General features: G+C 31.0%; 5 protein-coding genes, 2 long non-coding RNA genes and 2 pseudogenes across 14 annotated transcripts in view; 5 read left to right on the forward strand and 4 right to left on the reverse strand.

The window, feature by feature from the left end:
• LOC108463040 (laccase-17-like) overlaps positions 1-1782 on the forward strand; it is a 2551-nt gene extending 769 nt beyond the window's left edge. Inside the window, exons 3-6 of the mRNA XM_017762979.2 lie at positions 1-3; positions 96-224; positions 329-1291; positions 1385-1782. The exon at positions 1-3 is cut by the window's left edge and continues 242 nt beyond it. Coding sequence (XP_017618468.1) covers positions 1-3; positions 96-224; positions 329-1291; positions 1385-1515 — 1226 coding nt within the window. The 3' untranslated portion in view covers positions 1516-1782. The remainder of the gene's footprint in view (positions 4-95; positions 225-328; positions 1292-1384) is intronic.
• Positions 1783-11932: 10150 nt separating this feature from the next.
• LOC108462390 (laccase-17-like) lies at positions 11933-22188 on the forward strand (annotated as a pseudogene).
• Positions 22189-25948: 3760 nt separating this feature from the next.
• Positions 25949-29086, forward strand: LOC108462389 (uncharacterized). 6 transcript variants are annotated; one of them, XM_053024333.1, is made up of 8 exons: positions 25949-26101; positions 26203-26406; positions 26496-26893; positions 26984-27121; positions 27205-27364; positions 27850-28033; positions 28234-28368; positions 28454-29086. In XM_053024333.1, the coding sequence occupies exons 1-8, from the start codon at positions 25971-25973 to the stop codon at positions 28646-28648; spliced, it is 1545 nt and encodes a 514-aa protein (XP_052880293.1). In that variant the 5' UTR covers positions 25949-25970; the 3' UTR covers positions 28649-29086. The 6 variants fall into 6 exon arrangements, with proteins under 6 accessions (XP_052880293.1, XP_052880289.1, XP_052880288.1 ...); XM_053024329.1 differs by having other exon boundaries at positions 26203-26893; positions 27205-27433; positions 27850-27994; positions 28204-28368; XM_053024328.1 differs by having other exon boundaries at positions 26206-26893; positions 27205-27433; positions 27850-27994; positions 28204-28368.
• Positions 28818-31021, reverse strand: LOC108461369 (V-type proton ATPase subunit G1-like). Of its 3 annotated transcripts, none has more exons than XM_017761201.2 (4): positions 30884-31021; positions 29858-29971; positions 29429-29529; positions 28818-29133 (listed from the first exon to the last, which is right to left on the reverse strand). In XM_017761201.2, exons 2-4 carry the CDS (start codon positions 29943-29945, stop codon positions 28990-28992), a joined length of 333 nt encoding a protein of 110 aa, XP_017616690.1. In that variant the 5' UTR covers positions 29946-29971; positions 30884-31021; the 3' UTR covers positions 28818-28989. The 3 variants fall into 3 exon arrangements, with proteins under 3 accessions (XP_017616690.1, XP_017616692.1, XP_017616691.1); XM_017761203.2 differs by having other exon boundaries at positions 29858-29950; positions 30884-31014; XM_017761202.2 differs by having other exon boundaries at positions 29858-30001; positions 30884-31011.
• A 5580-nt stretch (positions 31022-36601) lies between these two features.
• LOC108463158 (uncharacterized) lies at positions 36602-37832 on the reverse strand. Its single transcript, XR_001868014.2, has 2 exons — positions 37694-37832; positions 36602-36947 (listed from the first exon to the last, which is right to left on the reverse strand). It is a non-coding gene; the product is annotated as an uncharacterized LOC108463158 (long non-coding RNA).
• On the forward strand, positions 37303-38042 carry LOC128286730 (uncharacterized). Its single transcript, XR_008277378.1, has 2 exons — positions 37303-37490; positions 37727-38042. It is a non-coding gene; the product is annotated as an uncharacterized LOC128286730 (long non-coding RNA).
• A 6748-nt stretch (positions 38043-44790) lies between these two features.
• LOC108461924 (chlorophyll a-b binding protein 6, chloroplastic) lies at positions 44791-46526 on the reverse strand. The gene is made up of 4 exons (XM_017761907.2): positions 46225-46526; positions 46023-46125; positions 45212-45500; positions 44791-45113 (listed from the first exon to the last, which is right to left on the reverse strand). The coding sequence occupies exons 1-4, from the start codon at positions 46419-46421 to the stop codon at positions 44962-44964; spliced, it is 741 nt and encodes a 246-aa protein (XP_017617396.1). The 5' UTR covers positions 46422-46526; the 3' UTR covers positions 44791-44961.
• A 2305-nt stretch (positions 46527-48831) lies between these two features.
• On the forward strand, positions 48832-52099 carry LOC108464545 (rhomboid-like protein 19; annotated as a pseudogene).
• On the reverse strand, positions 51997-56213 carry LOC108464544 (serine carboxypeptidase-like 27). The gene is made up of 9 exons (XM_017764898.2): positions 55498-56213; positions 55318-55413; positions 55134-55226; positions 54966-55051; positions 54615-54875; positions 53515-53642; positions 53311-53406; positions 52676-52781; positions 51997-52392 (listed from the first exon to the last, which is right to left on the reverse strand). Exons 1-9 carry the CDS (start codon positions 55859-55861, stop codon positions 52210-52212), a joined length of 1413 nt encoding a protein of 470 aa, XP_017620387.1. The 5' UTR covers positions 55862-56213; the 3' UTR covers positions 51997-52209.
• Between the last annotated feature and the right edge of the window lie 15876 nt (positions 56214-72089).

Genomic DNA, 72089 nt, shown 5'->3' on the forward strand with positions numbered 1-72089 from the left:
TCGGTAATGAAATCATCAATGAACCGATCCATTAAGATTCTACATTTACTTTGCAAACTCAAATTGACATGAAGCCCTTTATGATAAAATTGCAGGAGAGTGGTTCAATGCAGATCCTGAGGCTGTTATTAGCCAGGCACTCCAGACTGGTGGAGGTCCAAATGTCTCTGATGCTTACACCATCAATGGTCTCCCTGGACCACTTTATAACTGCTCAGCCAAAGGTAACAAATAGCTAAAATTTTGTTTTAAGCTTTAGACATACACACACATGTACACATACATTATAGAGCTATGGGATTCACTTGTGGACTAACAATTTTGACAGATACATTCAAGCTGAAGGTGAAGCCTGGCAAAACTTACCTTCTTCGTTTAGTCAATGCGGCACTCAATGATGAGCTCTTCTTCAGCATAGCAAATCACACACTAACTGTTGTTGATGTTGATGCCGTTTATGTTAAACCATTTGAGACCGAAATATTTCTCATCACCCCTGGTCAAACTACAAATGTTATCCTTAAGACTAAACCAAGCTACCCAAATGCCACTTTCTTCATGACTGCTAGACCATATGTGACAGGCCAAGGAACATTCGATAATTCAACTGTTGCCGGTATTTTAGAATACGAGTCACCACCCAATAGCCTTCATTCAAGCATAATGTTGCCCTTGTTTAAACCAATTCTACCTGCTTTGAACGACACTTCCTTTGCTACAAAATTCGGGAGTAAACTCCGTAGCTTGGCCAGTGCACAATATCCTGCCAATGTGCCTCAGAAGGTTGATAAGCATTTTTTCTTCACTGTTGGTCTCGGAACCAGCCCATGCCAGCATAACCAAACCTGCCAAGGACCTAATGGAACCAAGTTTGCAGCTTCGGTGAATAATGTATCGTTTGCAATGCCGACTACAGCATTACTCCAGGCTCATTTCTTCGGCCAATCTAACGGAGTTTACATCCCTGATTTTCCTAGCACTCCTATGACTCCATTTAACTATACAGGCTCACCACCTAACAATACTATGGTAAGCAACGGAACAAAGGTAGTAGTGCTTCCTTTTAACACTTCCGTGGAGCTAGTTATGCAGGACACGAGCATTCTTGGAGCTGAAAGCCACCCTCTTCATCTACATGGCTTCAATTTCTTTATTGTCGGCCAAGGTTTCGGTAACTTCGATCCAAATAAGGACCCTGCAAAGTTCAATCTGATTGACCCCGTTGAAAGGAACACTGTTGGTGTGCCATCAGGAGGTTGGGTTGCAATTCGTTTTCTAGCTGACAATCCAGGTAAGTGACATGTTAAACACCAATTAGATTCATCAAATGCTTGCTTTGAGTTGACTATGATTATCAATGACAACAAGAACCACATGTTTGCAGGGGTATGGTTCATGCATTGCCATCTAGAAGTGCACACCAGCTGGGGCTTGAAGATGGCTTGGATTGTCTTGGACGGTGAACTTCCTACTCAGAAATTGTTGCCTCCACCAACAGATCTTCCTAAATGTTGATCGATATGACACTTCTTGTGTTTATTTTGACCAAAAAGCTGCCTCAAATTTTTGCTTTAATTTCTACCATTTTGATTTATTGACTTCTTTTTTTTTTCTTTTTGGCATTGGCCTATCAATGGTCCAAATTTGTTTTCTTGATTCTCGAGGACATAAACCAGTAAGCGAGCAATTTATTTTAAAATAAGATCTGCAATTGTCAATACAAAGAAATCACAATAACATACTGGCAATCCTTTTGTTGATTCAATCTTAGCCTATGAAGCATATCTGTACAATTTTCAACTCTTTCACAGTAAATTTATTGCTTTTTTTTTTTTCATTAAAATACCATTGCCCTTATTAATCAGCTCAACCTGAATCATACCAACTTAGCTAGTTAACTATAATCATATTTCAGAAGCTTCGTTAATAATAATATGATCTAGTCTCATATAAAGACCCACTTTACTATAGAATTTATTAGTGTTCATTAAAGCATTCAACTTGGCTGAAGCTGTATAACTCTTTCTCTTAACTTCGCATGAAAAATTCACATTCCAAGGACTTCAATGTCGGCTTTATCTTATCATGAAAGGTCAATATTGAAATTTTGAACTTCGTGGTGAGGTGTGCTAGAAGCTGTGAGTATACACAAACATGCAAATACAGAAAGAATGAAAATTCTGAAGATAGAAAGTTACAATTTTTAAATATAGAAAATTGTTAATGTAATTCCAAATTAACGTAGGATTTCATTACACCATTTTAATCTAGTGAGTTAGGCAAGGTGTTTTTAGCTATAAGACTTTACTCTCCAAGAAAATGTTGGAACATTTTTAAGTATTTATAGTGTTCCAATAACTATAAATGAATGGGTGTAATTAATCAAAAGATTATATTGTTTGATTTTTGAAAAGAATTATAACTATTTAAATAATTTTATTTGAATAGTTATAATTAAATGAATAATTATGTGTTTATTTTAAAGACATTATTATTCGAAAGACACCTATTGATAAAAGATGTCTCTATGAAAAGACATGAAAATTCCTATAAATAGGAATGAGATTTCATTTGGAAATCATACCATCAAATTCTAATATTCTTTCTTTCCTTCCTTCGTTTTCTAATATTATTAGATTATTCCATAAAGTATTACTGCAGAAATCTTTTATAGAAATTGTGTTTCTTGTCATACAATTGCTCAGTGTATAGTGAGCTATTCTCGTCAGTGCAAAACGCGAATAGTCATTAGCTTCATTGTATCCTCGAGGTTAATTTGCTTGGAACTCGTTTGCACACCGAAGATAGGTGACGGCGAATATAACCTTAAAGATAGTGGCTTGATACACGCCTTGGAGCCTTGTCCTATTTCTTCTTCTATTCGAGTTTCGTTCGCGTGTTCGAGATTTTCCTCACCGAAGATTTGTACTAACAATTTTAAGGTTATATTTCATGATGACTACCACAACTCATGATAGTGGAACACTAAGGGAGTTGGCTTCCAATTTTGTCAAACTTGATCGGTTTGATGGTGGCAATTTTCGACGATGGCAGAAAAAGATACACTTCTTGTTATCAACTTTGAAGATTGCTTATGTTTTGGATACTCCAAGACCTGACGAGACTGAAAACGAATCTGCTGCTGCAACCCGAGAAAGACAAAAAATGGGACAATGCTGATTACATGTGCATGGGCCACATATTGAATGGTTTATCTGATGGTTTGTTCGACACCTACCAAAATGAGGTCACTGCTAAAGAATTATGGGACAAATTGGAGAAAAGATACATGACCGAGAACGTTACAAGTAAGAAATTTCTTGTCAGTCGTTTCAATAATTATCAAATGGTTGATGGTCATTCTATTATGGAACAATTCCGTGATATTGAAAAGATGCTAAATCAATTCAAGCAATATGATATGAAAATGGATGAAATGATTGTTGTATCTTCCATAATAGACAAACTTCCTCCATCTTGGAAAGACTTTAAAAGAAGTCTAAAACATAAGAAAGAGGATCTCTTGAGGCTTTGGCAAATCATCTTCGTATTGAAGAAGAATATCGAAAGCAAGATCAGAATCTAAATTCTGAAAATGCCAAAGTGCATGTTACGGAGGAAGTACAAACTACTAAACCATTCAAGAGAAAGTTCAAATAGACTGATAGAGCACCTAAGTTCAAAAAGAAACAAAAGGGCTCATGCTATCATTGTGGTAAGCCGGGACATTTCAAGAATGAATGTCGATTTTTAAAGAAGAAATCATCTTCTGAGGCTGATAATAACGAAAAGTTCGTTGCAATGATATCTGAAATTAATATGGATCAAGATGATAATACACGGTGGATTGATACCGGAGCAACCAAACATGTGTGCAAAGACAAAAGCATGTTCACAAAGTTCACACAATGTGAAAATGACAATGTCTTATACATGGGAAATTTTTCCACCGCAGAAATCAAAGGCAAAGGGTCTGTTGAACTACAATTCACTTCTGCAAAGGTTTTAACCTTAAATGATGTATATTATGTACCAGAAGTTAGGAAGAATTTATTGTCTGGAAGTCTGTTAAATAAGTTTGGTTTCAAACTTGTTTTTAAGGCAGATAAGTTTATTTTGTCTAAGGGAGGAATTTTTATAGGGAAAGGGTATATGTATAAGAGTATGTTCAAACTAAATATTATTAATAAGAATAAAAATACTATTTCTACTTATATGGTTGAGTCCTTTTGTTTATGGCATTATAGATTAGGTCATTTGAATTATAGGAAATTGAATAACATGTATAAGTTAGATTTAAGTCCTATTTTTAATAATAATATTGGAAAAATACAATACATATATGTTGACTAAAATTACAAGAAACCCTTTCCCTAAGGTTAAAAGAAAAACAAAATTGCTTGATTTGATACATAGTGATTTATGTAACATGCATGATACTCCTACATTAGGTGGAAAGAAATATTTTGTTACTTTTATTGATGATTGTTCTACATATTGTTATGTATATTTATTGCATTCAAAAGATGAAGCGCTTGATAGATTTATAAACTTTAAATTTATCAAGTGCTTAAGATCGAATAGAGGTGGAGAATACTATAATCCAAGTTATTTTGAATCCACTGGGATCCATCAAGTTTTAGCCCCCTACACACCACAACAAAATGGTGTAGCTGAAAGGAAAAATAGATTCTTGACCGAAATGGTAAATTCAATGTTATCATATTCAAGTCTTGGACAAGGTTTTTGGGGAGAAGCTGTTCTAACAGCTTGTCATATATTGAATAGAGTTCCTAATAAGAAAACTAAAATAACCCCCTATGAACAATGGAAAAAAAGAAAACCAAACCTTAATTATTTGAAGGTTTGGGGTTGTAGAGCTATTGTCAAAGTTCTAACACCTAAACGTAAAAAGTTAGGTGAAAGAAGAATTGAATGCATATTTATAGGATATGCACATAATAGCAAGGCATATAGGTTCATGGTAATTGAACCAAATGATTCAATTTCAATTAATACTGTTATTGAATCAAGAGATGTTATTTTTTATGAAAATAGATTTAATTCTATATCAAGACAATTACAGCCACAAAAATTGATTCATTCTTCAAATGTGAAATGAGATTCCATTGAAACAAATTGATAATAATGATGAATCTTGTCAAGATTTAAGAAGAAGTAAGAGGATTAAAAAGGTCAAAGATTTTGGACCAGATTTCATTATGTTTCTTGTAGAAGGAAAAGGTGAAAGTATATGCAATAAGATACCTTATTGTTATAATACGGAATCTGATCCTATTACATTTGAAGGCAATGAAATCTCAAGACTCTGCTTTTTGGAAAGAAGCAATAAATGATGAGATAGATTCAATAATGGGAAATCAAACTTGGATCTTATTTGATCATCCACCGGGGTCCAAACCAATAAGTTGTAAATGGATCTTCAAAAAGAAAATGAAGGTCGATGGAACCATTGATAAGTTTAAAGCAAGGTTGGTAGCCAAAGGTTTTACACAAAAACAATGTATTGATTACTTTGATACCTATGCTCCAGTAGCAAGAATTGCTACAATTAGACTCTTAATATCACTTACCTCTATATATAATTTGGTTGTTCACCAAATGGATGTTAAAACTGCATTTTTAAATGGTGAATTGGAAGAGGAAGTGTACATGGAACAACCAGAAGGATTTGTTGTTCCAGGACAAGAGCATAAGGTTTGTAAGCTTGTTAAATCTTTATATGGACTTAAACAAGCACCAAAACAGTGGCACCAAAAGTTTGAAAATGTTGTTTTAGCTAATGGCTATAAAATAAATGAATCCGATAAGTGTATATATAGCAAATTTGAAAATGGAAAAGGTGTCATAATTTGCTTATATGTAGATGACATGCTCATTTTTGGCACGGATTTGGAACAAATAGAAAACACAAAGAAATTCTTGTCAAGTAACTTTTCTATGAAGGATATGGATGTAGCAGTTGTTATTCTTGGGATTAAAATAACACAAGATAAAAGCACTATAGCTTTATCACAATCACATTACATTGAAAAGGTGCTTAAAAAGTTTGATCTTTTCAACTATATACCTGCATCTACACCCATGGATCCTCAAATAAAATTAGTATCTAATGCTGGTAGGAAAACTGATCAATTGAAATATGCAAGTCTAGGTTTACATACAACTACATTGATCTTAATTGGTTGTCTTATGTACATAATGACTTGTACAAGACCAGATATTGCATATGCTGTTGGGAAATTGAGTAGGTACACAAGTAATCCAAGTAGCTTGTATTGGCAAGCTTTGAATAGAGTACTTAGGTACTTAAAGAAAATTATTAACTATGGATTGTGTTATAATGGATATCCTCCAATTTTAGAAGGGTATTCGGATGCTAGTTGGATTACAAGTTTGGAAAATCATGCATCTACTAGTGGATGGAATTTCATTCTTGGTGAAGGAGCCATTTCTTGGGGTTCCAAGAAACAAACTTGTATTACTGATTTCACCATGGCAGCAGAATTTATTGCATTAGCCGCTGCATCTAAAGAAGCAGAATGGTTAAGAAATTTGCTTTATGATGTACCTTTATGGCCTAAGCCAATTTCACCTATTTCTATTCGTTGTGATAGTGAGGCTACTCTAGCAAAGGCATATAGCCAAGTATATAATGGAAAGTCTAGACGCATTGGATTAAGTCATAGTTATGTCCGACAATTAATTTCTGATGGAGTGATCACTATTAATTATGTGAGATCAAGTGAAAATTTGGTGATCCTTTGACAAAAAGTCTTGCTAGAGATACAGTAAAAAGGACTTCAAAAGGGATAGGACTCAAGCCCATTAATTAGAGTCACCCATGATGGAAACTCGACTCAATGCTTGGTAGAATGTCAAGTCTTGAGTTCAATGAGACAAAGTACATCATTAGTATGTGATTGTTAGCATTGTAAATAAATCCATCCTAAGATTAAAGTGCTAGATACCCTTAATGATAAGGGAATGATGAGTAATGTACTCTTAATGGACCCATAACATAAAAATGTTAGAGTGTTATAATTACAGGAACACTCTTGATGGGATCTACCTATGTGAGTGGAAGTATAGCCGCTTCTAGGAGCTCAAGGGTTTGGTTCTGACAGCACTCATGGAAAGAGGACACAGACACATGGCCATAATAGTGTCCCTAGATGCTATGCATTGACCGATGTTGAAATTATTGTGTGAGATGTGTTTGGTTAATCAAATGAAATAGTTGGTTCAAAGCTTAGTCTACCATGCAATTTCGATTAACTTTAAAATATTTTCACTAAGTGAAGGTTCAATCGTAAGATACCTTTCATTTATGCAAATTGATTTCCAAAAATATCAAAATCTAAAATATTTTGAAAATGGTGGGGAGATTGTTGAACATTTTCAAATATTTATAGGTTCTAATAACTATAAATGAATGGGTATAATTAATCAAAAGATTATATTGTTTGATTTTTTGAAAAAATATTATAACTATTTAAATAATTTTATTTGAATAGTTATAATTAACTGAATAATTATGTGTTTATTTTAAAGACATTATTATTCAGAGAGACACCTATTGCTGAAAGATGTCTCCATGAAAAGACATGAAAATTCCTATAAATAGGAATGAGATTTCATTTGGAAATCATACCAACAAATTCTAATATTCTTTCTTTCCTTCTTTCGTTTTCTAATATTATTTGATTATTCTATAAAGTATTACTGCAGAAATCCTTTATAGAAATTGAGTTTCTTATCATACAATTGTTCAGTGTGTAGTGGGCTATTCTCGTCAGTGCAAAACGCGAATAGTCATTGACTTCATTGTATCCTCGAGGTTAATTTGCTTGGAACTCGTTTGCACACCCAAGATAGGTGAGGGCAAATATAACCTTAAAGATAGTGGTTTGATACACGCCTTTGAGCCTTGTCCTATTTCTTCTTCTGTTCGAGTTCCGTTCGTGTGTTCGAGATTTTCTTCATCGAAGATTTGTACTAACAGAAAATTAGCAAATCGACGAGGTATTTGTACAATTCCCATGTATCTATCATAGTGTTCTCTACCTCTATTCGATCTCACAATATTATTTGTTTTTCACGTTGTCTTATTTATAATCCTTTTTACTAAGACCTGCAATCCAAGAAGATATGTGTTAGCATTATCCTTATAACACCCATATCCAATCCGATCGTCGGGTCTAAGCTACGAGATGCTACAACTATTGATTGAGTAAATTCTAATCATTATGCAACATTCAATCATGAATATTTATCACATAAAAATCTTTATAAATCAATCTTCCAATTACTCCGAAATTCTATTAAATAAATATGATATTTATCTCTAAAAATAACATTTTAATCACTAAAAGATAATAAGACTTTCATGCTTATCTAATCACTTTAAGCAATTCAGTAGGGAATCCTAGTACCCTAGTCAACTTAGCTTCTAATTTTTTCAAATATGTCACATTCAAGTGAATTGAACTCAACATAAAAGAAACATATTCAAGGCTCAAGTGGAGAAACAATTTCGTTTTAATAGGACATGTAATAGCCAATTTTGGCCCAGGTAAATAAACAAAAAATAAAACCCAAATAACCAAATAAAAAATCTAAATTTTAAGTCCATTTACAACATATGTATAACCCTAGCCCAACTACACAAAACATTTCAGCAAAACCCTAGCCCTTCCAAGCTTCAACCGCCGCATGCCTTGGCCACCACGCCCCTAATCGGCTCCTCTTCCACGTGTCGCACGACACCTGCAACAAAATCAAGTAGAACAGCAAAAAAGGCACGCGAATGACAAAGAAGTAATTAGCAAAAGAACAAAAACCATGAAACCAACTGTTGGTAGATTGGCTTTAAAAGCCAAGATCTATTCTTTGTAAACGGTTACGAACATTTACAAACATCAGAAAATAAAAACAAAAGAAAACTTCGAAAGGTGATTTTAATCTTCACTTCCGTTTCAGATTCTTGCTTGGTTCTTTTATTTTATTTTTTTCTTCATTTTTTTGTTCATAAATATTAAGTAATAATAATAAAAAAGGGGAAAAGCCCATCTTCGCACACCGTCGGCCACCGAGTACGGTGGTGGTACGGCGGGCGGTGATGGAATCCGATTCGTCGGAGAAACAAAGGGGGAGAGAGTGTTTTGTGTTTTTTTCTTTGGAAAATAAAAGAAGAAACGGCAGATTGAAAAAGGAAGGAAATTTTATGGTTTTAAATCATTTGAAACGGCGTCGTTTGGTGAGTGGGGGTTTGTGCATTCTCCCTAAATGGGAGATTTGTGCGATTGGTCCTTCTCCTTCGCAACCACATTCAATCAGGCCCCATTTTCTGTTTTCTTTTGTTTTTTAAATTTAGCCCTCAAATCTTGTTTGGTTTTCGTTTTGATCCCTAATTAACCTTTTAGTATTTATACTTTTATACCCCGAATTTTAATTCATTTTTAGCCATATCCTAAATCTATTTAATTCATTTATTAACCTTTTTTATGTTTCATTTATATGTTATTTCAAATATTTTATATGTTATTTATTTACATCTATTCTAATTTTATTTAATGTACTTGTTTGTTCAAATTCTTATTATTTATTTTAACTTGCTTTATGTATATATGTTATCTTAATCTATTTTATATGTATTATTTATTTTTATTCCTTACCTATTATATATATGTATACATATAGTTTATTTCAAGCTTTTTATATATTTATAATTCTTTAAAAATCATGTTGTTATATATTTATTTCAAATTATTTAATATTTTAAGTTATTGTATATTATGTATTTCAAATAACTCTCTTTATATTACCCTTGAACTGTTACTATTATAAAATATATTTATATTGTCTATTTTAATTCTTTTACGTATTATATATTTTAAACTTCTTATTTATTATTTTTAAATTAACTTATATATTATTTATTTTGAAATATTTTATATACCTTATTTTAAACCCGTTCTACTTATTCCATATTATTTATTTTACACTTTTATTTATACATATTATCTATTTTAAAATTATTCATATATCATTTTTAATTTGCTTTATGTATTATAGATTTTAAAATTCTTCTTTTACATTATTTTGAAACTCATTTATTACCATTCTTGAAGTCTTTTTACATTTTATTTATTTTAATTTACTTTATACTTTATTTTATTTTTAAGATTGTTATATATATTTAATTCATTGGTCTTTATTTATCGATGTTATTATTTAAGTGATGTATCGCCATTATGTGTATTTTAATTCGTTTATTTTGTGTAATTGTTATTCATCCGTATAATGTTGTGTTCATGTATCATTATTCTAGGCTCATTACTATATTTTATATCACATCATCGCCTTATGAATCAAGCCTCGTTGCATTTATCCAATAAATCGTTTTATTTTAATCCAAACAAAATAACGTGCGTCGTTTAAGTATCGTATTCGCTATTATCCAAAACAAAAATTTTAAAATAAGGCAATGTTTCGCGTTTTGGAACATCGAGAAATTGTGCCCTAACTTACAGGGTTTCGACTTTTTTGTTGGTTCTAAATAGCCAAATATCCTTTTGAGTTTTAAAATACACGGAATTCCAATTAAAATTAAAGATAAACCTGCGATCGAGAGTTCATGGTATTGTGTCCTAACTTACGGGATGTGATACTCCGATATCTAGAGACGATGAAATCTTTAACAATCGTTTAGAGCTAATTCAACCTTTTTTTTAAAATCGACGCTAATAAAAAAGGATCGTATTTTAAATCCATTCCCGATTTTCAACATTCGACATTAAGACACTAACTAATCAATTCGGTACCAATTTTTGGGCGTGTCTAGGGTGCTAATCCTTCCTCGCACATAACCGATTCCCGAATTTGTTCTCTTGAATTTCGTAGACCAAAAACACCGTTTTAGTAAACTAAACTTGTTTTATTAAAATAAAGGTGATCCGATCACACCTAATAAAGATCGGTGACGACTCCCGTTTTAATTTTTATTTTCAAACAAAGTTGATGCCCGTTTTAAAAAAAATGGTTTCGACAGGACATAGAATGAGCAAGAACAACTTTCCCAACAATTATTATTAAATAAATTTTTTTCGTCATTTATAAGTTAAATTTAATTAATACAAAATATATAAAACCATATGTAGCGACGTAAAAATTCATTTGGTTTCGGTCGCTAATTGTGGCGATTTATTAAACGTTTGAAAACCAACTTTCGATTTTATTAAAAAGGGAGTCGCCACCGATCCTTTTTATAGGTGTGATCAGACACCTATTAGATCTCTTAAAATAAATAAAAGGCTGAGTTTTGGTCTATGTTAAAATCAGAGAAAAATTTAGGTTCGGGAGTCGGTTACGCGCGAGGAAGGTATTAGCACCCTCGCGACGCCCAAAATTGGTATCTCATAAACACGTGTTGTCTTAGTTTTCAAAAATACGAGTTCAATGTAAAATTTAATTGTGATCCGATTGAAAAGATGAGAAGTTTTAGTATTTCAGTTTTTGAGAAGGGTATACCGCTTTAACACGAATCAATTGACGTTCACCCAACATAGCGATGAACTCGATGACTAAATGTTAAATCGGTACATTGCCTCGATTATTGAAATTACTTAGCAAAACAAGAATATGATATTTCGAAATAATGTGAAACAAAGTTGATACGAAATAAGAATAAATAAGTGGAAAAACTATAAACGTATTTGAAACAAATAACAAATATTACAACAATGTTGAAGGATAACACTAATAAGGCATGCAAGATGTAATTATAGTATCGAATACGAGAAAATAACGAAAATACAATGGATATACATATGAAGATAGTTAAGAATATATACGTATATTAAAGATATATATAAACATATACTATCAATACCAATAATAAAATACATACATGAGGTAGTATAAGAAATATATGAAACTAATAACATTGAAAATACATATATGATATGTATAATATACATATTAGAGTTGATAACAATATGTAAAAAACTATTCATATGCTATATAAATACACACCTATATAAATAAGAATGATGTTAGAAATATTCATAGAAATAGTATAAAAGATAAAAAACTAATAACATTAAAATGTAAATATACGGGCAAGATGCGATTATATACATATGATAGTTATAAAAGTATGGTATTAAACACATATAACGTATGCATATATAGTAACATAAATACTAATATTATATATATCACTAATACAAAAATGATGATCTAACATAAAAATAAAATAAGATAATGATAATTTTAAAATGAAGTATAAAAAACTATACAAAGGTTATATGTACATAAAAATAGGTATGTATATATAAGTAAGGATAAGAAATAGTGACAAAATAATATAATAATGATAAAAATATAGAAAGTGAATAATATACAAAGTATTAAAATGAAATAAGAATAAAGCAATAGGTAATAATAAATATAATAATAGAAATATAATATTAAAGATAATATTGAGTATAATATAATAATAATAATGTAATAATGATAGTAATGATGACAATAATAATATAAAAGGAATAGATAAAATAATAGTAAAATAGATTTTAAAAGATAATATACAATATGGTGTTAATTGAATATATAATATAATATTGAAATATATATATCATAACATGATAGGAAAATAATAATATTATTAAAGTAAAAATCAATAATACTATATACATACATACATATACATATCAAGATATATACATAAATGATAAGATCTATAATAATAATAAATACAATACATAAAAAATGAGAAGAAGTAAGAAAAAGGACTAACAGAATTAAAATCGAAATTTTCGGGGCGAATTTAGAATAAAAACAGAATAGGGGGACTCATTCGAACACGCGTGCAAGTAGTGGGGACCAAAAGAGCAATTTTCCAACGCCTTTGAAACGGTGCGCATCAAGGGGGACCAAATTGCGAAGCGCAACAATTAATAGGGCCAATTCGTAAATAAATATAAGTTTGATTTAAAACATAAAAAATGCGGAAGGACTGATTGCGCAAATAGCCCCTCTCTTAAAAAAACACGCAGACCCTGGCTGGAGCGGGTCGGGTCAACCCGACCCGCACTAAAACGGCGTCGTTTTTAGTTCTAACAGAGGGGGTCCAAAACGGTGCGTTTTGGACCCCTATATAAGTCAAAAATTTTTTAAAGTCTCATTTGGCACCAGCAGAGGAAAAAAAAGAAGAAAGAGAAGGGAGAAAAGAGAGAAGGGAGGAAGGAGAGGGGGAGAAGGGAAGAACTCCGGCCACGGGTCCGGTCGCCGGACGGTCGCCGGATCTTACTTTTTTCCTTCCTTTTTTATTTATATATTTTTATAATATTGTATATATATATGTATGAATGTATTAGAGTCTAGAAAAAGCCAAAAAAAAAAAAAAGATTAGGTAATAGGAAAGAGAATCGGTTTTTCACCTTTTTCCTTGATCTAGGTTTTGATAATACTCAATACTGATCTATTGTTGTTCCTAAGAGCTGATGTGTGTATTCTCTGCTTTTTGTTTTTGAACCACCGAAAGAAATAAGAAAGAAAAAAAAAAAAGAGAGGTTTACATTTGATTTCATGGCTCTTATAGCCTTACAATTTTATTTTCTATTATTTTCTGTCCTTTTTCCTTACTGTGTGCAGGGATGGTGGCCGACATGGTGGCATGGGGGCTGGGGCACCAGGGTATGATGCTGCAAAGGCGTGCGTGGTAGAGTATGGGGCTAGGGTTTTTCTATTTTTATTTTTTTGTTTTTTGATGTTGGGTTACTTTAGTTTAATCAGGTATTGGGCTGCTGATATTTGGGTTTTAGTGTAAATGGATCATGTTGGGTTTGTGGGTTTAGGGATTGGGCTATAAATGAGTAGTTAGGTTTAATTGTAATGTATTTGGGCCTGAGTGGTTTATAAACGGCCCAAAATTGGCCTATAACACCATAAAAAGTAAAACCTTTTTCAATAGATGAAGATGTTAATTATTGTTATTTACATTATTTTCAATATATAAGACAATGCTTAGAATTATTTATAACTCTTATTTACATTATTTTCAATATATAAGACAATGCTTAGAATTATTTATAACTCCTCTCCAACCTTTAAATAAAAGAATAGTGACTTTTAGCGCACTCGAGCCCAGTGCTCTTGCACTAACAACAATATCCATGTTAATTGAGCTAAGACTCAATCGGCAAGTTTTTAGGATTTTAAATAAATTAGAAAATATTTTAAGTCAATTTAAATCAAAATCAAAAGTTTTTTTTGTAATTTTGCATTGTATTTCAATGATTTTTCTTCACTTATTAATTTTACTTTAGAATATTTTTATTAAGTATTTATTATTTTGGAATTTTCCATCAAGATTGTATAATATAAGCCAAAATTGTATATTTTATGATAATAGAGAATGATAATTACATTTATAAGTTATAACTAAATAAAAAATAATATTATAATTATAAGTGTTATGTTTATTAACTTTTCAAAAATATTGTATTTAATTTAAATTCAGGTCACTTGAGTTATTTGTTTTGATTATTTCAAATCCAAGTTGGATGGGTTCAAGTTGTTGACTTCTCCTTATAAAATTGAGTTGATCGAATCAAATTTTTAAGTTTAAGTCAAAATTGACATATATATATATATATATATATATATATATATATATATATGTCGTTAGTAAATTAATCTTATGTAAATAGTAATCCATTTGTAATTAGAAGAAATAACAAATTAAAATAATATTTATAATTTTATTTGATGGGACAACTTTTTTTCACTTTTGGCAAATGGGTGGAAAAATATTGTTTTTGGATATAGCCATGGGGACTACGTTGGTGTGGATATGTTTAATCTTTGCCTTTTTGTGGGAGAAAGAGAGAGTGGTTGGCATGTAAAAGTCCAATTCAGTAATTGACACAATTAAGCAGTTTGTATATTTGACTCAAGCTCATCTTCAGTTTCTATATATATCTCTTAAAAGAGAAGTTTAATTTTTGTAGCTATTAGTCTGCTCTTGCTTGAAGAACAGTTGCTTCCATGGGGGTTTCCTCCTTTTACCACCATGACCTGTTTCTTCATTAAAATTTAAAAGGATATTGCATGAGATCCAACTCTGAAATGACTGCTTGATGTAAACTCTGAAATTTACATGGTAGGTAAATGTCAGTGTCATGTTTGGGGCAAATGATATACGATACTATCAAATGTTACAGAATTGCTTAGTTGGGTCCAAGTTTCACCCATGAAGATAACGAGGGTTTTGTACTATTAACATAGAAATAAGCTCAGAGTCACGTCCATTATGGGACATAGAATAGCATTCATGTAGTATAGATTTCTTTGTTTAAATATAAAGCTTTGACTTATCTTTGACACCACTCTAAAGTTGCTCTAACAACTGGGTTTGCATCATACTGAAGTCTAAAATGAAGCTATGGGTTTCTTTATATATATATATATATATAAAACTGAGATAGTTTCCATCATCGAATTAAAAAAAAAAAAGTACACACCAAACACCCCTTTGCCTTTCACTATATATACACTCTTTTGTATTCTTCAATGAATACATACTCAAGGAGTAGTTCATAAGTTCACTCAAACGGAAGAGAAATCAGACCAAGAAAAAAGAAATGGGAGATTTTCTTCTTTCATCACCAGCATTTCTGGTTTTCTTCTCATTTTTCACTTTTTGTCTGTCGAGACCATTTTTAAATCGAGTTTTGAAAAATGGGAATTGACTTTAAGAAAAACAAAAACGGGAGTCGCCACCAATCTTTTTAGGTGTGATTGAATCACCTTATAAAATGTTTTGTTTTAAAACATTAATTTTGGTCTACGAAAGTTGAGAAGACGGATTCGGGAGTCGGTTACGTACGAGGAAGGGTTAGCACCCTCGTAACGCCCAAAAATTGGTACCTAATTGATTATCAAGTGTCTTTAATGTCGGAAATTTGAAAGTTTTAAGATGCAAACCTCTTTTAATTAGAATGTCTCAATTTTGAAAATTAAGGCTCACTTATTTTAAACGAGTCAAAACATCACATCCAAGAAGTTAGACGCAACATTTTAAAACCTTCAAACTAAGCTCGTCTTTCGAAAATTTCTATCTCAAACAACAAAACGCCATATCCAAGAAGTTAGGACACTATGTTTTGAAATCTCGAAATAATTGTTTAAGTTTTGAAAACTCAAAATCACTTAGAAGGGTGCTTGACTATTCAATTCAACGAGAAAAGTCGCAACCCAAAGAAGTTAGGGCACTACCTTTCTCAAGTTTCCAAACATCAAGCATTGCCTTTTATTTTTTAGAAAAAACTTGGAATATTATTTTAAATGACGTTTTAGGATGACATATTAATGCATCATGAAGCATAGATGTACAAAATATTCTAACATTTCCATATAAACATAAATAATATCATTAAGATAAAACTAAATAACATGAACATACGTTTAATGAAAAAAATCATACTAGGTAAATATAAGATAATAAACAAATAAAAATATGAGTAAACTAAAAGAAAAACATAATACATGCAAAAATTGTACAACAATATATATCATAAAATAGCATATAAAAGAAATAATTAAACATAGCATATAAAAAATGAAACTATGCACAAATAAGATAAATGACATACACTAAAAAATGAATAAATAGAACATTTACAAATTATAAAAATATAATGCAATAGTTCAAAATACATGAAATGATAATATAATATATATACATGCATAGAAAATATATATTTGAAAATAAACTATATAAAAGGTTAAATATTATAATATATAAAATACATAATCAAATGTATAAAAGATAGGAATAAATATACATATTTGAAAAATGAAGAAATTAAAATAAAAAAAAGGGTTGAAAAACTAAGATAGAGCGAAGAATAAAATAAGAACAAACCACGAGAGTAAGAACGCAAGAGGGAGAGAAATTTGAGTGAATGCTCTCAAGAATTCTTATTGCTTCCTAAAACTCAAGTGATTTACAATGAAGGAGAGGCCTCTATTTATAGTTGAGCCTCCCCAAATCCAATGCATGATCAATTACATCAACGGTTAAGATTAAAGGATATCTACAAATTAAATCTCCAAGATTACAAGATCATATCTTCAAGATTGCATATCATATCTAAGATTGCATATCATATCTAAGATTGTATCATATCTAAGATTGCATATCCTTAAAGATTATATTTTTATATGAGTCAAGCTCATAGTGGACCTTCAATCTTTTCAAGTAATGGGCCATTTCGATTGGGCCAAATTATATGTTTGTAATTTTGTACTAGACCTGGACTTTGTTTTTTTTGGGGGGGGATTTATTATTTTAAATACTGAAATGGGCTGGGCAAAAATGGGCCATTACACTGTCTACCTGTTGACCCTGTATTTGGGATCACCAGGCATTACAAGTTTGACGTATGTATTAATTTGATAGGATTATCAACCAAATATCTGTTTGATTGTGACTTGGTGTACCTTACCCATTTTGTAGGTCAAGTTGCATAATGTGACACGTTTGTGCCATACAAGGAGCATTGTTTCGGTGAATGGACAATTTCCAAGGCCTCGCATTGTAGCAAGGGAGGGTGATCAGCTTCTCATCAAAGTGGTCAACCATGTGCCTAACAATGTTTCTATCCACTGGTATTGAAGTTTACTTTGAAAATGACATCATGCGGATATTACATTTACATGTTGAATAAATTATCTATGCTTAATGAGGGAAGGTCTAAAGTTTCATTATATGGTGATGTCTTTTTGAAACAAGCATGGCATTCGACAGCTTCGAAGCGGATGGGCCAGCATATGTGACTCAGTGTCCCATACAAACCGGCCAAAGCTACGTTCATAACTTCACCATTATAGGCCAAAGAGGGACTCTATTCAGGCATGCCCATATATTATGGCTAAGAGCCACTCTTTATGGTCCCATTATCATTCTTCCTAAGCGAGGCGTACCTTACCCTTTTGCTAAGCCTTACAAAGAAGTTCCCATTGTCTTCGGTAATGAAATCATCAATGAACCGATCCATTAAGATTCTACATTTATTTTGCTAACTCAAATTGACATGAAGCCTTTTATGATAAAATTGCAGGAGAGTGGTTCAATGCAGATCCTGAGGCTGTTATTAGCCAGGCACTCCAGGCTGGTAGAGGTCCAAATGTCTCTGATGCTTATACCATCAATGGTCTCTCCGGACCACTTTATAACTGCTCAGCCAAAGGTAATAAAAGCTTTAGACATACCCACACATGTACACATACATTATAGAGCTATGGGATTCACTTGTGGACTAACAACTTTGACAGATACATTCAAGTTGAAGATGAAGCCTGGCAAAACTTACCTTCTGCATTTAGTCAATGCGGCACTCAATGATGAACTCTTCTTCAGCATAGCAAATCACACACTAACTGTTGTTGATGTTGATGTCGTTTATGTTAAACCATTTGAGACTGAAACTCTTCTCATCACCCCTGGTCAGACCACAAATGTGTTCCTTAAGACTAAACCAAGCTATCCAAATGCCACTTTCTTCATGACGGCTAGACCATATGTGACAGGCCAAGGAACATTTGATAATTCAACTGTTGCTGGTATTTTAGAATACGAGTCACCACCAAATAGCCTTCATTCAAGCATAATGTTGCCATTGTTTAAACCAATTCTACCTGCTTTGAACGACACTTCCTTTGCTACAAAATTCAGGAGTAAAGTCTGTAGCTTAGCCAGCATACAATATCCTGCCAATGTGCCTCAGAAGGTTGAAAAGCATTTTTGCTTCACTGTTGGTCTCGGAACCAGCCCATGCCAGCATAACCAAACCTGCCAAGGACTTAATGGAACCAAGTTTGTAGCTTCAGTAAATAATGTATCGTTTGCAATGCCGACTTCAGCATTACTCCAGGCTCATTTCTTCAGCCAATCTAACGGAGTTTACACCCCTAATTTTCCTAGCACTCCTATAACTCCATTTAACTATACAGGCTCACCACCTAACAATACTATGGTAAGCAACGGAACAAAGGTAGTAGTATTTTCTTTTAACACTTTCGTGGAGCTAGTTATGCAGGACACGAGCATTCTTGGAGCCGAAAGCCATCCTCTTCATCTACATGGCTTCAATTTCTTTATTATCAGCCAAGGTTTTGGAAACTTTGATCCAAATAAGGACCCTGCAAAGTTCAATCTAATTGACTCTGTTGAAAGGAACACTGTTGGTGTGCCATCAGGAGGTTGGGTTGCAATTCATTTTCTAGCCAACAATCCAAGCAAGTGACATATTAAACACCAATTAGATTCATCAAATGCTTGCTTTAAGTTGATGATGACCACTGACAACAAGAATCACATGTTTGCAGGGGTATGGTTCATGCATTGCCATCTTGTTGATTTAGCAAAGAACTAATTGAAGTATAGAACAAAATATGAATGAAGGGATAATTTAATTGATTAACAAAGCAGCCCTTATATTCAAGTCCCAAGTAACAACCTTAACAAGAAATAAATTCAAATTGCTACTAACAAGCTAACAACTCCTCCTCCTACTAACAAGCTAACAAATCCCCCTAAGACTTAGTCTTATTATTTTAAAAATAGCTGCGGCCTTGAGATACTAACATTCTCCTCCTAACTCAAGTACTGCAGACACCAAATTTATTCTTAAGAAATTCAAAATGACTAATATGAAAAATGTAGTAAAATATCCGTCATCTAATCTCTGAAAACCAGTTTCTTCAATATTCGCTTTCTATGAATTCCTTCTCGACTAGTGTAGCTTCAAGAGTTGCTTCTAATTGTTTCCAAGCATGCAATGCCATCTAAATCAAAATTTCATAATTCAAAATCATCACAAGTTGCTCTAGAAAAGTCATGAGAGTGGCCAGATTGCTTTCCCTTCTTCTAAGATCTTGTGTTGTCACTATACTTGCGATTAATATGATTTATAGTTTGATTAACCAATCTTCTCGTAACTAATAATTCCTTTTTCAATTTTGTATTTTGCATTGAAAGCTTAATCACCTTACCAACTAAATTCTTAAACTCAACAACATCTACAGATGTCAATTCTTTCACATATGAAGCTTCTTTAGCTTTTGATTTTGGAAACATAACCTACTATTCTCTTCTAAAGTTGCACATTACGCTTGATCTCCTGAGATAAATTCTTTTTTCGTGGCTCCTCAGCATGTTCTTCAGATATTTCATGTGCAAAAGATGATAGTTTATCGGAGAGAGATGTCACCTGCTACTCCAAAAGAGTTACCTTTGCATGCAACTCCTCATTCTCAAAACACTTGATTTGCAATTGTTCTTGCACGATAGGATTATCTTCCTGACACTTGGATGCCACTTGCTCCTCCTCTAATGGATTCAATGAGAACCTCTTCTTCTGCATCTTGATCCTAAACAATTCATTGCCACTAGAGTCAAGGATCAGACACGTTCCCTCTTCGAACATCACATTAAATCTCTTCTCTACCAATTGCCCCACACTCAACAAGTTTTGATCAATCTCAGGTACAAACAGTAACATCCGAAATCAACTTAGTTCCAAAGACGACTCTATTGCTACTGTGCCTCTTCCTTTTACTTCTAGGTATTCTCCATTTCCTATCCTTACTTTCGATTTAAATGACCTGTCAAGATCTTTAAACAACTTCCCATCATAAGTCATGTGGTTGGTACAACCACTATCAACTAACCAACTGTCACATAAAATGCTTGATGAGAAGCAAGAGACGACAAACAAATGGTCATCCTCTTCTTTAACTACAGCATGTGCTCCACTTTGCTGCTGATTTTTTAATTCCTTACAGAACCTCTCAATGTGCCCCATCGAGTTACACTTTTTGCATTTTACATCTGGCATTCTCCAACACCTGAAATGAGGATGATTCTCTTTTCCACAAAACTTACATGAAGAATATTTGTGAAAATTTCTAGTACCATTACCTTTTGCAGCAGTTTCTGAACCACTACCACTATTGCAATCACTATTCTTCCAATTCTACTTCTGTTCCTCTCCTTTTTCGCCTTGCTGCATCTTAGCCTTTAATGCTCCTTCTATGCTTCTTTCTATGCTTCCTTCCTACCTCATTAGCCTCCTTTGCTCTTGTGCTTGTAAAGCACTAATCAGCTCCACTGCTCTCAATTGAGTCAAGTCCTTAGTGTTCTCAAAAGAGGCAATTGTTGCTTCATATTTCTCAGGCACGAAGACAAGTATCTTCTGCACCAGTCTAGAATCAGAGAGATCAGCCCTAAGAACTCTTACCTTGTTGGCAATATCTATCAGCTTGTCTGAGTATTCTTTGATTGACTCAGACTCCTTCATTTGTAGCCTCTCGAATTCTCTGATCAGTTCAACACCTTCATGCTCTTGATCCTCTCATCTCCTTGATACTCAGCTTTGAAGTAATCCCATATTTCCTTCGCTGATCCAAAAGCCATAATTCTATTGAATATGGCTGGCGAAACTGAAGCATAAAGACAAGACCTTGCCTTAGCCTTACTGGTGGTTCTCTCCTTATGCATTTTGATCTAATTCATAGTTGGATTATTAGGAAGTGGAGTCACCTCATAGTCTTCCTCAATAGCTTCCCAATAATCACAACCCTCCATGTATGATTGCATTCTCATGGCCCATGCTTGATAATTCTCTCCATAAAACACAGGTGGGGCTAAGATGGACAGGTTACTCGATCCCGATTCCATTTTCCTCAAAAAAAAAAAACCTCACAAGTGTATCTCTCAAAATTTTTTTCTCAGAACTCTCACAAAACTTTTCTCACAAGTCCTTCAAGAAAAATGGCTCTAATACCACTGTTGATTTAACAAAGAACTAATTGAAGTATAGAACAAAATATAAATGAAGGGATAATTTAATTGATTAACAAAGCAGCCCTTATATACAAGTCTCAAGTAACAACCTCAACAAGAAATAAATTCAAATTGCTACTAACAAGCTAACAACTCCTTCTCCTACTAACAAGCTAACAAATCCCCTTAAGACTTAGTCTTATTATTTTAAAAATAGCTGCAGCCTTGAGATACTAACACATCTAGAAGTGCACACCAGCTGGGGCTTGAAGATGGCTTGGATTGTCTTGGATGGTGAACTTCCTACTTAGAAATTGTTGCCTCCACCAATAGATCTTCCTAAATGTTGATCGATATGACACTTCTTGTGTTCATTTTGGCCAAAAACCTGCCTGAACTTTTTTTTTTAATTTCAGCCATTTTGATTTGTTGACTTTTTTTTTCTTTTTCTTTTTTTGGCATTAGCCTATCAATGGTCCAAATTTGTTTTCTTGATTCTTGCGAAGTTAGGACAGTAAGCAAGCAATTTATTTTGTAACAAGCCTCTGAAGCATATTTGTACAATTTGCAACTTCTCCATACTAAATTTATTGCTTTATTTTCATTAAAATACCATTTCCCTAACTGATCAGCTCAACCTGAATCATACCAACTTAGCTAGATAGCTATAATCATCTTTTAGAATCTTGGTTAATAACAATAATATGTTGTGGTCTCATAAAAAAACCACTTCATTATAGAATTTTTCCATGCATTTTTACAGGTTTCCAAGTAATCTCATATATTGATTACATTAAAATTTAATAATGTTCAGTGAAGCATTCAACTTAGCTGAAGTTGTTAACACTTTTTCCAAGCTTTGTAAGAATTCTGAACATAGGAAGTTGTAATGAAGTTCAAAATTAATCTATCTCAGCGTAGCCTTACTTGATTCCACTATTAAATCTCACAATATAATAATTTAAGTCTAATTTATTCTAATCCATGTATAATTGCAGCATTTTTCAAGTGTTCGGAACATTTTCAAAATATATATAAGGTTTCAATAGTTGTAAATAAAAAGTTATATAACAAAAGTTGTCACTATTTATAGTGATTAGTTATGTCTCTGAAATTCAAAAATTATGTCACTTTATTATTAACAAATAGTCATAATTATTCAAGTAAACATCTCGAAGTTCATTTGCAAGTAATTCTTTTACACACCATAATATAACTGGACGCAAATAGAACCTTAAAGAAAGTGACATTAATACACGCATTAAAAGTTTCGTTAATTTCTCATAAGTTTATTTTATCTCTATACACCAACATTAAATAGGCTTAGAACGAACTCTTCCCTAATATAAAAAACCAATTCCTACGAAAAGTTGAAAAAAATCACTCAAAGATGAAAGATAAAACATATAAAATGTTTTTCACAAAATGAACTCAATTGTGTACTCTAAGCTTTACACAAATCCCATGAATGGTAATTTATAAGCTTACAAGACTTAACGCTAACTAAAAGATAAGTAGGATAATAATATAACTTACTTATTGGTTTTTCACTATTTCAATTACCAATAAGATGACCTTCAATTATCATCAAAATAATTTATTATAATAATGAATAATCTTCACTAATCTTGGAAAGCCACAAAAAATTTAGAAAGCCACAAAAAAAGTAATGCACACAATGTGTTTGAATAAATGCTCACAAATATATTCTTTATCTCAACAATAAAGTACAATAGGATGATTACAAATGAGGGGGGCCTTTATTTAAAGTTAAGCTCCCCCAGATCCTACGGTACAAATTGAATTATATCAATGGCTAAGGCTAGTGCCTATCTACAATATAAAAGTTCTAAGGGATTTAAACTCTATACAATATTATCTTTTAGGATTTACAATAATTATTCCGGTAATCCTAATTTTACTAGAGTGTTTCATAGGGCCACACAGGCTTCAAGTAGATGGGTTTCTCTTTGGGTTCCATGAATTGGGCCAATTCAAGCGGGTCAAATAAGCCTCATTTAATTAGTTGACCTCTATTGGACGCTCTTTGTACACTAGTCACAGGCTTTTAGTCACAGGCTTTGATTTGCGGCCCCTAACATTCTCCCCTAATCATTCTTACAAAACCCTTGTCGTGTTCACAGGATGACATTAGTTCCCAACTAGTCTTTCTGTCATGTAGTTCCTTCCCTGGAAACATTTACCTCAGCTTTTGTCTCATCTGTCGCCTAATTCAAACAGTTTCTCTTTTTGGTACATCTTATTCGCAAGATCCTACCACTCTTACTTGCCCTAATTATGACTTGCTTCGATCGAAATCCTCTTGATCCTTACAAATAAGCTTAAGCTTACCCACATTGAACATTGAGTTAACCTTAAGTATTCCCACCAACTCTAGTTTGTATGCCTCTCAGTTTACCTGCTTTAAAACTCTGAAAAAGCCCCTGTGTCTTTGCCAAACCAATGATAAATTATAATATAAAACACTAGATAAGTGTTTGAGATTTACCTTACTCGTAGAATTTACTTGATCTGACTGTCTAGTTTGCATCATTACTTTTTCCCATAAAGTCTGATGCACAACCTACTTCCCTCATAAGTGGTAGCCCCACTAATAAATTAACAAGTTTCACATTGATTTGTCACTCCTCTAGTATTTCTAAATGGGTCTCCTTAGCATTCCAATATAAAAAGTCAACATTCTTACCATAATGAACATCACCGGCTAGTTGGATTGCCGATAATACATTGATTCCACCTTTCATGTCTCGACTCACCAGCACAACGCACTATTGTTTTTGAGTATCCAAGATGCATATACAACTGACAAAATAAGCCAACAGATCATTAATCTTGTCAAGGAAACTCAAGCCAAGAACAAATTCTTAGTTATCCAAATGAATTACCTCAAAGTCTTCCTTGCATTTTCATTGATCGATCTGTAGTTCGACTTTTTATACCACTTTAGTGGGGTTTGTAACGTGAACATGGATGGGATCAAACTCAGTGCTAGAAGGATCAGTGTTACATGGATGTGACATGCTCATCCACACTCACCGCACTAATGGTTAACCAATGAGGTAAACAAAGGGAAGAAGATGGTGGTAGAATGGAAGAGAATGAAGTGAAGGTTAGGAATGGCTTCAATTTTTGAAAGAGTTAAGAAATCATAAAGGAGTGCCTACGTGAGTGTGTATGAGTTGTTTGCATAGCCCTTTTATAGTGGCGGACAAGCTTGGATACATGTCTTAAGGTTACTGATGCAGAAATCTGATTTGATGCTATTGGCAGTGACAATGATGTTACATCCTAAGATGAGACGTTTTAGGATGATTAACAATCAATTACTTTGAGCCTCCACATGGCCCTCACATGGTCTTAGAGGAGTTGTCTCTTTCTAAATTTCATTGAGTTGAGGTTCGCAAACTAAACCCCAAGTTTGCATTGTAGTTAATTCTATTAAGAGACACATGTTTAACTCACTATGAATGCACTTTGAGGTTCACAAGCTACACTGTAAAATCTATGAGACTCGCTACACAAGGTATAACAATATGTAATGCTTATAAATACATTTTCATAAAATAAAGATTTTTTATTTTTTTTTTTATTTTGAGTGATATCATAAAAATATATTAATTATTAATTCCTATTATGACTATTCAATTATAAATTTTGATTTTCAGGGCTTAGGTCAGATTTATCTTGAGCTCGGGCTAGATCAGTCTCAGACTTGAGCTTGGGTTCTGTCGAGTTCGGATTTTCTCAGGCTTGAAATTTTTCAAACTCAGATCGTTACGGCCTTGGATCGGCACTAGCGAGCTTTCGAACTCGGGCTTGTTTTGCCAGCTCTAGTGAAACTAAAAGAAGGATTTCAAAAATTTTAATGTATTTTTTTAATTAATTTTTATTTTTTAATATAATTTAGACAACTTTTAAAATTCGTTCATAAAGTTTTTTTTAATTCCAGAATAATTATTTTTTGTGGCTAAAACAAGCAAAAAAGTTTGTAAACTAAGTGGTCCGCTTCCAAGATATTTGGAAGATCCTTGCATTTATACTGTCCATTTATTTCACCACACTCCGTTCTTCCATGGATACCACCAAGTGCATGACTTCATCCTCTTCCCTCACACTCAAAGCCCACATAAAAAATGCAACCATAATCTCCAAGTCTCCAAATCTTCACCAAAAAAGAGATATATTTTGCCTCAATATCAAGATGTATGTATGACATTAACTTTCTTTTTGGTACCTTTTCATTTAAAGTTTCCTATATATATGATCATCTGTTTCCTTATCCATGTTTTGGGGGTTGGTTTTAGCAGCACGAAACATCCATATGGTTGTCAATATCTGCAAAAGAAGAAAAACCCATGGAGGACTCACAAAATTTATGTGACAAAAGAGGGAGAAAGTGTTATCAATGAAGCTAGAAAAAAAGGAACCATAGCAGGAGCTGTTGCTCTTATTGTTGGCACTAGTATTGGTTCTGGGATTCTTGCACTCCCACAGAAGGCCTCTCCTGCTGTAAATTGCTTTCAATAGATATTGAGTTTTTTTTTACCTTTTGGTGACTGGGTAATTAATGAAGTTTTAAACTTCTTTTTACACTGCTGGGTGTGGTTCCAAGTTCAATATCCTTGGTAGTTTGCTGGGCGTTTTTGCTAATTGAAGCACTTTTACTCATTGAAATAAATGTTGGTTTACAAAGGAAGAGGAAGAAGGAGGAGGAGGAAGAAGAGGGTGAATTGGAGGTCATTTCCATAAGGACAATGGCACAAGAGACACTTGGTGATTGGGGTGGAAATTTGGCCACTGTTAGCTATGTTTTCTTGGGTTACACTTCAATGATTGCCTATAGTTCCAAGTCTGGAGAGATCCTTTTCCATTTGATCAATTTTCCTGAACCAGCTTCCGGTTTCCTATTCACTGCACTTTTCACATTTCTCATCTCTGTTGGTGGAACACAAGTCACTGATCAAGTGAACCAATGGCTCACTGTTTCCATGATAGGTATAATTTTGGACAAGTTATTTACACCCGAGTCTGAGTATCATAGATAAATTCTATCTCGATTAACCATGGGTGGTTTTATGTGAACAGGCTTATTAATGGCAATTGAAGTTGTAGCAGTTATGTTAGGAGGATGGTCAGGCCTGGAGGGAAATGGTGATTGGGGGAAAGTTCCAGCAACCATTCCTGTCATTATATTTTCATTGGTATACCATGATGTTGCACCGGGTAAAAGAAACACACTATTGTTTTCAATATGAAGCTTCATATTTTTCTAATCATGGGGTTATGATATCTCTTGGTTATTGCAGTCCTTTGTGCTTATTTAGGTAGTGACCTTATTCGATTAAGGGCTTCGGTTTTGCTTGGCAGCCTTGTTCCCTTGTTGGCATTGCTTGTTTGGGATGCTATTGCACTTGGCATTTCAACACAAACTGACCAAGTTGTTGATCCTGTTGAGCTGCTTATGGGGTATGTCAAATACATAGATTCTACATGTCACATTTGCAAAATCCCCTCGGTAGAAGAACATTATGTTAGGTACATTTTTTACATCTCGAAATGTGGCATCGTAACTCTGTAAACATAAGGAAAAACTTCAACACTAGAACCCAAGTTTTACCCATTTGTAGAGGCAGCTTCAATATCAGGTAGGCCTAGAAGGAAATGAGCATTACCCTCACGCATAACTTACATACCAAGGTTAGGGCAGTTAATAATAGTAGCCTAGGTATAATGAACGATCCAACGAGCATATAGTTATATTCAACACTCCTCCAAAAAATAGAATTGGAGCTGAAACCAAAGCCTATTTGTTGTAAAACCTAAAACTTGAGCATAGATGTTGAACTTTCTCCAATGGGATTCATATAGGATTATTGGGGGATGATTCATATAGTCAGATAAGTTAACATGAGTTGGTACCCTGAATTTAATGTTTTCCCCCCTTGTTTCAGGGTAAAATGGAGTGGAGTTTCATTTATGGTAGAAGCATTTTCACTTCTGGCCGTGGGAACATCAATGATTGGCACTCTCCTCAGTTTTTCAGAGTTCTTTAAGGAGCAGCTTAAGAACCTGTCATGGCATGCTTCTTCGGTACAGGTTGCCCCAACTCTTCATATTTCTGAAAGCAAATACCCTGTATCCGACACTTACGCTGTAAAGACTCTCCCTCTCCCTCTCCCTCCAGCTCTTTTATTTGAACCGAGAGATGAGCAGACGAGAGGTGAAGGGAGTGGTAAACCTCCCCCTCTTAGTTTACAACCTGTTTATCACATTCAACTTACTGTATAATTGTTAAAACCATGCAGATAAAGGCATTGGCATTGGATGACCTACAGCAGGAACCAGACAAACTGACAAATTGGTGGGGAAGAAATAAAACCGGGTTCACAGCAATGGCAATGGTGGTAACTCCAACACTAATAGTTTCAACAACAGTTCCAGAAGCATTCTCTGCTGCTACAGATATTGCAGTAAGTTAAAAGCGAAGCCATAAATGAATTAAAGGTGTTAAGGATGTAGAACTTGAAGCACTAAATTTTCATAACTTTGATGCAGGGGGGTTATTGCATGACTATGCTTTATGGAGTTCTTCCACCAGCGATGGCTTGGGCCATGGGGAACAGAGAAGGTGAGGGTTCTAACCAGAAGGGATTAACAATGGCTTGGCCTGCAATTTGTGGAGTTGGATTATTTGCCTGTGGCTTAGTGGTGGAGCAAATTTTACAGGATTTATTGGCATTGCAATTCTGAGAAAAAGGATAAACATGTCTGTATTTAACTATTATTCCAGAAACTAAATTAGCAAAAGTTGAGGTTGAGATTAGGAGAGAGACAAAATGAATCCATTAAACAATATTGAGCTGAGATCAAGACTCATCAAGAATTCAGATCAAGTTCCAAGAAATACTAAGAGAAACCATTTCTAGAAGGCACACATTGGAGTTTATTTCAGAACAGGAACATGGCACAAACAAAAATAACAACAAATCATAAAATAATGACATAAAATTGTTCCTAAGCATGAGCTCTGAGTTTTGGGAATTGATAGAATGTTGTAGAAAATTAAACCATCAGTCTTCATGGAAGACCCCCTAGTTCCTCACAGTTGTCACATTCTTCAAAAGCATCTGTACAACATCATGAGATATCCTTGCAGCTTCGTTTTTCAAGTGATTGATCTTTGCATCTGTTTCAGTCTCGAGCCGCTTCACATTAGCCCCCGAGTATCCGCTACTCTGATAATCCACAAACATGGTTAATGGTTTAGCTCATATTATAATCAAGGATAACTGGGTCTCGAAGCAAGTCTATCGCCTACAGTTCAATCACATGATAAGATTTCAGATACCATGGAAATGGCAAAATAGCATCTCACTAAATAAGAACATGAATTCCAGAAAACTTGCAGAAACTATTTAACCGTCTGAGAGATTCAGTAAATGGAAGCCAAGAAAGGGACAGTTGCTCATATCTAAGATTTTCAGCATACTGCAGTTATTGCAACAGGAAAAAGAAATTATGAATTCATACCTCCGCCACCTTCTTCTTGAACTCATACTCTACTTGAGCACGATATTCAGCAATCTCTTTCTCTGCCTCTTCCTTGGCCTGTTTCAGTCTAGCCATTTTTGCTGAAAAAAAGAAACATATGTGAATTGACATCTAGTCCTTCCAAAAAAAAAGGCAACAACTACCTCTTAGAACAGCAACCATGAAAGTCAAATCAAGTTCTCTTCCACGTTTCCACAAGTCCACACATGCGCTTGCATGTTTACATAATTACATTGTTTAACCAAGTCTCCTTATCAAATGAAATCAAGTACGCAAAAAATGTTCTATAAATCTTCAATATATCATCTAAACAAATAAAGGGAATCAACATAGAAACTAACATCTTATTATTCTTGACCTATTTACAAGCCAAGGTGTGAGAAAAATAAAAATGAGACTAGTGCTAACCATTTCTTGCAGCATTGACAATGTGCTGAGCATCTTGTTCCGCAGCTAGCAGCTGTTGAATACCGTTCTGGCCCCTGTTGGCTTCCATATTTGCTGAATTTTGTTACAGTTACTCTAAAATTAAGATTCCTTTTCTTTAGTACTCTAGTAATTGAATACATTGGAATAAAAACCAGTCACACAATAAACAGAACAAAATCCATCGGAACAGTAGAAGGCCAAGCAATAACTTTAGTTCAATAGTGGTCAACCATGATACGATAATGTTAAGTTTAATTTGCATCAATTAACATATAGCATGTAGTAAGACAAACTCAAGATCAGTATATTTACTACAAGTAAGATCAACAAGCATTCATTGAATCAATTTTACTACATTAACATTCACAAGGATTTTAAACCATTCCTCCCCAGTCCCCATTGATATCCCCAGCTCAAAAGTCATCAAAACTTCAATTTCCCCTTTCTAGATCCATAGTAAAATTAAAACTCAAAGAGACTACTAAGAATCCAAGGACCTCATTTTCATGTCTAGCATACATTTCAGTCTAAGCCAAGTTCAACATCCAAATCCTTTGGTACATCAAACTTTTATGGCTAACATGATTTGATCACCAAGATAATTTAAAACAATGCCACCAACTATGAAAGCCAACTCTATAACTCAATATCAGCAATCTCCTTCAAAAATTCTCAAAAACCCATGAAATCTAGGTCCATAAAAAGGCAGACAACAATGTACCCACAAAAAAAAAAATCTAAATCTAAGTGAATTACAACTATCGATAAACAGAATAGTCAGATCAGAGCGGAAAAAATAAAGGTAGAGCATTTAGATTTATATAATTTTCAAATTAAATAAAGATCTTATTTTTAATAATACAATTAAATTGTTTGAGTTAAAAAAGTAGTGATCTGGACAGTTAAACAATATTAATTATGGAAATAGAGAAAAAATTATTGAGAATATGAAGAAAATGTAAGGAAAAGTAAAGAGAAAGATTGAGAGATTAAGAGAAGACGTACCAGGAGAATAGGTGTTTTTGTGATTTGAGATTTAAGGAGAAAATTTAGGCACCAACAATTGCTGCTTATTTAAAAGAGTTTCAAGGGAAAAAAAATTGAAATAATTGAATTCCTCAAATGACCACTCTACCCTTATTTGTCTTTATAAAAAATATATATATCATTAAAATAATAAATATTATACTATATTTATTAAATTTATTTTTAGAATTTTAAAAATGAGTATATCTATAATTCATCATACATTGCATTTACAGATAAGCTGTAGTTTTCAGGTGATCCCTCTTGAAGAGAATGCACTCCGGTGGCCTAATAGAGAGTCCAATCAAGTGGTTTAAGACGAACGATCCCTTCTATAGTGATATAAGGCATGCGGATAATCGATCACTGAATGATCATTCTGACAGTATAAGACAAAGAGTCATTCGTATGTGCTTCTCTAATTACTTCTCATATTGTCACGTGTCTCAATCGAAGTAGAATTATATCAGTGATAAATCATAAAAAATTTTGTGCGTGTATATGTTTGATCATATTTATATTTGTTTAGTTTTACTCATCTATTTTAAACAAATTAAAATAATTATTTTTAAATTAATTTTTAAAAGAATTTAAGCATCATAGAAAATAAAATTTTTATTGATAATATATCCAGTCAATTTAAAACATTGCAAGCAGGAGGAGGGTTATTGACTAATTAAATCCAATTATTTGTATATTAAAACATCAATAACACTCAAACTTAGAGACATATTTAAATGACATAATTATTTATTTGTCTCTTCAATTTTACAAAAATATCATTTTAGTCCTATATTTATTTTTTCTCTTTTAACCTCTAAACTTGTTTTGTTTGTCAAACCACCTCAAAATAGATGAAAAAATTAACGATATTAATTTTGTTGATGTATACACAGTATTGACATATCATCAATTAATTAAATTTTTAAATTTAAAATTTATAAAAATATTCTTTGATGTTTTTATATTTAAATAACTAATTTATTGTTAACATAACATACATATGGATGTCACGTCACTAAAATTAATAGGCATTAACTTTTCTATCTATTTTAGGACGATTGGACAAACAATTAACAGGCATTAACTTTTCTATCTATTTTAGGACGATTGGACAAACAATGTAAGTGTAACAACTAAAAAAACGAAAAATTAAATAAATGGCTAAAATATTTCCTTTGCAAAATTGAAGGACCAAATAAATTATTATACCTATTTAAATATAGATATATGATACGTGTACCATAGAACAAATTCGATGTCTTCTTGCACGGGACACCCGCAAGAAGTTTCATACTGCAAAAAGTTTAAATGACTATTTTGTCATTTTCTAAAATAAAATAATAAATAAATAAATAACCGTATAACAGGGACTATTGTGACTTTTGAACTCATTCAAGATATAAGAAATAATTAAGTGAAAATAATATTTATAAAAATTGTATTATAAATAAATGAAGTTTTGTTTGGAAGAAGAAATTCCTTTTATTGTTTTCTAAATTGTAATTGATTTTAATAAATTTATATAAAAATATAAAAATAATACAATTTTATTTTGTAAATTAAATAAACTTTTAATTATTTTTCAACTTAATTGAACCAACCAATTAAACCCGTTTTTAATATAATAACTAATTTAATCCTCCAACTTTAAAAAAATTACTTTTTCATCCCTTTCAATTCTTAAACTAAATGGAAAAATATATTCTCTATTCACTTTGTTTACGTGACATATCCATTTTTCCAATTCATTTTCTGGTTTTTTACTGGTTCAAACCAATTCTTAAACAATTGAATGATTCCCAATTCAGACCGATTTCTGGTTCAACCGGTTGGTCCGGTCTAATTTTACAACACCGTTTTTAACAATAAATCCCAGCAAGAAGCTTAGCTTCCACCAGCTATGGAAGGCATTCCTAATTGAATCAACAAAAGGTGACAGTTTCTACAAACATTAACATAAAATAGATTATACAACAAATCATTCACTACATCAATGACTTGATATCATGATCAACAACATCAATCCTATTCCTATAACAATCAAATATATAGTTTTTGCCACAATACAGTTATTAGAATTCGATTCTTGCAAAATATTATTCAATTTTACTTCTTTGTATTTCATTTTTGTACAATTCTGCGGTCAAGGTACACGGATTCGGCGCCTAAAACAAATGCCATCAGTAATCTTCTTCATCGACACAAGCTGAAAGGGGGTAATTCATATTAGGCGATGATAATAACGAATTACGCAATGCAAAAACAAGTATATAAAACAAACAGGTATAACAAGAGCTACGAATGTCTCAAAAGCAATTCCAGAAACCATTGAAGATTGAAAGAATAGCTGATATAGTAAGAATGTATGACAAAGGTCATCACTAGAAGTCGGTTGTGCTTAAACGGAAGCAAAACTATGGTGTCTTTTGGGTTTCTTGTCTTTTGGGTTTCTTGTTTTTTAAGGCAAATATAAAACGGCTTCACTTGTGTGTGCTCAGTTTGACAAGTGTACTGAAAGAAGAAACGGGTGGCTTTTTCCAGTACCTTTGCTTCTTGGCTAAGCTCACTAAACTAAAACACAAAGGAAAAACGAACATGGGAACTTGAAAAGTTCAATTCTTCAAAGTTCAAAAAGCTTATATTTGTTCTACATTAGCCTTTAAAAGGTGGGAATAAAAGGGTTTGCTGTGCATGCATATATGTCCATGGCAAGCATCAACTCCGGAAGAGGATTGGAAAGAAAAAAAAATTGAAAGCTTCGCTAGAAATTCCATCCTCCAAAGGCTCAAAAGTCAAGTAGAACAACTCCCAAGAGAAACATCAAAAGAAAAATAAAGATAGTTGTTAAGAACATCACAATCCCAAGTGTTTTCCAATTCATATATTTTCAGAAAATGAAGAGAGCTACCAGATTACCATCATAGATAAATATCCTCTTGAACTTTTTATCATCAAATCTCATTATAAACATCACCAGTCAAGACTTCATCTAAATTTCAAAAACTAAAGAAGTGGCATTTTGTCCTATACTACATGTCAGATTCCATCCCCCCCCCCCACTAAAAAAATAGGCAAATTAATCGTTGTATATTAGACCAAAGAGCAAACTGATGCTTTCTGTCAAAAAGTTCATCCATTTCTACTGTTAAAAATTGGCATGGTGGACAGAATAACCAAACAGTGACAAATGGCGTGCCACGTGTACTTTATGCTAACGTAAATATTAACTTTTCATCTCTAAACTTCATTATCCTTTGCAAATTTGTTTATCTGTATATCAAAGACATTAGAGCTCTTAGACTTCTAAATACTAACTTTATATCTCCGATTTTAGGATGAAAATAGGGGTCTCGTTGTCTGTTCAATTCAGTCATCTTTTTTAATCAATAATTCAAGGTTGATGTTTGAACCAAACACGACTCAAATTTCACCTGTTCGATCATACAAGGCTTGCACTATTATGATGCTAAATCAAACAACCAAAGCCATCTTGCTTTCGCAGAATCACTAAAACATGAACACAGAGATTATTTAACACACTCATCCAGGAATTAAGCTGACAAAATATGATCCATCAATCTATTTGAGTGACTGAGCGATTTAATCAAGTAATATGTCAAGAAATAGAGGTAAATTTGTTAAGCATTACTCAAATCAATTTGTGCTGAATTGCTAAGTTGGAATTATTAAATGAATAACCTCATAAAGCACAACCTAACTTTTCAAAACCACTCAAGCAAAGCACAAAAATAAAAGCTTGACCATTCAACATATAAACTTAAAAAAAAAATAATAATAAATCAAGCAAAAAAGTGAAATGCTCTGAATTCAAAGACCCCATTTCCAATGAACTAAATGAAACACTAAAATTACATAAAATTAAAAATTCACGTAAAGAAACAAAAATAAACCACAAAATTGCAACAAGGAGATATCAAAATCGAGTAAACACAAAAAACCCAAGTCTATAAACACCATAAACCAACATAAAATCAAAAACTCACACCAAAAAACCTAATCTTTCAACAATTTTTTACTGGAAAAAGAAAGTCAAAAGGGAGAATTTAGAGTTACCTCCACAGCAGAAGCAACAGTAGCAGCAAGAAAGGACCATGAAAATCTCTCTACAGATCAAAATGAAGCTAGCACAACACTTGGAAGGAGCAGATTTCGAGTGGGCAGCTTCTTGATCCTCATTTAAGAGATTTTGTTGGTTGCTTGGAATCCTCGGGGAAGAAGAAGAAGATTGTTTCTCTGATTTCATTCGATGGAGGTTCCATTCTAGTTTTCTTAAATAAGCGATTTTGAATGAATCCCTTAGTCTAACTGATGGCCATAGATGCATCTCTCACTGCTTCTTTGTTCCTTTGATTGAAGCTTCTGACAATGAAACAAGAAGAGGAAGAGGAACGGAAAAAAGCGAGTATAGCTTTTAGGTGAAAAATCGATAAGATATTTTTCATTTTTTTTTGGGTAAACTACACCAAATGCCACTAAACTATTAGTATATTTACGTTTTGATCACTTAACTTCAAAAAATTACAAAATTTTCATAAAACTAAGTTTTCATTTAACTCACTTAACTGTTAAAATCTTTGTTATATGATCTTCTTTGTTTGCATCACATGTACTGTTAAAATCCTTGTTATATGATCTTCTTTGTTTGCATCACATGTACCAACTGAAAACTCTCATTTCCCTTCTCTTTTGCAATTTATTTTTTTTATAAAACAACTTTAAACATCATGAATTTACAAAATGCACCAACAGCAAGCATTTATTTCCCTTCTTTTTGTAATTTATTTTTTTATAAAACAACTTGAATGTCATGAATCTGCAAACCAAAGTTCAAATAATTTTATTCTGCAATCTCTGAAACTAATAATCAAATTGACATAGATTTAAGGTATATTTTTTTACTCTTTGATAGGTACTAATTCACCATACCAATCATTGAACCTTGTTTGGAACTCGTTAGACAGACTTTTCTAATAAATAAAAAAAATAACACCTAATAACTTAAATAAAAACTTTTAAATAATTCATTGATCATTTTGTAACTTATTAAAGTTGAATGATTAAAATATAAATATACTAATTGTTTATTGATCTAAGGTGTAATTTATTTTTCTTTCTTCTTTTTTTTATTTGCTTTGGCTTTAATTTTAGTGTGTTGGAAAATTTCTATCAAAAATTCTGAGTTAAGTTAACTTAGTCAAACTTAAAACCAAAAAATTGCATAAGGTCACATAGCTTACCAAGCTTACCAAACTAAAAGTCTACCAACGTGACCTAAAATAAAGGCTGATTCCATAGCAAAAGTTGGGGTGATCAAAATCAATTTTTTAAGGCTTGGTGGTAGGCTTCTTACAGTCGTGTCAAGCTTCTATATTCCTCATGCTTGATGTAGTGTTCGATTCTTTTTTGACATTTGCTGGTGATTACGATTTACTGTTTTTTGTCTTTGGTTTTGTTTTGCTTCATGATTGGACTTTGTTTTCTTACACTAAACATTTGGCTGGGCTTTTTGCTTGGTTATTATTAATTAAATTTATTTGTTGAAAAAATATTTATGTAACTCTAATACTAATTAAATTAGATTATTTTTTTCTGCGGATATTAGTTTAAATATATATTAAATTGCAACGGGAGTAAATGACTGCTAGTGGAATAAATAAAAATGGACATCAAAAGTTTATGTACACAATTTGGAAACTCTTTATGTAAACGAAGTCTTACTAAAAAAGTAAAACATTATTTAAGTATAACTCATTCACTAAGATACAATCTCACTCAAAGCTTAATTGCAAGCTGAACAACAAATCTAGCTTATAACAAATTTGAACAGAAATAACTTCCTAACTAAACAAAATAAGCACTCTCTTCATCTCATCTTAAAAAGTCGAAAATACAAGTATTCAAATAGGTATTGTGTACTTCGTAGAAAAGCAAGTATGACCCGAATAAATCTTTGCAGAATTCTTTGAAAACTTCTTTTTGCTTGATCTAATCTTTTCTTTGATCATAATCTTGTGATTTGCTGATCAAAATGTAAACAAATAAGTCAATTTATAATGTTTTGTCAATTTTTCTTATAATTAACATTAACAGATGTTTCAAGTAGAGGCAAAGCTAGGGGGCTGGCAGGGGTCTTGGACTCTGGCCCCCTAAAATGCAAATTTATTATTTAAACCTTTCAAAATTTTTTAAAATTTTAATTTAATAAATATAAAATTATATTTTGACCCTTAAAATTATAAAAATTTGATTTAATTTTTAAAATTATAAAGATATAAACTATAAATAAAATAAAATTTCATTCGACCCCTAAAAACTTGTTCTGACTTCACCCCTTATTTTAAGGTAAAATACAATTTTAAATAAAACTTGATAGCGAAAGATTTTAGCCAACAGATCCGAATTAATTATAAAGATACCTCTCTGGTAGCTCATATTTGGTGTCTTTACACGCAACTCGTAATGGTGGCACGTTTTAAGGAATATAGATGATGAAGTTTATGGCCAAAAACAAGAAAAGCACAAATAGCTATTTACACATCAAATTGCATACAAGAAACTGCGTGTAAGATCTGCAGTATTTCTTAAATCAGAGCTAAAACGAAAAATGTACAATAAAATATACATCAATGATGAAACAGAGAAGGATTATTCATCAAAACCAATATATTTTACATTATGGAACTTTTTGATTTGAAAACCCTTTTCTCTCCCCTGTAAAACCCCCAAAAAAAAAAGTGTGATTCAACTATTGAAAGATTGAATTACCTCTCATGAAATTGCGTATCCGTTTTGTAACAGTTGAAAGGTTGAGAAATGGGGATTGAAGGAATCGAATCCGAGCATCAACATAGCCGGCGAGTTGGGAGAAGAAGAAGAGACACTTAAAGAAGTTGCAGGGCTTAGAAGGGAAGAGAAAGCGTCGAGGAAGAAGATGATGATGGTGCTGATAGGTACCATGTTTTCAAACTTGGGTATAGTAATATGGTATGATCAACGAAATTATTTATATTATCTCTAGATTGCACTTTATTTTTCTAAGTTCTTGGAATTACGATAACACTCAAATTATGTTTTGCCTTTTCTATTAAAAGCTATTCTTTTTTATTGTTAACAATTAATTACTATATGTTAAAATGAAGCACACGTGACATGTCACGTATAACTGCTTAGTTATTTTATTAGTAACGCTAATTTTTAACAGTAAAATAGATGGATTGTTAATAAAATAACTAGTTTACTTTTTAATCTAACATATAGAGATTAATTTTTTATTTTTAAATAAAAGAAATAAAATATAATATAACTCTTAATATATGAATCTCTATAATATTTTTACCTAAAAATGATAGTTTTGCAAAATTATAAAATTGTCTAGATTATATGTGAAAATATGACTAATCAAATAATTTTTCGGAGTAACTTAAAGAATTTTAATAATTAAGGTAATTCCTAAATTACAATAGCTATCTAAATATGTTAGTTTTAATATATATTTTATTCTTTACATGTCACAAAATATTATCTATTATACATATTAAGTTTTTATTAAGTTAATATCGTTTATCAATTGAATCTTAACTTAATTTAAAAATTACTAAAAAACCTATTACTTTTACAAAGTAATAAATATTAATATACTGAGTATTTTATTAAAAGCCCAAAATTTTTATAAAGTAACAAATATTAATACGAGGATATTTTTATCTTTTATATTTTTTAATAAAACGATATTATGGTAGGATTTGAACTTAAGACATATGATATTTTTCCTCTTTTGAAAATTAATTTTAAGATAAAGTTTTTATAAATATAATCTAACTATATTATAAATATTTTGTTTTTATTATCACATCAACAATCACATCAATTAAATTGAAAATGATAAAATTAATCAAATAAAATTATTTAAAATTTTAAAATTAAAGAGAGAATTGTTTATTCACCTTTAAAAAATACCTATATATAATCTTTTTATTTTTAAAAAAATTACAGTTTTCATATATATTCTTTAACTTAGACATAATTTAGTATGCATATAAATTTATCTTTAAAAATCCATATAAACTAAAGTTTTCAATATGAATATGAATAGGATTTTTTTTTAAAAAATTCACAAAATAAAAATATGACATTGCTTGTAGGAATAGCAAACATGATGCAAGTCTAGTGGGCCTAAAACATTATGAAGAGGGGACAAATTTTGTTGGGAGGATAAGTTGGAAACAATAATGTAATGTGCAATTTAAGTTATGATTTAAATTTAACTTTAGTGACATTGACATGGCAAAAATTCTTTTCTATTATCTCCATTGAGTCTTAATTGGTATGGGATTGTTGTTAATACAAGAGAACGTGGTTCAAGTGGACTAAAGCGATTATCTTTTTATTTATAGGTTGGGAGGGATTATGGATAATTCTAAGTATTATCTTAAAAATAGCAGTTATGATTAGAACATATATTAAGATTATTCAAAAAAAAAAAACCTCCTATCCACAATTATTAATTAAAATTAGGTAAATTACACCAAAAATCACTTAACTTTGGGGTAAATTATTAGTCACTCAGGTTTCAATTTAGTGACTCAACTTTCAAAAAATAACAAAACAATCACCACTAACTATTTTTCGTTACATCTGTAATAGAGTTATCGTTTTCTGCTATTAACTTAACAGAAATGTCATTTTTCATCTCTGTCCTATCCCCCTCCCTCTTCCCCACCATCATTCTCCCTATCACAAGCCCTTTCACTTTTTTTGTAGACCTCCCCACCATTGCCCTCTCCCCCTCTTCCTTCTCTTCCTTTTCACCAGAATCCCCAAGAAAAATGAACCCCAAGAAGGCAACAATATAAAGTATAGCCACAAAGATACTTAAGGGCTTGAACTTGGCCACAAAGACCAAACCTTTACACCATATGCACCATGTTCGCACGCCGAATGTTACCACATTTCCAAATAAAGCCTGAAACGAAATTGGTCTCAGTTACAAAGCTTCGATTTGCCAAAATGACAGCTAACTTGGGGAGTTGCAGTTTGCTTACTGAGTAGATCATAGAAATGAGCTCGATATCAGGACTCAACATCAAAGCGTTTAGGTATCTTTTAAAATCAAAGTAACCAATGCAGATTGAATGGACCCAAAGAGGCAATAGAAGGAAACCAACGTTATCTCCGATGGATACCCTTTCAAAATTGTAGCTTTCAAATTTACAAATGGCATAGCAACAGAGACGAACTTAAAGATAACAACAAGCAAAAAAGTGAAAGCTGAGATTAAGTTGGCAAGAGCAGAAGCAAGGGTTGGAGAGTTGTATCTTACACCAATTATTACAAAGTTCAGCATCAAAGTGATCTTGCAAAAAACCTAGTTTTATAACTCAATTTTTTTCACCAATAAAGGAATTATTGAACTCTGTTTAGATTTAATTGCATACCCAGCAATGCTTAAGCAAAAAATCACAAAAAAGATAGAGTAATTGGTGGCCGCTTTTTCTTGCATATAAGGAAGTTCCAAAATAGATAAATAAGAACCTTGTAAAGAAAAAAGCTGCTAGAAAAAGAATGAGTGAAGCCAAAGCATTTAAGTAGATGACAATGACAAAGTGGCTCATTCTTTTGGACATGGCAGCTTTGCTGAGGATGAGAGGAATGATGGTGAATAAGGAATAGGGGGAAGAGGGGGAGAGGGCAATGGTGGAGAGGTTTGCAAAGAAGTAAAGGAGCTTGTGATAGGGGAAGGATGGTGGGGAAGAGAGAGGGGGTGGGAGAGGGATGAGAAATGGCATTTCTGTTAAGTCAATAATAGAAAACGATAGCTCCATTACAAACGTAACGAAAAACAGTTAGTAGTGACTGTTTTGTTATTTTTTGAAAGTTGAGTGACTGAATTGAAATCTGAGTAACTGTTTTGTCAGCTATCCCAAAGTTGAGTGGCTGTTGATGTAATTTACCCTTAAAATTTTGGTGAAAAAAAGTTCTATTAAATTTATTTTTTAAACTGTGCTAATTTCATTGATGTGAAATATAATTATTCCGTGAATAGAACTATAAGTATCTTAATTATTACTTAATTAATATTAGAGTTATATACCAATTAAAATTTAAGGTTAGCTTTATAAATAGCATTCAGTAGTTAGACATATTCAATCGAGTAGTATCTAATAAAAATTATTAGTAGAAAATTGAAGATTGCATTAATAAGTTAGAATTGTATAAAAATAAGCATTAAAGCACCGTTCTTCAAGAAGCAAAAACTCTTAAAACTATTTTTTTTTATCTGTGTGTTGTTTGTTTAGCGTAAGTGAAAAATATTTTGTGGGTTTGTTTTGAAAAAAGTCAAATTTCAACAATTAATTTTAATCACTATTATTAAATGTGTTTATTAATTCAATATAAATATATTTCCTATTTATCATAAATTATTATAATTGATGTATGTTGTTTTACCTAATTTTTTTCAAATTAGTGATATAGTTTACTTTCTTATATAGTTCAAATTTTGTATATTATTTAAAACTAAAAATATTGTCTTTATCAATGATAGTTAACAATAATTTAAAATACATTATTGTAAAATTATTTAAAATTAATCATATAAAGTCACATGCAATATATGTCATATTAGAAACTAGTATTATAAAATGGGGCAATAATTCAATTAATTAGACTCATAAATACAATATTTTTTTTGAACAATCTCATTATAAGCTCTGATCATATTTGCTCTTTTTGACACAATGCCGAAAACTACCAATAGCCTCTCCCAACCAATAAATAAGAAGATAATGCGCTTTAACGCACTCGAACCCACGTCTTCCTGTATTGCACAACAATGTCCATATCAATGGATCTAAGACTTAATCGACCCATAAGTACAAGATTTAGACTCACTTAACATTCAAACTCTACTCAATAATAATCTAATTTAATTTATTTTTTAATCTAATCATAATAACTTATTAATACAAGAGTGTGACATGCATCATAACTTATTAATACAAGAGTGTGACACGCATCAAACCTTTTAGCTCATCGGTTGGTGAATGCATTTTCATATGGTATAATAATTTATTTTGCCTTAAAATTTTAAAATTAACTCTTCATTTATTTTTTTTGGTTTCTTTTATTATTTAAACTTGTATTATTTATCAAATCACCTTAAAATAGATGGAAAAATTAACCTATGTTAATTTTATTGATGTAGCATCCACGTGTATGTCACATCGTAATATTAACAAACGTTAATTTTTCCATCTACTTAGTGTAATTTGACAAACAACATAAATTTAAATATTAAAAATAAAAATAAAAAGAGAATTAAAATAATTTTTTATAAAATTAGAAGGTTAAAAAATAATTATCTCTTTTATCATAAAAGGTTGGGCTTGAACCGTCCTTAGTGGATCCAACACGATTTCATTCGCTTAATTCTAGTTTTATTTTTTTGGTTATGATCAAATTTATTTATAAATCGATTTAAATGAATTTATTAGTCAATTTGTAGTTTTTTTTCAATTTTTTTTAAATGCTAGGTGCCAACACAATAAAATCGAGACTTGTCAGCATGACTACCACATGATAATGACGCAACTATGATAAAAGTAATAGGTATTATCTATCACGGGGCCTTTCTTTAATCTCATCTTTCCTTTCGTAATTATCTTTATTTTTTTTAGTTGATTAACTTTTAACTCGATTAGTATCGAAGGATGTAAAGTCGAGTATGTTTTAAGTACACTATTCTCTTATTTAAGAGTTGGGAGGAGTTATGGGTAATTTTATGCATTATACCAAAAAGTACAGATATGATCAATAACATATAATGAGATTAATGTTTAAAAAAAATCATTTCAATCTTCTATTTAATTTCTAGTTTCTTCTAGTCATTGAATTTATTTTGTTTGTTAAATCACTTCAAAATAGATAAAAATTAACATTTGTTAACTTTTTGACATGTATGCACATGGCGATCTATATGTACGCATACATTAACAATTAATTTTAAAAATTAAAAAATATTTATAATTTTTATACTTTTTTAATTATTCTAATTTTTTATAATTTTAATTTTTAAAAAATAATTTATTGTTTGTGACACACAAATGACAATTCAAGATATTTCACGTTAGTAAAGTTAATAGATATTAATTTTCTATCTATTTGAGAGTGATCGATAAATAGTACAAGTTTAAGGATTAAAAGAGACAAAATTTTAAATGAATGATGAAAATAATTTTTTATAAAAATTAGAGGATCAAATAAATTATTATGTTAATTACAAAACAAAAGATAAGATTAAAAAACTATATTATAGAGTGTTTAAAATAATCTTAGGTGGCATATTTAAAATGATGGCAAGTGGATAATGTCTTTGCTCTGACACATTAACAGTTTATATATTCAATGTAGGCCCACAATTTAAAATACATTTTGAATTTATACAATTATTTAAAAATATGTTTTCTAACTAAAAGAATTAAAACACTTAATAAAATATAAATATTGTTTTAACATTTTAAAATTGATTATAATATGTTTATCATATGATAAAAACATATTTAAGTTATTAAATAATATAATTAAAATTAGTTTTTTTTCAATTAGAATTAAAATAGTCAATTTAAATCATAAAAATAAGATAATGAATTTAGAATATGTTTAAAAACGTATATCGTTAATATGAAATTTAAAATAAAAATAATAAAGACTACTTTAAAATATTGCAAAATTAAATTTGTTTAAAACTTGTTTAAACATTATATAAAATTAGGGAATAAATTGTATCAGGATCATCTTAAAAATCATAGTTTTTAAGCACTAATAAAATTATATCACGTTATTAAATTTTAAAATAACAAAATATTATTATACACTCAACTATATCTAATATTTTCTCCCATTTAATTTAAATTTAATTAAATTATTTAAAATAATTAATTTTTAAATTATAAACAAACATATTTTCTTCTTTTTACAAATTTTAATCATTTTGTTTTTTTCATAAGTTTTTTTTGCAACCAAATTTAAAATAAAACAGTAACTTTTGTGCAATTTTTTCCATGTGGACACATAATTTTGATAATTAATTTACCCTAAATCTTAAACCTTAAATCTCAAATCTTGTTATTTAGGGTTTGAATTTGGGATTTAAGGTTTTGGGTTTGAGTTTGGGTTTTGGGTTCGAGGTTTAAGATTCATGTTTAGGGTTTAAGGTTTTAAGGTTACGGGTTATGAGTTTGGAATTCATGGTTCGTGTTCAATGTTACATGTTTGAGGTTTGGGGTTATGGTTTAGTGTTTTAGGTTTTGTATTCAGGGTTCGACATTCTAGATTTAGGATTCAAGGTAAAAAAAATTACTAAAATTATGTTTTTAATGACATTAAAAAAATTGTTGAAATGTCATTAAATAATTGAAAAAGAATCGTGAGTAATGTGATGGGAAGGATACATAAAATAATTTCTCTATAGATAAGTGTATAATAATAATTTCATGTCTATAAAATTTGATGATGCCTAAAAATTTTAATTTTAAGAATACTTGTATAATAATAATTGAAATGTCATTAAATAATTGAAAAAGAATCGTGAGTAATGTGATGGGAAGGATACATAAAATAATTTCTCTATAGATAAGTGTATAATAATAATTTCATGCCTATAAAATTTTTAATTTTAATTTTAATTATGTTATTCTTGTAAGATTACTAAAATTGTTTATAATTATAATTTTTTTTTGCAAAAACGTGTATATATACTTTGACCTAAAGAATACTTTTATAAATATATGTATGTTTAATTGGTACATACTCTTATTTTCGAAAAAATATTTAAAAATTTTCTAAATATTTGAAAGAATTACAAGTTTATAATTTGTTTAAATTTTATTAATACTAGTCTTATATATGAGGATGATGGTCTATATAGTATAGGTAAAAGTCATGAACCCTGATTCATTACATTACATGTGGAATTATGGATTACATGGGAGTTTTACACAGTGGGCAATGGACATCATTTTAAAATGTTCCATCATTCAAGGGGAAATTGATCTGGGGATGATAATATCTCCAATGTTGTTGTGCCATGGATCAGCCAAGTGAGTTGCCAAGTTCTCCAATGGTCCAGTTCCAGGGTAAGCTGATTGTTGAACACAAAATCCCACAAACGCCAACAATGCCAAACGACCTGCAAACAACAAAATCAATCGGATTTTCTTGGATGGGTAGCTCAACTCTCAAACAATTCTCATCAAACATATAAAAAAAGGGATTGAAGTTCTTTACCGTTCTTGATCTCTTTGACTTTGTATTCCTCGAACTTTTTAGGGTCCTTGGAGTATCCCAAGGGGTCGAAAGCACCGCCGGGGTACTTCTTTTTCTCGGTATCTTTCTCCATGCTGCGTTGGTGCTCGACGAAGGCGATGGCAAGGAACTCGATGACCAAGATTGTTGGGAGAGTTCCCCATGGAACAGGGTTGCCTAAGTAAGTGGCTTGCCCACCAGGAACGGCTGCCCATTCTTGTGCCTTTACCCAGTTTCCATACCCCAATGCCTCTGGCACCAATATACCAGGCTGCAAATTATAGTTTTATTAGACTCAATTTGAGGATTTAGTTAATTTTTTATTTAAATATTAAACCTTTTATTGATTTTAGTGTTATGAGTGAATCCAACACCAACACAGTTGAATGATAATGAATATATTCTTACTTTATAAAATAAATTATATTATTTTAAAACTTATTTTTATCATTTTATATCTTTTATATATAAATATAAATAATAAAATTTGGACCAAAGTCTCTATAGCTTTCAATATTTATACTTTGTTGTTCAACCAAAATCTCATTTGTTAGACATATATTTTTATATAAATATAACATAATTTTGCTTTTTCTTTCTTATAATGAGTGTGGTATTTTAATATATATATAAAATAATAAAATATAATTATTGTGATAATTCACTTTTAAAATGGGCTTATTTAAAAAGAAACATTTGCCGTTATAGTGATTTAAGGTAAGTAAGAGGACTAAATTAGACTAAATTAAAATATGGAGACTAAAACCATAATTTGAGGGAAGAAAACACTTACAACAGCAAGCATAGCCCATCTGCAGTGAATCAACTCAGATTCCTTGTATCTCTCAAGGTTCTCCGGCACCTCACCAAGTCTAAGTGGATCAAATCCAAAGTCACTGAAAAACCAAATATATATATACACACATTCATAAGAAATACTTAAAAATTGCTACAAAAAGAAAAGAAAGATGGAATTTTTTTGTTTGAAACTTTACCCAGGTGCTGAACCATCAAGATAAGGAGGCCTAGGCTGACCAGGCATCCAGTCAGCCGACATGCTAACACGGTGACCAACATTGGCGCCAAAGCTAGGCAACGGCGTAGCGGTGGAGAACTTGGACTTTGAAGAGGAAAGCACTGAAGGGAAAGCGGTGGCGATGCCACAGCTCATCAATGTGTTGGTGGCGGCCATGGGAGGAAAATGGGTTTTCGTTTGGGGGGACGTAATTGAAAAGAAAAGAAAGTTGGGGGAATATGAAGCTTAAAGAGAAAAGGAAGTGGATATGGAGGTAATCTAAAAGTGGATTTTAATTGGCTAAGTGATGGTAACAAATGCTTTGTTATTGCGCCACGTAGCATTTGCCAATCTTAGTTGAGCCGATATGTGGGGAAGGAGACAATTCGACATTTGTGTTCTTCTGCATAAGGCGGAGGTTAACGGAAAAAGATTGTATAAAATAGTGAGGTGATGTTATTTGTATTTAATTTTAATAGTTTAATGTTATATTAATATTTTATTTAAAAAATTTAAATAAAAATATTAAAATTTAAAATAAAATTACTGATGTAATATTAAATTATTAAAAATAGATAATATCTCTATTTCATATAATCCTCTGGAAGGTTGACTTATCATTTTGGATAATATACGGAAATAATATATATTATTTGATACATAAAGCACAAGTTAAAATTCAATAAATTTTTTCAAGAAAATCATATGTAAAACATGGGTAACAAAAATTGTTATATATTAGTTTATTACATTATTCGTGCTCTATGTATCACAGGTTGCTTGTGTATCTGATTATATTATTTTTATGAAATTTATCAATAATTGCAAAAAGAAATGTAATTTGTCTTGTATTTTTTAAAAGGTTTTCTAATATATGATTTTATTATAAAAGTATATTTTAATAAGTAATTGAAGAAACCAATTTGGAAGGAAATATAATTTATTATAAATTGAATTTAATAGATATTAATTAAAACTATTTTTAAACATAAGTTTAATTGATTATTTAAACTTAATATTATAAATTTGGATATTAATTATCAATAATTATTTTTAATTTAATTTAAAACATTTTAAAATCTATATTTATTTTAAAACATTTAAATTATTATTTGTATATTATTAATAGCGCTTAATTTAAAATAATAAAATTTATAGAGTAACGATATAAAAAGTTATACATAATAATTCTGACTGAGTCTTAACTTAGTTGGCATCAACATTATTTTTATTTTTGGAGAATGAAGTGTTTTTCTTTTAATTTTTTGAATCTGGGAATATTTTTTCCATTATCGGGCTTCGGCAAAACATGAGGCCCGTTTTCAACACGGGTCGAACCTCAGGTAAGCTTTTTTGGTTTGGACCCAACCTAACCCAAATTTGCAAAAAAAAAAAAAAAACTTGTTGCTTTCACTGTTGTTTTGTAACTGTTTTAGTGTTGTTTCGCTATTATATTGATACTATTTTGTTGTTATTATTTGGATATTATATAACTATTATTTTATTGTTAATTTTGCTACTATTTTAAAGGTATTTGCTTGTTAAGTTGTACTTATATTAGTGTTATTTAAGTATAAATATTTTTAATTTATTTTCAATTTATTTAAAAATATTTATTTTACTGCTTTTTAGTGTATTTGGTGTATTATATTTTAAAATTTATTTTTATATAAAAATAATAATATTAAAAATTATTATGGACGGGTCGGACTCGAGTTTTAATATTTTTGTCCAGGTCGAGCTTGGACAAAATTTTAAGCCTAGTTTTAAGTCAGGCTCGAGCCTAAGAAACTGACATAAAATTTTATTGAGGCCCGAGCGGCCCATGATCACCTTTTAGGTTTCTTTATGTCGTTTCCTATTTGATTTATATAGTTTACCCATAAATTTTATAAATAAATATATAATAACACTTTATTACATATAAATTATTTTTATAATAAACTTATTTATGATAATTTTAGAAAATTTTTAAGATTTAAATAATATAATTTTTGTTATAATTTTATAAAATTCACAAATTTATCTTTATAATATTTTTAAGATTTATAAGATAAAAAGTTTTTTGCCATAATCATCTTAAACACTCGTATATATTTATGCTTATAATATAAATTATATAATTTATATAAAAACATTTTTTTAAAATTAGATTTAAATGTAATTACTCAAATTATCATTCTTTCTTTTAGAATTGAAAAAGCAAACGAGTTATCCAGTTACACTCAATTCGATGATACCTATCAATTATAGTGACTATCAAATGTACAATTTTATATAATTATATATAATTACACCTAAATTTAATTATTCAAGAGCTTTTAAACCCGACATTAATATTTTCTTCTTTTAGAAAGATGATATAATAAATATGATAACAAGAACATTTATTGATATTAATTTTCCCCGCATTGCCAAAATTATGACAACAGCGTTTTTACATCTAATGATTAATGTAGTCGTACTCTCTACATTAATCCTCACATATATCCTTACATATATATATACATATATAGTTCATAGTACATCTCTGCTATTCCTCCCCCACTAAGAATCCCATTCACTGCTACAATTCACTCTCTTCACCATGGGCTCTCCGGTAATATAATCTTCACCAAGTTGACATTCTAAAAAGAAAACGAAAATTAAATACACCCCAAAGTTCAAAATTCTTTTTTTTTTCTAAAATTTTGTTGAATTTGAGTTTATAGGGAAGTGAAATATTCAATGAATTTACGAAGCTATGTAAAGGACTAGTACTGATACTAGTCGGTGTTCACATTGTGGTTCAGCTTATTCCTTCTTGCCCTACTTACTTTGCTCTTATTCCCGCCAGGTTCTTTCTCCCATTTTTTCCCCGCTTTTAATTGAAGTTTCATCTTTTTCATGTGAGAAAGTTTGGATTTTTCTTTACTTGGTTTTTTGTTTTGGTTGTTGATTTTGGTGAATTACCCATATAGGATTTTAGTCAAACTTCATTTTTATTTGAACAAAGTCTTAGGATCATTACACTGGAACTTTTGTATTCCGTTTTTGGTAATCCTGTCCAATGTATATTTATAGATGAATTGGTTCTAGTTTTAATCAAATAGTTGATGTTTCTATTTTGTTATTTGGATGTTTAGATCTGGATTTTGGAATTTGATTGGCTATTTACCATTACAGGGTTTTTTTTTTCCCTTCTGGTTAAGTGGAATATTTAATCTTTTTTACATTTTTTAATTTGATTGCTTAGATCTGGACTTAGGAACTTGATTGAACTATTTACAACTATATGGAGTTTTTTGTAGCTATTTTTAGTTAATTAGAATATTCATTGCTTTTATCCAAGGGTTAACAGAATGGCTTATGATTTCAACATTTATATGCCGAGATTTTGATTCTAATGCTTGAACAAACTTATAGAGATCATTGTTTTGATCATCTTCCTTCACATGGCTACTTACTGTTTGATCAGTTGAATTATTATGTTTTACACTTGGCAGAAGGGAGTGGTTTTCAGGGTTTTGTTTAGGTTTTAGATATGGGTTTTGAAACTTGAAGGTGGATCTTGGTTTAGAAACCACTGCCTTCTGGTATTGGTTCAGTGATTAAAGCTGTAACAATGGTTTGGAGGACTTGGGAAAATTAATATGAGATCCTGCCCTGTCAGAAGAATGGATTTTCCATTTTTGGATCGTGATCTGGTTGTATACCATGTACCTATAGCTTTACATCTTTATCTGTGGTTGGTGTTGGATTCCTTGAGATGCAAGCTATGTTGCTTGGGCTCTTGTCCAACAGATAGATATGAGGATATGAATTCAGAGGGTCCTCCAAATACATGAAAAAAACTTGGAAAAATCTAACCATACCCATGGCGGATACATATCCACATGCAACACTGACAACCGAGTCCAAGTAACATTAGATGCAAGAGAGTGATGCATTTGTTTCCTAGTTAATTTCCTAAAACTTATTTTTTCAGGACGATTCCTTTTGGTTGGAACCTCATAACTGCCAGTTACGTTGAACAATCTATTCAAGGGGTATGAACATGTATTATACTCTTTATTTTGCCTCATTTTCCTTTAGCTTTTTCTTTCAACCATATAGTTGTATTGAAGCTTACTGATTTCTGCAGCTGGTGGTCAGCACTCTTGGTCTTCTTTTCATGGGGAAGTTGCTTGAGCCGACATGGGGTTCTAAGGAGTTCTTGAAGTTCATCTTTGCAGTTAACTTTCTAACTTCTGTCTGTGTTTTCATTACTGCTATTGCCTTGTACGGCGTAACAAGGCAGGAAAATTACCTGTGAGTGCTATGATCTCCCTATGCGTTTAAGAAGCATTTATATTTGGTTACTTCTCTCCTTATGCCATTTCCTCTTTTGCTTGTTCTTTCTCCACCTTTCTTCTCAATTGAATGTTTGAGAAGCGAAGAGAATAAATTTATAAAAACCGAAGCACACTTCTCTCCTCTTCTTCTCTGACTGATCTGTATGACAATGGTGTGTGTATTTTGAAGTTGATGAAACACATTCTGCAAAATTTAGCCTAATCTTTTTTCCCATCATGTTTACATTTTTTATGCCTCTTATTCTTGTTTGGTCTTTGTGCTAGTTACATGCCACTTTCTGGCTTCCATGGGGTGCTAGCAGGCTTCTTGGTTGGCATCAAGCAAATGGTACCCGACCAAGAGTTGCCTCGGCTGAAAATAAAAGCAAAGGTAAAATTTTATATTACTAGCAACATTAAATTCATTTTGACATAAAAAGATTTTCTAGCTGACTCTTTATGATGCTATCCTTTGCAGTGGCTTCCATCTCTTAATGCTGTTGCTTTCCATGGCCATAAGTTTCTTCACTCCAGAGTCAGCAACATATCTTTCAACTTTGATATTTGGAACATATATGGGCTGGATTTACCTCAGGTACCTCCAGAGAAAACCAGAATCGAAGCATAGGGGTGATCCGAATGAAGATTTTGCATTCTCGACGTTCTTCCCTGAATTTCTCAGGTATTATTTTCCTTTCCTTTTAGTTTATGATATGATAAGATAATTCACTTTAAGCTCTTTCACAAGTGTTTGCATGCGATTTGGTCCAGACCAATCATTGATCTCATTGCATCAAAATTTCACCGGAATCTTTGTGGAAAGTCTGAAGCTTTCATAGATACTCTGGGTTATAGCTTGGGAAGTGCACCATTACCTGGTTCTGACCCCATTGAAGCATCAAGAAGAAGGTACATATATATGTTAATCCTGCTATACTCATTGGAAAGTTCAATGTCTCATCATCCCTATTGTATTGAATATCTAATGAATCTAACATCCGATATGAACACCATAAACTTTTTCATGAACATTTTATCTTTTAATATATTGAAAAATGGTCAAACCTTGTTGGAAGAAATAAGATGAACAAGTTGGAAGATGTTTAAGAAAGGAAAGTTATGAAGGCAAAAGCCGGAACTTCTGTAGAAATATGCAGCAGTTGTCGCATAAGATGTCTGTTGTTGAAGACTGTAATGGACTTCTTTCATTATGACGGATTGCAGAGAAAAAGGGGCCAGAGCATTGGAGGAGAGATTGGCAGCTAAGAGTTTGATTGCTGCTGGAAAGAAATCAGAAGAGTTGCAGATAAACGGCACCAACAATGTTTGATTGCACAGAAACTCCGCTCCATCAACAATTATAGAGGTTACATGAATCTCAATACTACAAAAATTACTTTCATTTTTTTTCCCCTTTTTGTGACACACACGCATACGTATACGAGAAATCTTCTTACATTTGTGTAAAACTAATTTAGTTTTACATAACGATGAGTTGAAATAAGAAATTTTAGATTATCTTTGTTACCCTTGCAATAAAAATAGATACGGGCAACTAGCAATGAATGGACAGAGTTTAATCGGGCTAATACTTTTATCATTTTACAACTTATTATTATTTTTTATTTCCGCAACCCGATTTATGAACTAGTCTAAAATTCTTTCCACTTATTCACGGCGGACAATGAATACAAGTAACTTGGCATTGACTTGTTCTCCAAGAATGATCTGAAAAGAATGAAAGCTTGACGAGGACGATGCAGTGGAACCTCATGACCTGCTCCGGTTACTGTCACAAATGTCAGCCCTTTGTATTCTTGGCTCCACCCACCAACCTTAATTCAAAAAAATAATTAAACCGGAGTGTTACTCAGACCAAGTGTTAGATATTGATATGTGCTTAATACAGGTATGTTCAATTCTTTTAGGTTTTGCTCACATATTTGGAGTCCTATAACATCATATCTCCATGATCATGTTTAGTAATGTCAGACACAAGTACTTCAAGAAAAATAGAGTCGGAAGAACAGTTTTTTAACCCTATTTTTTGAGAAAAACATGCAATGAGGCTGCAATAGGATTAAAGTTTGAAGAATGTGTGGGTTTATAAGGACTCACCTTGCCATTTTCATACCAAGGATGCCACTTGTTAATGGTAGGTAGTTTCAGAGCATCAATGGAGTATCGAGTTGCAGTCACCGGAACCACTGCGTCAGTGTCTCCACTGCACAAAAGTGTTAATCACACAAAGAAAAACCCGGACCAGCTATCGAAACTGAAAAAAGGAAAAGTACAATAAACGAAACAAAGGACCGATTTTACTGATAGTTTGAGACCAGAGACCCTTGGCGAAGGTACCCTAATTCGGATATGAAAGGTTGAACAATTTCCAGGTTAGAATATGATCATCTTAGGGGCCCTCCCGAATCCTCAGAACTCTCACAATACCAGACAGCCGGTTTAAGGCAATCCCGACAAATTTAGTCAAACAAACATAGGTGAGGAACATCGAATGGGGCATACATCCTAAAGAGTCTAACCATAACATGGACTAATTGACTAACATTCATAAAGCTCATGCCTGGAGTTGGTCGATTTTGGCTATGTTAGATTCTTCAACATTTGCCAATAAATTCCCAATGGCAACAGTCCTAGTGACTTCTTCAGCAACAAAAAACATACAAGATACAACCCTCCGGTTAACATAAAATGCGATTTGTGGAGACAAGGAGAAAGAAAGAGAGCTAACTTACCTGTATACCCATATCCGGATACCAGCAGCAATTAGTTCTTGGTATATAGGAAGCATAGAGAGAGGAGAGTCCGTCCAGTTATATCCAATAACATCACTGTAAAATCGAACATAATAACATCACTGTAAAATCGAACATCTTTGTAAACAACGTTTACTGGATGTCTAAAACGAAATCATCCAAAATCAATATTTAATCGCCCACCTGCAAGTTTCCCATTGATAAGGAATACCAGTTACATTTGCATGAAGTGCCTTCTGAACTTCGGGGCGATTAAAATACTCTTTCGAGTACCTCTCAGTGCATGGATCAAAAGCTCTTGACATCCATGGCTGCAGTTTAAGTAACAAACAAGGTCAATTGCAGGGTCGGAATGGATAATTCCAGGATCAGTAACCAGGGCATGGAGGAAAACAAAACAAACAAGCTTAATCAAAATTAAAGGGGTTCAAACATTCTTGTTCGGAACTCGATGATTTAGAGACTACATGCATAGCAAATTAGGTTCATGAACTATATCAGTAAATCTAGCTGTCGAATGTCCGAACCCCATAAGCAAAAACGCACCAAATTAGTAGAGAAAACAGCAAGGACAACTAAAAACTATGCAACAACCAAATAAAGACATATGAAATTGTCTAATCACAATTGCCATCATCTTATGACTAAACTCGATCGTCATAACATATTGAATGCGAAGATATTTGCCTTTTTTTTTATTTTTTGTCTCTTTATTGAGTGCAGCAACTTTAACGGGAGAGTACTTTATGGTCCACAACTGTTAAACTAATTAAATGGCTTCTGACAGGCTTTCATAAAATTCAACAATGGCATATAACTGAGATGATCCCACAGATTTACTGCCGAGTCCCACCTGAAAACCAGTCATAGTACAAAAGTTCTCGGAGTTTTCGGAAAGATACAAATTCTACTTAATGTGTTTGCTTCGCATAATGAATCAAAAAATATCTTAGAACATCACATGTAGCATACATAGCCAGTTTTCCAGACAAATGATTCAGCTTTACTGCATGTTAATACGATCATAGTCTGTGATAAGCATGAATTTACGGACAGGAAAGATAACAGTCATCCAAACTCAAATCAAATCAAACTATCTTCTCAACATTCCATATATACATACATACATATGTGTATATACATATGTATCAATTCCATGATTTAAAGCTATATTAGTGACATAAACATATGGATTATATGTAAAACCCTGTCAGTTTACAGATAAGTGGAAAGTTCTATAATTGTGTTCATAAGGGGGGAGAAAGAGATTGATGGAAACTTACGTAATGACCCCTTAAGTTGCGTCTTAACGATGTGGTATCTGCACAAGGTTGTGTGAAGATGCTATACGGATCGATGTTTCCTTGCTCCGCTTCGGCAACTTCAAGAGCAGTTGTGCATTCTGAGGAGGGATGTGTAGCTGATCCCATGTCACAGGCAACTTGCAGGTTTCGATAGGTGGAATCAGATATCAAACCATGAGTCCACCAGTACTCGAATGTGCCAACAAAATCATGGTAGTCATCGGTAACAGCATTTCCAACCTATACAATCCGATGACAGTAACTCATTTTCCCATAAAACAAAAGAGCTGATTACCATTAAGGATTGAAATTCCAACAACCCATTCTTACCATAAATCCTTTGAAATTGATAACAGGAATCTGAACCCCTTTGTTTCTTTCATAAACAATTTGAGCCAATTGAGGAACATAATGACCTGAAAGTGAATCCCAAAAACATAAAAATCTTATATGAACCTAGTAAAATCTTAAAGCCGAAAACCAGGATCGAAGAAACACCTGCATAACTTTCTCCTGCAATATAGAAATCTCTGTACTTGTACTGTGGAAACCTTTCAAGCCAATTAACCAGAAAAACATATGCATCTTCAGCTGCGAATTTACAACACCAAGATCCCAAAAAAACATGAACTAATTGCATTACAAATACCAAATTATCCATATAGAAGCAAACAAGTTTTACCAGTTCTCTTATCACCAGAAGTGTATAAATCTGATGTTGTGTTTGTGTATGAGAAACCAACACCAGCTGGAGATTCAAGGAATAGTGTATTTGCCACTGAAAAAAACAATTGAAACAAAGCAAGTCTTAAATGAAATTCAGACAGAACATAATACAAGACAAAGATCATTGAAGACTTACACTTGTTCCAAGCATAAGGATTGAAGTAAAGTGTCTTGCCATCTGGTCTAATACGAAAAGGACCAATCTCTTCAGCTGCTCCATAAGCAACTGAAGAGCAACCAGGTCCTCCATTAAGCCATAAAATAAGTGGCCTTGTCTCAGGTCTACGGTTCAATGGTGACTCAATAAACCAGTAAAATAATGCCCTCCCAGCTTCTTCATTTACAGTCACATACCCTGAATATTGATTAAAGTCAACATTCTTTGGCTGTCCAGGTAGCTCAGTGATTTTATCCAAATTTTGATCTCCAAAAGAAGAAGAAAAACAAGTAAAGCAAGTCAAAAGCACAAAGAGAAAATCAATGAACCTTGACTGACCCATGAAACAACCAATGAAGAACTTACAAAAACAAGCAATACCCAAATTCACAAGTTCATAAATATTTCTGGGTTTTCAAAGATGGAACCTTTGGATATTCTAGAAAATGGGGTTTAACAAGAGAAAGCTAATAGTCACCAAAAAAAAAAAAAAACAAGAGAAAGCTAAATAGACTAGTCAAAAAAGACAATGAAAGTACAAAACAGACCAATACACACACACACACACACACACAAAACAAAGAAAATAACCATCACATTTAAAGTTTGATTAACTATCAGGACCAAATTAAAAAATAAAACAACTCAAAATACCCAAATCCCAAAATATCTCCAGAATTTCCCAATGGTATTTAAATTTTTAATTTTTCACAATCTTCCAATGATATTGATTGGTTGTCATGAGGTGTAAAAACAGACATAAACCTAATTAAACAATGAGGGTTATGTTTTTTTCCTTTTGGCTTTTACGTTCTTATTTGTCTGTTGATTAGATTCAAAGGAAAGCTCTGAATTTTCTTTTCTTTGGTTTTCTAACTTTGTCATTAGATTTCATCCCAATAGTTAAAGGGTTACACATGGGATTGTTCCAAGTTTCAAATTTTCATTTTCCTTTTTATTCCAAAGTTCCAATATTTAATTTGAACTTTGCGGGAAAAATATGCCCTTATCAAATTTGGAAACAAATTATATGGGCTATAAAGTTCTAAATTGAATATGAAGGAACTGCATTTTTGGCTCTTGAGAGTGAAAAGCATTAGCATTGAGATTAAGAGCAGCTTTAGAATATTCTAAAGCATGCAAATGATGCAACATTTGTAGTTGTTTAGCCGTTTTTGGTTCAACTTTTTCTTCTTTTCTATTTTTTGATAAATACTTGCTATTGGTTGTTCTATTGGCCCATGAAAATTAACTCTTTGAAGCTAGGAATCCATATTTCTCTCTTTTTAGACTTTCCAATTTTTAAAGTTGAAATAACAATTAATAAATGAATATAACAACAATCAAAATCAATCTAATTTTTATTTTTTAAATTTAAAATGACAATCAATACGAGAATCAAAATCAATCAATACAATGCACAAACAAAATTATCACTTCAATCAATACATATGTATAACTATGATCGTAATTAACTATTACAACATGTAGCATCATTCACAATAGTATGTAGCTTAAGTTTAAATGGATAAGAAATTAAAAGTTGGTGCATTGGGTATATGACTTTTACAATACGTAGCATTATTTACGACAATAGAATTCATAACCTGAGATATGGGTAAATGATATCCTCTCATGGGTATTACATGATGAAAAGTAAATATGGTCATGGGTTATTCGTATTTGTAATGAATGACTTGATTACTATTTGATGGTGATTGACTTTTCATGAAAGAAGACGTAATGGTTGTCATGAGATAAAATAGGATCGTATTAGGAAAGCAGATTTATCCTAAAGAGATTAATAATATTTTATGAGGATAACACACTTATAATAAGGTCAACACTAATCAAGTTGCTTTCGTAATGGCATGTCATTAAGGAAAGCTCAGTCATGATACTATAGTTTAATCGGTCTCTCCGCTAGCTCATTGAAACAAAAAATGAATTGTATGATGAATCAAATGAATAAAAACGGATAGAAATTGTAAAGTTTGATAAATGAAATACATTTTGAAATGAATGCAGCTTTCTCTAAATGAAAATGACTTGAAAATTAATTTATAGTTTTCAAATTATTAATTAATTAATTAAATGAAGTTCGAAAATAAAAATAAATTAATTGGTCATAGTGAATTAGTTAAATGTAGAAATATTAAATATATTTTCTCATAATTTTTTTTATAATAAAGACGTTATGATTTTAATAGAATTAGAATTAGATTGAGAAAATTATTTAATTGAGAAATTAATTAAATTATTTAAATTAATTTATGATGTTTATTTTGGGAAATAAAAAACAAATATTGGATTGGATTGAATTGAATTGAATTAAAAAGTATTAAGTTGAAAGTCTAAGAAGTATTTATAATTGGACCTGATACAATAAAAGCTCAAACTCCTCTTATGATGATACATAAGACGACAAACCCTAATTTATTTAACTAGGGTTGTTGCCCCCCTAATCCTAGTTAGATTAGGATTTAGTTTTTTTATTGAAATAGATTTTTACAATTCAATAAGGGTTTCACTTCTTCTCCCTATAAATAGATAAACTAAATACACAACTTTTAGATATTGTTATTCTGCCCGAAAATAGTGAAAACTTATTTTCTACTTATAAATTATATTTTCCGGAATAACAATTTTATTGGTTTCTAATAAAAAGAGATTTGTTTTCCCACTGAAAGTAAAGCAAATAATTTATGGTTCTATGCTTTATTCGAATTCGTTCAAACCCACACTCGAAGCAGTTTGTGGTACAAGAATAGTGGGGAAGGTCGTTCAGTTGAAAGTCGAGGACGACAATGACTCGTCTAGTCAAAAATGCATGTGTGATTTCGGTAAAGGGTTTATTACTATAAATATAACAAACTGGCTCAATTTTTTAAATTTAAAATTTAAAATTTTTGTTGTACAAGAAAATCGTTTTCGAACTGAACTTTTTCCAACAATGACGCCCTTGGGGCTTTTTGTTTGATTGTATCGAAAGGCCTAATGAATTAGGATTTTCCTATTGAACTGGATCATTTCAGGGCAAGCAGATCATTTACAAGATGAGCTTCAAAAGAATGATTCAATGTTCTTACAAAGTGGAACCATGCATTACTAGACACGAGATAGATCTTCCAAAGAACAAAACTTTTTCTAAATAAGCCAATTCATTTGGGATATGCATTGATATTAAGTAGCAATAAAAAATTTATATCCATTTTTCTTGATATTATGTATGGATCAGATATATGATGGCAAATTCTTCAAAAAAATAATTGTGTCTTCCATAATGAAATCTAATAAGTGAGATTTTGAATAAATGTTTACATAAATCTTTTTATCCAAAGAAATAATTCATCGAAATAATGAGTCATTAGTGATATTAATACATCGGAGATTACCAAATGTTCAGATCTGAATAACGAATGCGAAGTCGATATTGGACAAGTAATGATATTAAATTCAAATTCAAATTTGGATAATTTGCAGAAATCCTATTGCTGCCATCCCAAGTCTCCCCATGACCCTACGACTGACCATACAAGACAGATGACTAGTACGAAAAGAGCCTGCACTAAGCCCTTCCTCTGTATAAGTTACCTGATCTCCGATAGCAGGTAAGTTCGTCCAAACTACAGCTCCACTTAAGTTCCACCATAACTCTACAAACCTTCGAACCAGTCAACGTCCTCTAGTAGCTCTCAGCACATAGTGTGAACCATGCCCTATCATCATTCCAATATCTTCTAATGCCTCTCTACAAATCAATGTGAACCACACCCAACTGCTATCTCCAAACCTTAGATCAATAAAAAATATTCTCATTCATTTGAATAAGTTAAAAAAAATACATTTTCACTATTTTTTACCATCATGATATAATTACCGATTTATTTTTTTAATTGGAGCTTAGCATGTGTATAGGAAAATTTGTAATGATGAAGCGACAAACATAAAAACAAGAGAAAAGGACCCTACCATGTTAGCCGAAATTCTACTGGGCTTTTGTAGGAAAAAGCTTAGGAGAAGCTTGTAGGTGGCCGATTATCAAAAAGGTTTTGAAGGGTTTTCTTTGAACATTCTTAAATGTTTTTGTTGTATGAATCAGGTTATTTATATGATATGGTTATTGTTCATAAAATTGACGTTCTAAGTAGACTCCATACATGCTTGACACGTATGCTAACTCTAGACTTAACATGTGTTCGTCAGTCCAGGTGCTCGTTGGTTCATTCATTTGGCTTTGTACCCTGTGCTCGCGAACACTTAGGGATGTGTGAACTGAGCTCACAAGTTCACCTTGCGAACTCTCTCCGCGAGCCCCTTAAAGACTCCACCTGGTAGGGTCCAAACTCAGGTCATAGGTTAATAGTGTGGGTTATATTCAAGTTTTAGGTTGGCGATTGGATATCTCATACCGTATATTTTGGTAAAATATTAGAATTTTGGTAAATCAATAAAAATATTAGTAAATCATCATTATAAATATTTGTAAGGTATTAGATATTTTGATAAATTCATAGAAATATTGGTAATATCTTAGATTTAAATTTTGGTAATAACTTTAAAATATAAGAAAAGTTAAGAGTAATTTTGGTCATTTTGAGACTTTTGTATAGGATAGAAATATTGGTAAATTTTAGAATTTTTGGTAAATCGTTAAATATTTTGATATAGGTTTAGAAATTTTGGTAAATCATTAGAAATATTAGTAAAATTTTAGAAATATAGTAAATCTATTGAAATTATGATAAATTGTTAGAATTTTTATAATTGTGGTATAATGCGGTAAAGTTACTGTTTGGCAATTTTAAGACTCTTTGTATAGGCTTAAAATTTTGGTAAATCATTAGAATTATTGGTAGAATTAAGGGGTGATGCTAGAATTTCCCCATTTTAGGCAACTTTGGAATGTAAAAGAATGAAAATAAAATAAAACAAATATTTGGTTTTGGCATGACCTATGTATATATATATATATATATATATATTATAAATAGATGGCTCTGTTATGGGCAAAACATCTTTCATACAAAGAGCATCAAATCTTTCATTCATGTCAGCCTTTTTGTTTTGATAAAATAAAATAAAATTTTGGTTTTGGCATATGACCATATATATAAACCCCTTATCTCCTTTTATTATCTCTAATAATAGAGAGAGAAAAACAAAGGAAACTTAAATTAGGCATCAACATAAGTAGACATTTAAGAAGAAATTGATTTGGTGGACTGATTCTCAATTCGATTGGTATGTGTATTATTATAAATGCAGAAGATGTAGGTTCGAGTACGCTAAAATATATTATCATCCTATTTATGGGTTAGGGAGGGACTATAAGCAGTTCTAGTCATTATGTCAATAAGAATATGATGTAATTAAATTGTTCAACAAAATTGATTTGATTAATTAGGTCTGGCTTACCAAGAAAGAAGTGGTTACAATTTTGAGTTTTATGCTGGAGTTTAGATATATTTTAATTTATTATATGATTAATTGTAATTATAATTTTTTTAAATATATTTGAATTACTATTAACTTGATAGAATTATTTTATTTATCTTTGATTATAAAAATATGGGTAATTTTAAATTATTTTAATCAATAAATACAAAATATATTTTTTGAGTTATTTAAAAAACTGATTTTGTTTTCTTAAATATTCCCAAAGCTAAAGCATGTTTTCTTAAATATGTCGATTGAGTTTTAATTTGATTAGTATTGATATTGTTAGAAGTACATGAAGATGTAGGTTCGAGTACATTAAAGTGTATTATCCTCCTTTTAAGGGTTGGGAAGGGATTATGAGTAGTTATAGTCATTGTCTAACAAAAACAGATATGATAAAAACTTATAATGAGATTAATATTCGAGATATATATATAAGTGAAATTAAGTAATGATTATTTATATATTTATAAAAATAAAATAATTAATTAAAATAGAAAAAGGTTTTTAAAAGAAAGAAGTAAGAAAAAAAACTAAAGTAATTTTATTTTTATTAAGTCAAATTAATAATATAATTTTATTAATATATCGTGTATGTCTTATTATTAGGTTTTTGGTAATTTTATTAGTAGATTGAACTGCCAACTTCCAGGGCAATCCAAGCTTATTGGGTCTTCTTCTTATTAACTACTGGGCGATGTCATTAATTGGGCTCAAATAACAAGGCCCAGATAAAAGTATCATAACAGTGTCTGTACTGAGTTAATTGCGCTAAACATCCCTAGACTGTGATATTAATTTTAAATTAGTTCTCAAACTTTAAAATATTCTAATTACATCTTTAAATTGTCGGTGTTATATTAATAAGGTCATTTTATTATTAAAATTTTTAATTTAATCATTAAATGAAGTATAAATCATATATTACTGAATTTAAAATGAAAAATGAATCTTGTGAAAATATTCTTTTGAGGTCTTCAAAGCTTTTATAGAAACTATTGTTCTCTCTCTTTCGGTTTGACTTTATTTTTAGTTTTTAATTTTAAAATTTATGTGGCAACTTTTTTGCTTTTCTTTATTTTTAAAATTGTGTCACATAAGATTTTACTTATTATTTAATGATTAAATAAACAGCTTTTAATAATGAAAAGACCTGATTGATATAATATCGATAATTTAGGGTATAACTAAAATGTTTTAAAGTTTGAAGATCAATTTAAAATAAAAATCATAATTTGAGGATATATGATGAAATTTAACTCTAAATTAAATGGGCAAAATGAACTTTGCATTTTCTATATTTTGCTTTTTTTGTATAAATGAAGTGGATAATTGATTAGAAAAATATAATTTTTGGGTAAACTATAAAAATAGTTACTTTTATTTGTTTTAATTTACATTTTAGTCTTTTGTGTTTAAAATGTTACATTTTAGTCATTTACGTTATTGTTTTGTTACGAAGTGGTCACTCTACCCATTAATTTCATTTTGCTATTTTGCTCATCAAATTTCTAGAAATTTTTGTATTTGATACTACTGAGATGAAGGCAAAATCTTATATTTTGGTGAATTATTCAGAGGAAATTAATCTTATTTACATTGATCATTAAATATGAGTTTTTAGTGTTAGATCTAATATCTGGAGTATAATAAATTAATTTAACATATAAATATTAATTTATTTATTCTTAAATATAAGAGCAATCGTGATACTTTTAACGACAACATTTGAATGCTAGCCATCACTAGAGAAAAGCTCTCTGCATAATTTAAGGTTACTTACCTTATTGAACTTCGCTTTCTAAAAGTTGAAGTTATAAAAGTTTGACTAATTGGTACATTGGATAGTGGAAATTTGGGGAAACACATTGTTTTTATTATTACTATTGGGAGAATTTTTACAAAATACCCTTTTCAAAATACTTCATAAAAAATCATATATTTGAAAAAAAATTGAGGAAATATATCGTATATTTAATTTGCAAAGGGTAAATATGTATATTTTAATTATTTAAGTCTAGGAATCAACATTTTTGCCGAAAGTGTCGACTTAGACATGCCATGTCAGCCATCGATTTTTCACACGCACCGTATTGGCGTGTGCAAGGTGAGTACGTAAAGAACAAAGGATGGTCATCTAGAGACGAAATCCGATATTTTTTAACTTTTGCAATATTTATTTATGTTAGAGATAATTCCATATTTAACCCCTCAATTTGATCAAATATTCTAATATGGTATCTCTATTTTGAAAATATTTTTCTTGGTACTTAAAAGTTTGATTTCGTCTATAATATGTCACGTGTTATTTTTCTTTGGAATTATTTTTAATCTAGATAATTAAAAGAACCTTAAAATAAAAAAAATATTATTTTAATCGAGCTGGATCTGCCGATAGGATCACAAATCGTTTGAGGTAATGGTCCTAAAAAGGGCTTTCAGTCAGTTGACCTAGGAACTGGTAGGACCAGTTGAACCGAATTTCCTTTTTTTTAATTTTTTATATTTTTTAGCTGATCCGATTGAACTGATCAGACCAAAAAATCAATGGTCGTTTCGAACATCAGTTCGATTTAAAAAACATTGGTAAATGATCGAAAAGTTATTTTAATTGAGCAATTATTCCAAAAATCTTTTTTTCTTCTAAATTTAAACTAACAAGTTATTAATTTTTTTTTCTAATTTCTTATTCTTTTCTTTCTTCTTTCCTCAACCTTAGCCATTGCCACTCCACCATAATCTTCATCTCCCTCACTAGACCTGTTCATGGGCCAAGCTACCTGTCCGAAATTTGGGAGGGTTTTGGCAAAAATATTAGGCCCGAAAAATGAGCCTAAGCAAAAAATTAGACTCGTTTAAAATATGGGTCGGCCTCAGGCTTGAACATTTAAAGCTCAAGCTCGGCCTGACCCAACCCAACCCATTTTTAAGTTTATAATACTTTATATTATGTTATTTTATATATTATGTAATTTAGAACACATTAAAAAAATAAATCTATACTAAATATATAATACTATTCTAATGTACACATTAAAATAATGTTAAAATGACTATATAAAGACTTTCAATAAATAAAAATGTATAAAATTATTAAATATTAAAATAATATAATATAAATTTGTTTAAAAAAAATAATATGGACGGGCCTAAAATGAGCTTGGGTTAGCCTTTTGCAAAAATAGGCACGTTTGGACAAAATTTTAAACTCATATTTCGGGTCGAGACGGGCTTGAACAAATATAAAATATGTTAATATCATGTTTAGGCTTGACCCGACTCATGAGCACCTCTATCCTTCACCCACTGAACATTCCAACAACCCCCTCAACACTACACAGAACCGACCACATTCATCACCATCAAACCACTCAAAGTCTAACCTATACAAACCAACTACTACAACCTCCCAATCACCACTATAGAACTTCAAGTTTGCTCTCCATACTTCAATTTTCTCACTCCTTCAACTCTATCTTTTGGATTAATTATTCTTTCCTTTCTTATAATTAAAGCCCTCTCCCATTTTTTTATTTGGGTAAATCACTTCCAAAGTCACTAATGATACATGAACGGATGGGGTGATATTTATTAAATTCCATTCATCGAAACTATCAATTTTTAAGTTTGGAAAATCATTCAACTTGTGGCAACTTTTTAGAAGGGATTTAGGCATTTTGGGGTTGATATGTCTTCATGGCATTTGAATATCTATCTCTTAACTTCGAAACACACTTTGAAACACACTTTAAATCACACGATTTCGAGTTCAAGAGCTCAAGTTATGAACATTTTAGTGAATATTGCAGGAACAGAATTTCTAGACGGAATTATTACAAAAATTACAAGTTTTGGGCTTTCAATTTGGGTTTAAATTATATTGGGTTCGATTTTTAGGCTTAATTTTTATTATATATGAGCCCAATATCGTATTGATCATGTTTGTTTATTTTATTATTTATTTATTCTGAAATTTGGATTTTTTAAAGTATTTTAAGTTATTTAAGAGTTTAGTCTTTCTTAGCCAAATAAGAAAGTTTCGTTTAAAACTATTTATTTTTTAGATTAATTAGAATTTCATTATACTTGATAGTTTTATTTGGATGTACTTAGCTAGCCTATATAAAGGCCTCTTCATTGCTTTTTAGAGGCACAATTGTTTTTATTAATAGAATTTTCAACTATGAGAGTTAGTTTCTTTATGTAAAAGTTCTTTCTTATGATTTTTAGAAGTAGTTTTATTCTCGATTTTCTTTAAAGAGTCATGAGAATTCATTCTTCATCCTAGAATTTGCCAAGGATTATTTCTTAGAAGGTTGGTTAAGAGTCTTTAATTGAGTTAGATGGGATTTATATCTCAAAGGGTTCAATTGAACACTTATCCATCTATCATCATATCCATCGATTTATTCGATCTATCTTCCACTTTTAGATTTTTTTGTTTATTTATTTATTATTTTGAATATTTAAGTGACTAATCTATTAGAAAGTTTTTATTTAAGTCACTCAGTTGTTGTTGTTGTTGTTGTTTAAATCTGACTAGCAAGCTACAAGTGATGATTCAACAATTAGTATAGTGGATCAGTATCCATCGAGTAGAAGAACATATCTTAGATCTAAGTCAATATAAAAAATAGTGTCAAATATCGGAGAATAAAACTGTTTGAATTTTGGTTCATAGATTCATGACGTTTAAAGCTATTTCTGTTAGAAAAATTAGCTTAAAAAACAGTGTTTGTTGCACAACAAAATTTAAAAATAAAAATAAAAAATCGAGCCTTATGGTATTTATAGTTTAAACCCTAGATCGAATTAGTACTTATACTTTGAGCAAGGCGATGTAGGTCATTTTCTAACTTTCTACCAAACAATCTTCTCCGTTATCCTTGAACACCGACTTACTAAAATGTGGGCTCTAACTTCACAAATTGATCACACAGAATACAAATCTTAATTATTTTTTAATGGGAAAATTAATTCTCTCAATGAGAAACACAAAATATGGGCTTTCAAGAAAAAACAATTTATTCTCTAAATAAATTGTCATTATTTGTTGACAGAGTAATGACACTCAAAATATGAATAACTAGTGCCATTTTCACTTAACTCATAATTCCTATTTATAGGAAAAAGTTACAAAAGCTTTACTTGAATAATGGGTAATTAAATAATAATATTTTAATAAAAAATTACAATTCCCTACTTGGGAATAAAGGGGCGACGACAACCCTTACTGAGACTAGGATTTGTCACCCTTTGTATGCTAGATAGGCCTATTAGGCCTGTTTCTGGTATTAGGTACAATTACATATTTTATCTAGCCAACTTGTATAATTTAATCAACCCAGTAACTACTTTCCTATTTCCCAAAATATTAATTAATTTAATTAATTAATTTACCTAATTAAATCATTTTTTAATCTAATTCTAATTTCGTTAAAGTCATGATAACTTTCTTGTATTAGGATTTATGAGGAAATATATTTACTTGCAACATTCTATAAAACTGTGATGACTAATTAATTTAATTTCCACTTGAATTTTAATTATTTAATTACAATCAATTAAATAATAACTATAATAAATTAATTTAATTTTAAGTTATCTTTTATACTTTGTGAAAAATGCATTTACTGCAAATAGTGATGTATGCGACCTATTTCTCTCACTTATCATTTTCATTCATTCCATAATATTGATTCCACGTGCAAATTGTTTTGGGTTATGTCGAGCTAGCGGAGGGACCGATTGGACATATATAGTTAGGGCTCAAATAAATTGTAATTAAGTTTCGAATATTTGTGTATTAATTATAACATTATTTAATCATGGAGTCATTCCACTAAAGTACCATGATTGAGCTCTTGTAACAGCCCGATTTTCAATGGTGTTGGAAATAGTGGTTTTGTGACCATAATTTCGAAGAGCAAGTTAGCATTTTAATATTTATTTAATCTTTATGAGTATTTAATATGATTATATTAAAATTTGGTTTAGAAATTTTAATGTTTAAATAGCTAATTAGATAAAAAGGACTAAATAGAAAAGATGTAAAAGTTTATTTCTTTTGTTAAAATGATCAAAAGGCTATGAAATTTTAAACTAATATGTACTTGGATGGTAATTATACCATATGACATGTTAGTGGATAGTTATGGACAAGGTTTAGTTGAAATGTCATCATCGCGTATCGTTAGCTACCAAGTTCTGTAAGTTCGTATTATTATTATTCATATGTTTTTAATGATTTTTACTTATTACACATTTTATTATAATTAGATTTAATGTTATTATTATCTATTGATTGGTTAGAAAATAAATAATATAGGAATATAATAGTTACAATATATTGTTCGTTTAGCAGATATTGAGCCAGTGATTATTTAGTAGACCTTGAGCCGGTGTTTATTTAACAGACTTTGAGCCGATGATTATTTGTGATTATTTAGTAGGCTTTGAGCCGGTGATGGTTTGGAGGTATTACGTATTAGTGAAATAGACCGTAACGATAGCTTGAGATCCTGCGTGTGTTGCAGATACTCTGAAGCTTGTGTGGGCAGCATCGTGAGTCGATTAGAGTTTTAAATTTGACTCGAATAAATATTATTCTTTTGACTATATGAAATAAGATGTTAAAATAATGATGATTTGATTTATAATCGTTTATCATATGGTATATTTATGATTTAAATTATCCAGGTTTAAAGGTTTCAGAAAGTTGAAACGATGGTATATTACTAAGAATTGTTAAATACATTCTTTGTATGTTTTATAATTGAGTAAAAGAAATGCGATGTTTGTTTTACGAACTTACTAACCTATATGAAAGATTACTTTATTTTTGTTGTATTTCCTTGTAGGTTGTCAGACTTTTGTTGTTGATTGAAAGTTTTGGAAATCACACTATCCGGTATTTTATTTGGTAGTTATTTGCTAATTTTGGCCTAGTTATAAATGGCATCTGTATAGGATGATGTTATGTTAAGGTTGTTAATGTCTTGGTATTTTGGTCATAAATGTTTTTAGGTGTAAAGTTGTATATGTTTTGATGAAGGTGACCTTTTGGTAATGTATATTAATAGTCATCTTTGTAATGGTACTTTGGCTGGTATATGATGTTAAGCTTTGTTGTTAATGTTGTTGGTTCATGATACCTAAATGAATGAAATGAATGGATTTGAGAACTTTGTATGTAGAGTAATTTGGTATGAAATGTAAATGTTGGGCTTGGTAATTGCATTGTGGTGTCATTGCGAGCACATTGGTTTAACACTTAGGTTGTATGCTTTGCTATGTTCTGGACTTGTTTGAATGCATTTGAAGGTACAAAAATGTTTCGTATTAGGTTTAGTTTGTTACTCAAGTAATATGTGAAAGTTATCTTGATTTTTTATTTTTAAGTCATTTTTAGATACATACGGCCTAGGACACAGGCTATTACACGGCCTACTCACACGGCTGTGTGTCTTGTTATCTTTTATTATAGGGTGGTTCACACGGATACAGTGAGTTACATGCTTTAGAGGCACAACCGTGTGTAATTTTGAAGGACATGGGCACAGTTAGTTACACGGTTTGAGCACACGAACGTGTGGGGTGGCCACACACTCATGTTTGAGGCCACACGAGCTGACCTTTTTCACACAGTCGTGTGACCCCTATTTTCACTTTTCACTTAAAATTTCGTAGAAGTTTCAATTTAATCCAGATTTGATCCTAGATTATTTTAAATGTTTTGCAAGCTCGATTTAGGTCTCAAACTATTTGAAATGCATGGAAATGATTGGTGATGAATTATTTTGATTATGTTGGATTTACATTATGAATTATTTAAAGTTTTATAGTTGCAATATCTTGTAACTCGGGACGGTGACCAAATCGGGTATAGGGTGTTACAGCTCTTCCTTATTATATACAATTATGAAAGCAACTTTATAGATGCTTGTCCAATGACCTTGTCATAAGTGTATTACCCTCATAGGGTACTATTTAACTATTTAGGTTAAATCCATTTAGTCAATATGATCCAATTTCATCTTATAGTAACCATTACATATTCGTTCATAAAAAAAATCAATAACTAACAAATAGTAATTAAATCATTTGTCCTAGACAATGACCCGTGACCCATGACCACGTTACTCTTCCACTTATCATATAATGTTAATGAGAGGACACCATTAACTTTTTATTGGGCTATGAATTCCACTATTGTAAATGAAGCTATGCCATATAGAAGTAGTATACCAATCGTACTAGCTTTCGATTTTTAATTATTTAAACTCAAGCTTTTAATATATCAAAGTATACGAGTCACACATACATAGTTGATCACTTACTCAAGATTGAGGTAAGTCACACTATGAAGTCACAAGTAAATTAGTTTATAAACGGATTTAGAATTAATTCAACTTAGGTCCTGTCTGATGTATTGTCAATCTTGACAATCACATCTATCTCTCTATCCTTTGGGAGTCAACCACTTTGTGATACCCAATATAAGGTATCTCCCTAGTTGAATTTGATAAATCGCATAACAGTCCTTTAATTAATTTGCTTTTAGATCACCTTACTAACATGAATTGTATTATGGTATTATGATCCAGCCACATAAAGCAACTTATTATTAATTAAACGTTAGGTAATCAATCAGCCAATATTTGCTTATATTTTACTTTGCGTGCAAAAACTGTTAAGAAAAAAAATAGTTAATGATATTAATGTGAATGGAAATTTTTATTAAACCAAATTGTTCAAAAAATTACAAGTACAAATGACAAAAAAACTACACTTAAGACACTAAATTCTAACAGTTTCATTAAAAAAAATTTGTAGAAGAGAAAGGAAATAAAACCTTTTACTTAGTGCAAATGGTGCGAATAGAGAATGTCATACATCACTGATTTTAATAGTTCGATAACTTAAATGAAAACTTTCCAATAGTTCAATGACCATTCTGTAACTTTTTGAAGTTAAGTGATCAAAACATAAACTATTAATAATTTAGTGACTTTGAGCATAATTTACCCTTTTTATTTTTAAACCCTTGCTCTCTCAGCCTTTGTCTAAAGATTATTCCTTGAGTGGCTAGATTATAGCTTATGAGATAGCTCGTTTGTTGTTAGCTTTCTTCATTTTCATCATTTGCTATACTTATTTTCGCTCATTTCTCTATAACTAGATGAAGATAGTATGTGTTCTCTTTTTCTGTATTTGTTATTCCGTTTTAGTTTTCTGCAATTTGGGTTTCGCAATTTTGAAATTCTTGTTTTAAATGGAATGAAAATGAAATAGCAGATAAACAAGACAGCATTGTTTTGGGTTTATGTCTAAAAAACATAGTTTTGGGATTTTTAAAAGGTTTAATTTATAATTTGGTACTTAAAATTATATTATTTTTCTACATTGGTACCTTTTTTTTGTCAAAAGTAGTACATAAATTATTATTTTGTTACTACTTTAACCCAAAATGTTAATTTCAGTATAAAAAACTCAACCAATAATAGGTTGACATGTTGCCTACACTTAAAAAATATTTTATCATAACGAGTTCGAATAAATGTTTTAAGAAAAAAATACACATTAGTATTTTCAATGCTATTTTATTATTACATGAATTAATATTTTTTTTAATTTCAAAATGTCACAACAATGGATTTTATAGAAGCGAGTTTTAAATTAGAAAAGTAAGGAACTAAATTCTAAATATATGAATTGTATAGAATCTTAGAGTATATTTGAATCTTCAAATTTTTACTTGTTTTCTTTCTTTTTCTTTGCATTATAGAAAAATGATTAAATTTTAAATTTGGTCCATCTATTTTTAAAATTTAAAATTTAATCATAATAATTTAATTCCTAACATATAATGTTATTAATTAGTCCACATAGTTAATATTCAATTAATACGTTTCGTGGTCATATATAATTTGAAAGCAAATTTTAGATCCGAAAAATAATTTTATACTTTTAAAATATTAGTTCGTTTCTTTCACAAAATATTTTCTATTATTATTATTATTATTTTGAAAAATAATTTTCACTTTCTATTTTGAAATTTTGAAAATACGTTTAATAAAAACAAAATTTTATTTCTTATATGAATTCATTATTCTTTTATTTCTTTGCTATTTACATTAATCAATTTGTTTAACATTAAAACCTTCTATAAGTTTTATTAATTAGTTTTAAATAAAAATAATTTTATAAATTCACCTCAAATTTAATATCTAATTAAATTTAAATATAAGTTTAAAATATTTAATTTTACTTAAAGTCAAATATATTTTACCTAGAATTTAACAATAATTTCATTATTTTGTAATTAAAAATGTAGGAAATTGAATAAAATAAATAGATAAATAATAACAAATGTACAATTAATTTTTAATTAAAATTACTTATTAAATATTTCCTAAAGGTTTATGCAATTTTCTTCGAACCGAAGGAGGGATAAATGCAATTTTTTTACCCTTAATGAAAAAAGAGTTAATTGCACTATATATCCTCGAACTATAACTTTTATTTTAAATTAATTTCTAAAGTTTAAAATATTATAATTATATTCTAAACTATAAATGTTATATTAATTTATAAACTTTTTAAAAATAAAATTTGTTAGCTTTGGTTTATCAAGCTTAAATTTTACATATTTATTCCTTAAGCCATTCTCATGGATTAAATTAAAATTATTGAAAAACAATTTGAAGTGTTATAAAATAGCAAAAAATGTTGTTAAATGCTTTGACATGTATAAATTGTTTTTGAGTTAATCTAAAATTGTTTTGAAGTTTTTCGAAACTCATTTTTAACATTTTCGAATGATGGGTGACTAGGATTTTATCAATCCCTAAGATCGATTCCCACTTAGACAGGGTTGATCTCCCTTCACGGGGATAGATTTTTATGTATATCAATACTTGAATTTTATCTATCCCTCTTTAAAGAAGATCAATCTTTTTAATGGCTAGTTTTTCTATGTGATTTTTTCACTCTTCAACAACTATAAACGAGCATAGATTCATTTCTTGATGTAAATGGACTTTAAGAACACTCCAAGAAGCAAGAGACACGCTTTGAAGCATCAAAATGAAGAGAAAAGTTTCTTGTTCTTCATTGCTTCAATTTTC

The sequence above is a fragment of the Gossypium arboreum genome, chromosome 13 (genome assembly GCF_025698485.1).
Source record: "Gossypium arboreum isolate Shixiya-1 chromosome 13, ASM2569848v2, whole genome shotgun sequence".
Lineage (NCBI taxonomy): Eukaryota > Viridiplantae > Streptophyta > Magnoliopsida > Malvales > Malvaceae > Gossypium > Gossypium arboreum.

What these genes read in the sequence shown, in the direction of transcription:
- LOC108462389 (XM_053024333.1), top strand. Translation starts at nt 25,971, where the DNA reads ATGGATACCACCAAGTGCATGACTTCATCCTCTTCCCTCACACTCAAA. An exon ending in CCTGTTGAGCTGCTTATGGG is followed by an intron (nt 27,365 to 27,849) that starts GTATGTCAAATA and finishes CCCTTGTTTCAG; the next exon opens with GGTAAAATGGAGTGGAGTTT. An exon ending in CTGCTGCTACAGATATTGCA is followed by an intron (nt 28,369 to 28,453) that starts GTAAGTTAAAAG and finishes ACTTTGATGCAG; the next exon opens with GGGGGTTATTGCATGACTAT.
- LOC108461369 (XM_017761201.2), bottom strand. Translation starts at nt 29,945, where the DNA reads ATGGAAGCCAACAGGGGCCAGAACGGTATTCAACAGCTGCTAGCTGCG. An exon ending in TGTCAATGCTGCAAGAAATG is followed by an intron (nt 29,530 to 29,857) that starts GTTAGCACTAGT and finishes TCTTTTTTTCAG; the next exon opens with CAAAAATGGCTAGACTGAAA. An exon ending in TCAAGAAGAAGGTGGCGGAG is followed by an intron (nt 29,134 to 29,428) that starts GTATGAATTCAT and finishes GTGGATTATCAG; the next exon opens with AGTAGCGGATACTCGGGGGC.
- LOC108461924 (XM_017761907.2), bottom strand. Translation starts at nt 46,421, where the DNA reads ATGGCCGCCACCAACACATTGATGAGCTGTGGCATCGCCACCGCTTTC. An exon ending in CTTGATGGTTCAGCACCTGG is followed by an intron (nt 46,126 to 46,224) that starts GTAAAGTTTCAA and finishes TTGGTTTTTCAG; the next exon opens with TGACTTTGGATTTGATCCAC. An exon ending in GATGGGCTATGCTTGCTGTT is followed by an intron (nt 45,501 to 46,022) that starts GTAAGTGTTTTC and finishes TATAATTTGCAG; the next exon opens with CCTGGTATATTGGTGCCAGA.
- LOC108464544 (XM_017764898.2), bottom strand. Translation starts at nt 55,861, where the DNA reads ATGGGTCAGTCAAGGTTCATTGATTTTCTCTTTGTGCTTTTGACTTGC. An exon ending in TGCAGGAGAAAGTTATGCAG is followed by an intron (nt 55,052 to 55,133) that starts GTGTTTCTTCGA and finishes ATTCACTTTCAG; the next exon opens with GTCATTATGTTCCTCAATTG. An exon ending in ATCCGGATATGGGTATACAG is followed by an intron (nt 52,782 to 53,310) that starts GTAAGTTAGCTC and finishes ACTTTTGTGCAG; the next exon opens with TGGAGACACTGACGCAGTGG.